This window comes from Pinus tabuliformis, chromosome 4_1 (assembly GCF_031772625.1).
Source record: "Pinus tabuliformis cultivar Carrire ecotype Pingquan chromosome 4_1, CPIR1, whole genome shotgun sequence".
NCBI classification, from domain to species: Eukaryota; Viridiplantae; Streptophyta; class Pinopsida; order Pinales; family Pinaceae; genus Pinus; species Pinus tabuliformis.
This window is the reverse complement of record NC_142303.1, coordinates 630,472,088-630,544,176: the sequence shown is the minus strand read 5'-3', so window position 1 is coordinate 630,544,176 and position 72,089 is coordinate 630,472,088. Positions and strand designations below refer to the sequence as shown.

The window sequence follows — 72,089 nt, the reverse complement described above, 5'->3', positions numbered from 1 at the left end:
TTGTATCATCCAAGAATTTTTCGTTTGTGTAATGTAAAGGAGGTTTCCACCTCGAAGAGGTTGATTTATATGGTGTTGATCTTTCTTTTCTATCTTTTTGTGAGTTGTTTTCATAACATTTGGTATCAGAGCTTTGGATTCTAGGGTTTCACTACTCCAAACAAGTCATCATGGATTTTTCAATAACGTTTTCTCTATGAAGTTTCAAAAGCTAAAAAAAATCCATTTGAGCTAAAACCGGTCTGAACCTCGGGTCCAAATTTCAGATATTGTAGCGCTATATGTGTGGATATATGATCTTAGGAACTTACGGTTTTTGTAGACTGCCAAATTGCATTCCAAACATGTGACCTTGGGGAAATCGTCATAACCTTCTCTATGAGTATTAGATTGAAATTTCGTAAGCATCTACAGAAATAGGATGACCTTTAGTTTTTTGTATATCAATTTCAGGTCCGAAGATCAAAACAGTGACACATGGAACTTTGTACAAGTTCACTCTACTCAAAACATATATAATCAGGTCATCTTGGGAGATTGGGCATAACCCTTTCTTGGAGAATCCAATTTTGATTAGACTGGAGACATTAGACACAGGACACAGACGGCTACCACACGTCATAATTTCATACCTTGGAAATTCTAAATTTCATAGATACCACAGATTCAGGATCGGGCTACTAAAATCAAGAAAAAGCGATATGAGGAAGTTTGATGGCAAGGATCCAGTAAATTAGATACAACAGATGGAGAAATATTTTGATGTACATGATGTACAACTGTTACAAAAGGTACATATTGCATCTTTATATTTAGAACCAAATCAATTTATATGGTATAGAGGGCTTTGTTCTCATAAACCACTTGTCACTTGGTAAATTTTCACGGAGGAAATGATAGTACATTATGAGCATACAAAGAGCAACACCTTCTTTAGCCAATTGATAAATCTCAAACAAAACAATTCAATGGAATAGCACATTGAGGACTTCAAAAAATTGAATATAAGGGTAAATGATATTCCAAAGAAGCAAAGGATTGATGTATTCATAGGGAATTTAAAGGATAACATTCAACATGAGGTTCATCTTTGGGAACCTGATTCACTAGAGAAGGCATTCAATTTAGCAAGAAAAATTGAAAGTGGAATTATGGAAACAAGGAATCCTACCACTATCAACTATAAATATGGAAGTATTTTTGCTCCTAGCCTTCCACAACCTACAAGTTTTACACCACAACAATTGGAAGAAAAAAGACAAAAAGGGCTTTGTTACAGTTGTGATAGCAAATACACTAAAGTTCATAAGTGTGCTAAGAAGAAATTATTTTACATAGATTGTGAAGAGGAGGAAGAAAAGGATCAAGAAACATCAAAAGAAGAGGATATACACCACGAATGAACCCTAGAGAAAGAAGAAATGAATCTGACGATACCTTGTAAATAATTGGCAAGAATTACCATTACTCAAACTCTCAAGATAGAAGGACATATCAAGAAGAAAAAGGTTCAAGAAGTGAAAGGTCACATAGAGCATCAAGAAATGAATCTGACCATATCTTGTAATGCATTCACAAGAATTACCACTCCTCAAACTCTCAAGATAGAAGGACATATCAAGAAGAAAAAGGTTCAAGCAGTGAAAGATCACATTGAGCATCAACAACTAGTTCTCCAACTTTTAAAGGATAACCCCACTTTGGTGTAGAATCAAATGAAACAACAAGAAGATCAACGTCACAGTGAAAGAATTTTTGATGTAGGCGATTGGGTATTTTTACGAATACAACCATACAAAAACATGTCCCTCTAGAAAGCTAACAAGGATAATAAATTACCACCAAAGTATTATGGTCCTTACAAGGTGTTGCAAAAGATTGGTACTATGGCATACAAATTGGAGCTTCCTACATCTTCCCGAGTGCCCCCAGTTTTCCATGTTTCATTCTTAAAGAAGGTTATAGGTGACAAGCTCCCAATTCAAACAATATTTTCAGAAATTGACGAGGAAGGAAAAATCACATTGGAACCTAAAGCAATCATGGAAACAAGAACCTGACAGCTACGAAATCAATCAATTTCAAAGCATATCATCAAGTGGGAGAACTTACCCATTGAAGATTCCACATGGGAGGACGAGAATTTTATACATAAGCATCGAGAACTACTCAAGAGTTGAGGACAACACTTTTTGAAGGAGAGGTGCATGTTAGGTCCTTGTACTATTAGTGTAACCCCTTATTATTATTAGTGAAACCCCCTTATTATATTTTTGTTCCCATGCAGTCCCCATATTGTTATTATTGTGCCCGATAGAAGCCCACTATTGTTATTTTTGTGCCCTTACATTATTATTGTTATGTCAGCTTTGATTATATTATGACCCCTTAGACTCCTATATATAGAAATGAGGTCTTGTCATTTGTATCATCCAAGAATTGTTCATTTGTGTAATGTAAAGGAGGTTGCCCCCTCGAAGAGGCTGATTTCTAAGGTGTTGATCTTTCTTTTCTATCTTTTTTTGAGCTGTTTTCATAACATTACTTCTTCAACTTCATCGATGCATAGGTTATTAATCATTGTTCTTGCATTAACAATTCTCCTAATCCTTACTGTAAATCATTTATGGAAATAGTGAATTCCTTCTCTATGTTTGTCACTTGAAGGATAATAACATTGGTTATTAATATATTTAGTTCAACAAATTAAATTTTGTAATTATACATCCATTCATACCTAACTCCCTTGCACTGTAACATGGTGATCGGTTTTGTTATCTTTGAAAACCATTCCAAAAATATATTATAATAACCTACTAATTGCATGAAGCTACACATCTCATAAGAATTTTTCAACACTGTCCAATCCATTATGGCCTTCACCTTTTTTAGGTCTTTTGAAATATCTTCTTCGAAAATGATGTGGCCAAGATAATGGATCTCCTTTTGAAAGAAAAAGAATTTCAACAATTTTCTATATAACTTATTTTCCCATAGACAGGTCAACATAATCCTTAAGTTTTCTTTATATTCCTTTTTGTTCCTAGAATAAACGAGAATATTCTACAAAAATACTTGCATGAAGTGGTCCACAGACTTTTGGAACATGCCATTCATGAGGCTGATGAATATTATAGGTGAATTTGTCAAGCCAAATGAAACTGTTATGAAGTCACAGTGCCCTAGATGAGTCTAAATGTTTGTTTTTGGGATGTCACATTCCTTAATCATTAACTGGTGATATCCAAATCATAGATTGATGTTTAAGAAAATATCTCATCATTTCATTTAATCAAAGAGATAATTTATTCTAGGTATGGGATAAATATTCTTTAATTCATGTCCTTGTAATCTATGCATATTCTTAAGGAACTATATCTCTTCTTAACACAAATTATTGCTGCACTCCAAGGTGAAATTCTAGGTCTAAAAGGTCCCAAATACAACAACTTGTTTAACTGCATTTCCATCTCACACAGTTTTAGAGCTATCGTCTTTGAGGGTTTTTTGGGATAATAGCTCAACACCATGTGTTAATTTGATTGTGAGCTCAATATCCCTCTCAGGGGGTAACCTTGGCATCACTTTAGGGAAAAGATCCCTGAATTCTAACAAAACTAGGTGTTGATTTAGGGAGCTTCCCTTCTTATCATTTACAATCTTGCAGGCACACAATTTGTAGCCCTTCCAGAGGAAATGTTTTTCCTTCATCATTGAGATGAATCATAGGGATGCTTCTTTTTTGATATGATAAATATCAATTGATATACCTTCATAATCTAAACAAATCTATCTGTTTGAAAAAGTCCATGAAAGCTTGATGAACCTCTAGCAAATCCATTCTAATGATTTCATTGTATGTTCCAAAGATTGTGCCCTATTCCTTCAACTTAGTTATACACACCTTGAGGTTCATGAAACACTAGAAAACACTCAATTCTTCCACCGATTATAGCCCATAAGACATATTCAAGTGTTTAAATTCATTGTGTTGATAGGCTTCTAACTTACATTTTTCTAATGTAATGGAGAAATGAAATTACTAAAATCAAACAAAAATTTATGTTAGACATGATTTATCATATCTAGGGTTCCACTATAGTGGATTGCTTTTTAGTTTGGTGGTTATAAACTATTGCATAAGAAGAAATAAATAAAACAAAGGTCCACAAGGAAGCCAATAAAGGTGGTTGGAGCCTCATTCAGGTTAGAGCCTAGAGCAAGTTGGAACCTACTAATTGCATAAGTTGGAGACTACTCATACTTGAGGTTGGGTCATCAATAAAGTTGTAGTTTACGATGAGTAATTTCTTGCTTCTTTAAGGTTGGAGCCTCGATCAAGTTCTATCCTACCACAAGTGGCAGCTTGCATATTTTTGGGGTGATTGCCTCCCATGGGTTGGGGCCTACAAATTGATGTAAAGGATTTGAAGACTTAGCAGAAAGAGAGTTGGTGCTTTTCTCCCATTTAGATTTCCACCTAAAAATGTATGTATCCTTTGGATATGATGCTTTCTTGTGTTATGCAATTTATGTGATTGTGCATTTTAATAACTTATGAGAAAAATCTTATGGTCAGTATTGAATGAATGAATGATTAATTAATATTATGAAATTGTAAAATTGTCTTCACACTTATTCAAACCCTCCCGAGTGTGACACTTGGGCCATCACATAGATGATGGAGAATCTAGGATTGAAAAAGATAACACATCCTACTCCATACTAAGTCTCTTGGTTGCAGAAAGGACATCCTATTTTAGTGAGTGATCAAAGTAAAGTAGAATTATAGATTGGTAGTTATAAAGATGAAGTGTTATTTGAAATTATGCCTATGAATGTATGTCATACCTTGATAGGGACATTGTGGCAATATTGTAAGAGAGTTATTCATGATGGATGAAGAAACACTTACACCCTTGAAAAGGACAATTACAGTCATATGTTTCTACCCCTAGAAGAGAAGGGAGTCAAAGAAGAAGTAGGCCTAAGCGTGTTGATGATGAGTTGGAAAGAACTGAAGTGAAAGAATTTAAGAAGAAAAAAGAGGTACAATTTTCTTTGATTGGTAAGCATATAGTTGTACTTAACAATAAAAATTTGAGTGAATTTCTTGTTGTAATCAAGGTGCTACTAGATAAGATTGATGGCATCATTTTTGATGAATTGTTAGACACCTTAGCAATTGTAAGGAGCACCAATCATCACATATATCTGATTCTAGGTGAAAGTTTACCGAATAAAGAAGCTTACAAGATGTCCCGCAAGGAGAATGAAGAAATCATAAAAACATTCCAATAGTTGTTGGACAGTGTGTTAATTCAACAAATCTTATAGTACACTATAGTAATAGTATTAAGTCCAAAGAAGGATGTAGGTTAGGGAATGTGTATTGACTCTAAAGAAATTAATAAGATAACAATAAGGTAGATATTTTGTTTTCCCTGTATGGATGATATAATGGATTGTTTGAGTGGTCCAAAATATTTTTCAAAGTTAGATTTGTAAAGTGTATATCACCAAATTAGGATGAGAGAGGGAGATTAATGGTAAATTTACTTTAAATCCAATTATGGTTTGTAAGAGTTGTTGGTTGTGCCTTTTGGATTCACGAATGCACTCAGTATGATCATGAAACTTGTGAATGAAGTCCTTATGGATTTTATTGGAAAATTTGTAATTGTATATTTGGATTTTATTATTGTGTTGAGTAAAACTAGGAAAGAGCATTTGAGGTTACTAAAGTTGGTGCTAAAGAGGTTGCAACAAGAGAAATTCTTGATATCCTTGAAAAAATGTTCCTTCATGAAAGTAGAGTTAACCTATTTGAGTTATATAATATCTCCAAAAGGAGTAAATATGGACTTAGAAAAGGTTAGGGTTATCAAGAAATGGCCTACGCAAATGAATATTCATGAGATAAACAATTTAATGGGTTATCTATTTTGTATATAAATTTTATTAGAAAATTTATCCAAATATGTGCACCTATTGTTGAGACCATTAAAAATGAACAAAAGCTATTTGAATCGAATGTTGTATTTGATAAACAATTTGAACTGTTGAAAGAGAAGATTAAAGAGCAATCAATTCTAGCTTTCTCTGATTTTTAAAAACCTTTCCAAGTCAAGTGGGATGTGAGTGGAATAGCCTCTGCTTTGCCTCTCCCAAATCTCTCTCTGCCTCCTCTGCTAAGTATTCCTAGATTAGGAAAAATATCCAATTGGAACTATCCCTGGCCCTCACTGCAAGAAATCACTTCAAACTTCTCTCCAACAACTGCTGCACTGCTCCCTTCAAAAATTCGATCTCTGATCTCCCACTCAATGTGATTTCCAAATGCCCTTCAAACCTATTATTATAATCCTCTAGTTGAGAATCAACGACCCATATTCGATTCTAATCAATGGATCAGATCATTTTGGCTTGATCCTCGTCTTCTTATAGAAGTTTCACCCATAGTTTTATTAATACCCTTTAATTTTTTTAATTTCCTAAGTTTAGACTTAGGAATCTATTAAAAATAATTAATTATTTTAATAAAACTGTCTTGGAGTGGAATTTCCAAAAACAATTTGTGGGTATATTGGAATACATGTGTCCAAGCCTCCCTGGAAATTTTGAGGCTTAGAGCACATCCGATGCTACCAAAAATAAACAACAAATACATGTAATTAAAACAAAATAGTATTGTATACTAGTTTTAATTTAATTTTTCTTGGCATAAAGAAAAATATTAAAATAGATACGTCTTTCATTCTTTCTATAACCTTTTTCTTTGCGTAACCATTTCTAAATTAAATTATATACTACACTAGTATAGATCAATAACTACATAAAAATGAAGAAGACCAAATGTTTGATAATTTTAAGACACGTTACCTTGCAGTAATGGAAGGCCTTGTAATATCAAGGATATAATGAATTTTATAATTCTAAAACAAATATGAAATTAACATTAAAGTTTGAAAAAAATCTATTTACAAGAACAACATGTTTTTCTAAAATTTTACACATATTTAATGGAAGTTTCATCATTCAGGTGCTCAACACATGGATTAAAAGAAACATATTCATTATAATTTTCATGAAAAATAACATTCCACTATTAGAAAAACTTAATTTTCATTTTCGTGTGCAAATTCTATAAATAAAAATTACATATTTGGAAAGCTAATACAACTTCCTACATTTTACTCTTTTACACCATATTCAAAATTCATTGTGAAAATATCTTGAGTAATCCCTCCATGTTAAAATTATTTTTCCATATTTGTATTTCCAAGAACGTGTCATGAGAGACCATAACTAGCTTGCACCCATATTAAAAAGTAATCTTTAGTCTACTTGGTAAGGTATGCTACAATTGGAAGGGAAATTTTATTTTGTTGTATTCTTCCTCTAAATTTTCCTCCATGCAAAACTATTTAATGAACGTTGCTCCATAAATTCTCATATTTTCTAGCCCATAAAGTGTAGGATTCATTTGGACCCATCCTATATCTAGACCATGTTCCTAGACATCTAGCGAGTAACATGGTTTGTTACCTAGGTGTCTTAGTAGATAGATTAAAGTCCATAGGATTGCCACTTTCTTACTCTTTTTAGTCAATTTTACATTAGGCCCTAGAGTATAATAGGTTCTAATTAATCTTATGTTTTACCAATTCTATATACAAGAATATGGTTGGTTCCCAGCTAGTATTTTGTTTGAGATAGTAGTTCTACAAGTGAATGGAGGAATATAGACACTATGGTCTAGAGATGGAAATGAGTTGCTTGAGTGTATGACCATTGAATGATTATCATGGAAGTTAAACATACAATTAAGTTACATTGTGCTTAATAGATAGTCCAAGAGATGATGTAGACTTAATTTATAGTTGGAATGATAAAATTGCAATAGAAAGGACAAATATGTTGTTCTATATTCACTAGAGATATTTTGAAGTTTAGATCAAAGGAGGATGGTGAAATTTATTGCAGTCACATGGACAAGGTAAAGTTTGCATGTTGTGATCAAAAAAAGCAATGAACATATGGAAATGTGAATCAAAACTTGTATTTGCATCAATTCTATGATAATATGTATAAATTCTATGTATTGGTCCTTGAAAAATTTGACCTTGTATCTTCACTATAGCTGACTCTTAGGAGAACTATTATAGTGGTACCTGAGCATTAATTTTGCAAAGCTTGTGCTTGTTGTCTCCATGAGATGGGTTATGATATTTGTATGTACATATATCTATGTATCTAATATGTAAAAGGCATATAGTTGCAAGACTTGGATGGAAACGCATATCCCTTTTCCACGTGTTTATGATGATTTGGATAAATAATTCAATATCATGTAGAAACATTTTTGGTGGTGCTATTATACACAAAGAGTATGCCATGTGTTGACTAAATGCTCTATGAGTGGATCATGTTGGTTGTAGACTCTAGGAGGTTTCTTGGGCCTACACACTTGATGTTTTATGTACATTCAAGGAGAGTCCATCAAGAAGTCAAATTAATCATGAACCCGAAGGAAATCCCATTATAATGGTAGGTACATTGGTTATCTACTCACATATTCTAGTGGATGGTTGTTCTTTTACATGGAATTTAACAATTTGGTGTTGTTTGAATGATTGAGTTGTGATATGAATTTTATAGATTGGATCAAACATAGATTTAGTTTATTGAGGGGTTCTTTGGTTCATGGTGGAATATATGTAGTGCCAAATAAGAATTTGTTGATCAAGGTTATTTGAGTTATGGTGGAATATTTGTTGTATAAGACTTGGTACTGATGGAAGACTCGACCTAACATAGATTGAGACAAATACTTGTTTGGGGGGTGGGGGTGTTGGAATGAGAAAATCATACATTATGTATGATTAATGAGAAGTTTGTGATAGTTATAATTTTTAAATCTAGTTAATACATATGCTCTCCAAATTTTTAAATCCTATTCTAATGTGAAATTAAGATATTCTATCAATAAGTAGTTAGTGTATTTAAATAATGTATCTTAAATTAATTTTTAATATATTTTAATATAATGTTATATAATTGGGTTTAAATATCATCATAATTTTGACACGTGAAAACCATATATATTCATTAATTTCTCTACACTCCATTTTATTACTAATTATTAGTGTAATATCACACATATTTATGTACTCCATTCATTTGAATATGCATAACTATTCCCCACATGAATTAAAGTTAAAAATGAGATACGTAACTCTAAGCCTTCAAAGAAAAGTGCCATTCACTTAGGCGCACGCAATAGCAAAAGATGTGTTATGCATGCAATCAGTTAACACCAGTATAGATCCATTTTAACCATGGATGACTCTCTCTCTCTCTCTCTCTCTCTCTCTCTCTCTCTCTCTCTCTCTCGCGTGCTATGTATATATCTATATATATATATATATATATATATATATATATATATATATATATATATTCATTCATTCTTTTAAATTTCATTTTTGAATGCATAAATGGATTTAACCCCTTGAAACTTGCTTGAATACATGGAATAAAATAGCTTATACATGTGATTCCATCAAATATTTTCTCTATTTAAAATTAACCCTAAATAAAAGGGTCAAAACATAAAATATACTACTTGAAATGCTATAATATTAAAAAAAAATTACTTATCTATATATATATATATATATATATATATATATATATATATATATATATATATATATATATATATATATATATATTATTATTATTAGTATTATTATTTTTTAAACCTAAAATGAGTCATTTTTATTATAAAATCTGCACCCGATCGCAACCAACCACCTAGGGGATATAACTTCTATTTCTAATGCGTTGAGCTCAAAGACCAGAGCTGAGACTAATAGTGAAAGAACCTCATATTCAGACTCTAAGGGACTATGCCACCACAAAATGATGACTATAGAAAACTTAACATAACCAAGGCATACAGAACAAGCCATGCCTAACCAGAGTCTGTGGAAGCACTGACAAGCCATATAGAATGATAGTTAAAACCATAATAATGGACACATAGACACACAAAATCATCTCATGCCACTGCCATAACTTAACAACACCAAGTGACAATACTATAATTTACATAAGAAAATTAGGCCTTTATCCATCCAAACGCATAGACCAAAAACATGTTAGAGCCAAAACGGATAAAGCCAAAGAAATATGAATACACGAAGCCATGAAAAACTGAAAAGGGCACTAATCATCAACAGGGGAAGGAAGGTTAAGGTCAAATTCCATGTGGCCCGACCCTGACACCTGAGCTTTTGATGTTGGAGAGTCTTCCACTTGGAACTTCAATTCCATAATCAAGCTACAAAGGACAAATGTTTCATCCAATGCCCGATAGATTTCGCTCTCAAGAGACATGACTTTATCCAAAAGCACACTTTGAGAACTAGAAATTTCATGCACTTGAACCTAAATATGAAAGGCAAATTATTTGAAGTCATTATGAGAGGCATAAGAGTGAGAGAAAATACCTCCTGAGGAAGAGGATTGTGAGGGTGAGTCCAACTCCATTGAAACTGAGTGACCTCCCTCCTGCACCATATGAACACCTCTACAGAACTAAGGATATCAAGGCACTGATAGGGGATTTGGGTCACCCAACCAAACAACAATTAACCTAGGAAGTAATAATTCAGAGTCATCTGATTGTTGTTGCTTCAACCAACTGATCTGAACTAGAGGGATAAATTTACAAGTGACCTCCTTCCCTTTTGCATACCAAATCGAACCTCTAAAATTCTTACTTCCCAGACTAATTCAACCAAAAAAGCCACATGTGGCCCAAGAAGAGATGGATTTTTGCATAGGTGCTCAAAGAGAATGGATCATATGGGTAAAATCCATAAGGAGACCATATTAAAACCAATTTGTGCTTACAAATTCATCATAACCCTTCCAAGTTTGCAAAAATTCATTAATTTTATGAGAGTTCAGGCCAAGGTACTCCATCGTTAAATGAGGAGAAGTGTGTATCTGCATTAGTCATTTAACGTTGGGGGCATGTAAATTCACGGTCTGTGGACCTGCATGATGATGGAGCTTATACATTGCCATGTTATCCATGAAGAGCATGCTCTCAAATTCCAACTTGTTGTTCACATACAAACCATAGAAATCCTTAATACACTAGTGAACTCCATGGGGCCCTCCTTTTTTCTTAAATTTATAATGCCCGCCATGCTTGAGATGCATATAGACTATAGTCCATTAAATCCTTAACATATATAATTTCTTTAGGGGATGGAACATTGACCCTTATGTTCATCAACCACTAGTTGTGCTTGCCCTAAGGTGGAAGTGTAACATCCCCAGGTAACCTCGCATGAAAATGCACAAAGTTATAACATTCTTACACAATTTATATGTGGGTAAATATCAAAATTACAATTCCAGATTACTCATTAAGCATGAGATATATTCTTCATCATTACATAGAGTAACGTTAATATATAAATAATAAGTTACATAACCATTAGCAACAATTGTTGTAACATACTTTCTGATGAAAAGTTGCATCATTTTCATGATTCCTTTAACTAGATTAGTTACTCACATACTTGATATTATAAACATTATCTCATGTAAGGAACCCACATAAAAAGTAGCACAACATACAACCACATCATTATACACTGATATACCCTAGAAACCCTGTAGGGTGAAAAATAGAAAATGTTTAAATTATTATTAAACGTTCATGAGGGTGTTCACCCCTCACTCAATGGCTTATAAGGGATTCCATCCCTTAACCATTATAATAAAATATTACAAGGAAATGTCATTTAAATACAAAATATCTAGCTAAAAGCTATTACAATCATCCTAATATCATTTACCTAGAAATATTCAATCTTTAAATCTGTGTGGCCTCGTTGTTCCTTTAGTGGACCATCTTGCAACTCAAACCCATCTGTATGGACCATTAATTCCTTACTTGCCACCATGTTAAACATAATTTATTCTTTGCACAAATCACCATCCTTTCCTGCCATTGATGTTGTTGTCATCATACATTGATATCATGTTTACATAAAGTATTAATCAACCAATTCATAGATCTATACTAGTGATGCTTCACCATCTATTCATGTACATTCATGAAATTCAAGAAAAATATCATGAAATGCTTCCTTTAACAACACTGCATATGCACTAGTTTTAACCATGTAACCATAAAGACATGTATATAAAATAAATACCATATTAAGTAATATTTCATTTACACAAGCACACATTATTTTCTAAGGATAGCCACTATAACCATCCATTTTCATTTAAAGGACACTATCATCTTATATTTTATTCTCGTGCATGTAATTAGCTAAAAATTATCTAAAGAAAGTTAACCCCTCAACTTTTCTTTGTGCATGTAACTAAGTATTTTTTTTCGAATATAACAGATATTATTATTATGGATAAAAATGCATGTCCCTTCTAAGGGAAAGCTAACATGGTAGATTCTATTCTTGTGCATGAAATTTTCATGCTCATTCCGTCAACATTTAACAATTTCCTTTCAAAGGAGAACTATTTATAATAACTATAGTACATGAAAATACATACCCTACCAAGTTAGAGTTTTTTTCCAAGGAAAAAAATCGAACTTTTTTATAAGGAATAAAAAAGTTACAAGAATATGAGTGAACATTCTGCAAAATCTGCATGAGAAGGAGCGTAAAACTCCTCCTACCAAGTTAGAGTTAACACAATAGTAATTATCTCTTGCATGCAACCACTTGTTCATTAATATATATCATATATTCTTCTTTAATAAACACACATCTCCCTTTCCCACAAGAAGCTTACTGGATCTTGCATGCTAATGCATACTCTTTTGCACAAAAGAATTAACACATGCTTTCATGCAATATAAATTTTCCTAAATCATATTAACATAATAACCCATATTCCCTTCATGAAAACCAATATCATGGCTATATTTTATGCACCTCAACATATTTCCTCCTAAATGAAATGGTTACTACTCTGGTACACATATGCATATTTTTATTCTCCCCAAGAAATCAAAAGCATAGTAGCTATATTTTTTTTAATCAAAATAACTAGTTTCTTTATATTTTCTCAAGCAAATCTCACACGAATTCTTTATGAGAAATTACATGACTTCTTAAATATTTTTATGTATGCAACATGTGCTATTTTAACACAATCTCCATTCCTTCTATGCATACAAACAAACAAACTTTCCGGAAAACCAACATGGGTTCTTTTCTATATGCACATAATTCATAACCACGTTTCCAATAAAATAACTTTGGTTCTCATTGTTTAATAAAAAATAATTCATATGTTTTTGTTTCCAAAGAATCAGCACAACTAGTTTATCTTTTACCATGCATTGTTTCTAAAATAACAAGGCTAATCTTTTATGCAAATGATAATTATGTGCATTATTTTACTAAAGAATAGTATAATCAGTCTTAGTTTTACCATGCTTTTATGCAAGAATATCCTCCACTTTAACATAATTGGAACACGCAAACACATGTTTTTTTTCGAAGAAATCCAATGCATAGTATATAGTTTTCATGCATGCGAACTTGTATTTTTTCTTTCAAGGAATTTCACACAATATTAATCTTTTTCTCTTACGCATACAAATATCATATTTATTTTCAAGAAATAAATAGAATAATAGTTCTATATTTGTGTATGAAAATAACTTGCTTATTTTCAAGATATATCGAATATAATAGTTCTATTTTTCGGACATGCAAATAAAATTTTTCTTTTCCAAAATATCAAGTATACTATCTATATTTTGTGCATGCAAATCTATCACAATTACCTACTATTTGTGCATGCAAATCTATCACAATTACCTACTATTTGTCCATGCATATGCATATAGTTATATTTTAAGACGATAAAACTCAATAGCTATTTCTTTTCATAAATGTAAAAATGTTCTCTCTTCCAACAACTAGTGCAACACCTATTGTTACTATGCATATGAGTACGTGTTCCCAGAAATGGATATCATCCTCGATGTTCATCATTATTTTTTTTACTCATGACATTCATGTCGAAACAATGAAAAAGGGACTCCTTCCCTTCAAAATGAGGAATTATATTTCTAGGGAAATACTCATTAGCAAAAAAAAATGTTTTATTGATAGGCATACACATTTACAACTACAAAATATGAAAATTATAGTTTCCTTTACTTAGCCATTATTCAAATTTATAAAAGCAAAACAAAATCTCTATATCAAGTTACCATTGCTTACCAATTATTCTGGGAAGTCAAGGTCACTTTTATGCAAACACTTTAAGAATGGTTCGACAATCTATCAACAATATGTGGAAAGCACCCTGCAATGTATGACTAACAAATCCTACATAATAATATTAGTCACAATATTTTGAATCAAATGAAATACTTTTAACTATCAATCATTCATGCAATGTCAATTAATATTTAATCCATAGTACTTCCACAAGTACTAAGAGAGAAAAAACCCTCTAGTCATCAAAATGATAAATCACTACACTAAATGCATAGTGTGAGTACTTCTAAAAGTACTCAAACAGAACCTAGCTCTCTAATCATCAAAACAATCGATAACTCCACCACGTGCATATAGTCTTAGCCCCTACTAACACATTCACAAGATTGGTAATACAATAAAATAACTACACTTCCAACCATTCTTTACACAATTATATAGAAAATTCATTTTTAACACAACACTTATCTTATTGCTTAACTTGTTCCACTATGAGAACCATAGTGGCAAAGGAATACCCCTCCCAACCAATGGAAACTAGTTTCTACAACTAGATTAAGTTATTTTCACATCTAGATAGTTATTTGACACAAACCATACCAGGTTTAGTTTGGAATTCCACTGGCTAACCAGCTCAAGAATTCCAATGACCACAAAGGGCCCAATACATGATTCCTCTTGGAAGCGTCCTACATATTCCTCTGACAACGTCCCATCTATAAGAAATTTTGGGCCTCTTCCAATAGGCTCCAATTGGTCAGGCTTTTTCCCTTCTCACCATCTTAGCCAACTCTTTTCCCTTACTGAGATCATCTATCTCTAGGGATAGGAAATATGGGCATGCAACTGGAATTAAACCAAGGCCTCCTGGCCTTTCATAATTGTCTGACATGTGTAATTCTCTTTAACAACGACTTTAGTTTCATGCATAAAATATTGTAATACATAAAAGTATATACAAATATTCAATAATATGTAATTGTTAATAACAGTTAGGGTAGCAATCCGAGCATTTCCAATTCCCACAATGTATTGCCACCAACAGATCAGTGCATGAAGTAACTACCATAATCACTTGTTTACAAATTTCACTAAGTTTAAATCACATCAAATTCATGCATATAAGTTTTAATAGGTATTCGTGCAATACTAACTAATCAATGCTACCATCCATCTTAATGCAACCATGACAAGACTTAATCAGTAACTAGCTATGACAATTGACTTATTATTCATTTTTAACATCTAAAGGGGTTCTTCGAATGTTATATTAAACACTCTATCATCCTCTATAAGGGGATTCCAAATATTTTACATTCATGCATTCACTCATTATAAGTAGTGGATTATAACTTTAGTCATGTTCAATAAATGTATTATTAATATTGTCAAATTTGCAAAAGTTGATTGTTGATTCTCACTTTCCTTAGTAAATTTTCAATATTGTTCATAGGTGTAACAAAGGTTTTATTAGTCTTTATCCTCATCCAGATTCAAATGTCATGAACACATGTTTGCAACATAATTTATTACTTACTACTCTTCAATGCGATTATAAACATGATCCATGCATCTCATGTCAAAAGTAATCTACTACATATATCAATATGTAGATTGTTAGACTCATACCTGAGTTGATGCTCGCTAGTATCATACCTTGATTTCTTTTCTTCTTAACAATTCCAAAAGGTTTCAGTGCTACAACTTTCAGTTCTTATACCACATGTAACATCCCCCAGTAACCTCGCATGAAAATGCATGGAGTTAGAAAATTTTTACACAATTTTCTTGTGGATAACTACCCAAATTACTATTCGAGATTACTCATTAATAATTAAGTATAATCTTCATCATCACATAGAGTAAATTTAGTATATGAATAGTAAGTTACATGACCATTAACAACCACTATTGTAGCATATTAACATAAACTTTCCGAGGGAACCTTGCATCATTTTCATGATTCCTTTACCTATATTAATTAATCACATACTTGGTATTAATACATCAACTCATGTAAGGAATTCACATCATAAAATTAGCACAACATACAGCCACATCACTAGGCATTGATATGCCCTAGAAACCCCATAGGGTGAAAACCAACAAATGTTTAATTTTATTATTAAACTCTCGGGAGTGTGTTCACCCCTCACTCAATGGATTATAAGGGAGTCCATCCCTTAACCATTGCCATAAAATCTTACAAGGAAATTCCATTTAAATACAAAATATCTATCTAAAAGCTATTACAATCATCATGATATCATTTACCCACAAATATTCAATCTTTATATCTTTGTGGCCTGGTTATTTCTTCAGTGGATCATCCTATAGCTCGCACTCATCTGTATGGACCATTATTTATTTACCTACCACCATGTTAAACATAATTTATCCTTTGCACAAGTCACTATCATTTCCTACCATTGTTGTCGTCACCATACATTGACATCATGATTACATAAAGTATTCATCATCCAATTCATAAATCTATACTAGTGATGCTTCACCATCTACTCATATACATTCATGAAATGCGAGAAAAATATCGTGACAAGCTTCCTTTAATAACACTTGATATGCACTAGTTGTAAGCATTTAACCATCAAAGCATTTTTATAACATAAATGCCACATTAACTAATTTTTCCTTTACAGAAGCACACATTCTTTTCCAAGGATAGCCATTGTAACCATCCATTTTCATTTAAAGGGCACTAGCATCTTAGATTTTATTATCGTGCATGTAATTAGATAAAACTTATCCAAAGAAAGTTAACCGCTCAACTTTTCCTTGTGCATGTAACTAAGTAATTTTATTATGCATACAAATGCATGCCCCTTCTAAGGGAAAGCTAACATGATAGATTCTATTCTTGTGCATGCAATTTGCATGTTCATTCCAACAACATTTCAACAATTTTCTTTCAAAGGAGAATTATTTACGATGACTATTGTACATGAAATGACATGCCTTATTCCAAGATAGAGTTAACAAATTAGTAAATATCTATTGCATGACACCACTTGTTCATTAATATGATAGCTATTATTCTTGCATAAACACACATCCCCCTTTCCCACAAGAAACTAACTGCATCTTACATGCTAATATATAATATTTTCCACAAAAGAATTAACACATTCTTTCATGCAATATAATTTTTTTTAAATCATATTAACATAATAGCCCATATTCCCTTCACGAAAATTAATATCATGGCTATAGTTTTATGCACCTAAACATATTTCCTTTTAAACAAAATGGCTACTAATTTGGTTCATGCATATGCATATTTTTATTTTCGCGAAGAAGTCAAAAGCATAGTAGCTATATTTTTTTTTAATCAAAATAACTTAGTTTCTTTATCTTTTCTCGAGGAAATCTCACATGCATTATTTATGAAAAATAACATGACTTCTCAGATATTTTTTTTGCATGCAAGATGTGTTCTTTTAACTTAATCATCATTCCTTCTATGCATACAAGCACACAATCTTTTCTAAAAACTAACACGGGTTCTTTTCCATATGCAGATAATTGATAACCGAGTTTCCAAGAAAGTAATCCTAGTTCTCGTTGTTTAATGCACAAGACTTCATATGTTTTTCTTTCCAAGTAAGTAGCACAGCTAATTTATCTTTTACCATGCAGTGTTTCTAAAATAACATGGCTAGTATTTTATGCAATTGATAATTATATGCATTCATGGCTAATATTTTATGCAACTAATAATTATATGCATTCTTTTACTGAAGCGCAGTATAATGAGTCTTACTCTTACCATGCTTCTATGCAATAATATCCTCCACTATAACACAATTAGAACATGCAAACACATGCTTTGTTTCCAAGCAATTCAATACATAGTATCTATGCATTCTTTTACTGAAGGGCAGTATAATCAGTCTTACTCTTACCATGCTTCTATGCAATATTATCCTCCACTATAACACAATTAGAACATGCAAACACATGTTTTGTTTCCAAGCAATCCAATACATAGTATCTAGTTTTATTGCATGGGAACTTATATTTTCTCTTTCAAGAAATTTCACACAATACTATTATTTTTCTCTTATGCATGCAAATATCATATTTCTTTTCCAGAAATAACAAGCATAATAGTTCTATATTTGTGTATGCACTTGCTTATTTTCAAGAAATATCAAACATAATAGTCACAATTTTTTATGCATGCAAATAACATTTTTCTTTTCAAAAATATCAAATATAATATTTCTATTTTGTGCATGCAAATCTATCACAATTAACTACTCTTCTGCATTCATATGCATATAGTTGTTTTTTAAGAAGCTCAAACTCAATAGCTCTTTCTTTTCATAAATGTAAAAATGTTCTCTTTTCAAAGAATTAGTGCAATAACTATTGTTAATCTTCATATGAATATGTGTTCTTTTCAAATAAAATAACTACTTCCTCGGTGCCAAAAACAACACACATCCATTTCAAAAACTAGCAAATAAACACACATCCATTTTAAAAACTAGCAAATAAACACACATCCTTTCCGGAAATGGACATAGTTACTTATCTTTTCAAATGGCTGATTTCTTTCTTCCCTATACCTTCTTCATATCAAATGAAACTTCTTTTCCTCAAAATGTACCTTGCAACTTGTAAACAGGTTTGAAAATGTATCTAATAATATCGAGCTATAACTAAATACATCATTGTTCTTTCTCCTCAATTACATTATAGTCCCGCAAATCGATGGTCACTTTCAAATAGCCACAGCCGCCATGACTAGCATTGTTTAACTATTTGTATATCCCGATGAACACCACATGCGTATGCAGATGAAAGGTTCTATTAAACATAACCACAAATTCCATACTATGTTTTCTCAGAATTCTTAGCGTATTCTTTTTCTTTCTAACCCTGGTTCCTTCAAGATTTCTCCCTTTCACTCTAACAGCAGGGAATCCACCATATTAAAAATAATTTTTAAAAAAGAACAAACATCGTTCCTCTTGTGGATTTCTCCTTCTTAAAAAAGAAATCATTCCTGAAACCCTTCCGAGCCATATCCTATCTACATCACCGGTGAATTCTGCCTTTTTTCCTTCTGTTTTCCCCTGGAGCAAGATAGTTTCAATAGATAGTTACAAATGAACTCCCAACAGTTCATGATTAGAATTGTTTGTTTAAATATTAAACATGGTAATTAAATAAGAATATTTCCAGTAAAAATTATAAATGTGTTTACGCGGATATTACAAGAAGCCACATTGGCCATATGGTCAGCCTTCTGGTCATGACCCCGCAGTATATAAAAAATTTCACAGAGATGAAATTGTTCAATAGTGCATGGATTCTTGAGCCAAACGTAAATCCTTAGGACTAGATATTTTGATGAGAGATTGAATTGTAATTATAGCGTCTCCCAGAATGGCTAAATTTTCCACATACTTCTTTTTGGCAATGAGCAATCCATATATTTCATTTTGGTTATTTGATCGAATTCCTTGCCCCAGGCATACCTAGTGTCGGTTGTTCCGTCAGGATTAATAAGGATCCCTCTTTCTCATATCGCACTTTATTATTAGCATTACTTTAAAACTTATATAATATATAAGTTGTTATATTGAAATAATTAAATTAATATTTTTATTGAGTGTTTTTTTTATGGATTGCATGTTCTATATTACATTTTTTTTTTTTTCTAATAATATATTTTTAAATGAATTTCAATATATGTTTATGTTTTTTCTAATTTTGATATTAAAATAAGTTAGTTAACATGAATATTAACATGGTTTATTTACCTATCCAATTAAAATAAAAAAAATACAAATAATGTCAATTTTATTTGTTTATTGTTTTGAGTACTTTAAAAGAATTTTAAAAGTTAAACTTATTTCATATGGAGATCAAAATATTTTATTCTTAACTACACATCACCCCCATACTAAGTTGTAGAATGAGTCTCTTGGCTCAATTAGTATAGATCATTCTTAACCACCAAGAGGGATCAAATCTCTTGGGGCGAAAACTCTTTTTATAGTGAAAAACTTAAAAAAAAAAAAACTACTAGATAGATGATGGTCTCTCTCTATATATATATCATGAATGGATTCTATATATATATATATATATATATATATATATATATATGAATTCAACCCCTTCAAAATAGCTTCAGTACATGGAATAAAATAACTTAAAAATCCGATTACAATAAATAATTGTTCCTTTCAAAATTAACTTTTTGACAAAATGTAAAATAATCATAATTGAAATGCTATAACAATAAGAATTTAATTTTTCAATTAATTTATATAGTATATAAACTTTATTATTATTATTAATCTTATTTTAAACCATATATATGACATGAAATAATTTAGTCAAGAGTAACATTGAGGTATTATAATTGTGTATTACATTGTCCATATTAAAGTTTTCTTTTAATTAATATATTTTTAAATAAATTTCAATATATTTTTATGTTTTTTCTAAAGGTGATATTAAAATAAATTACTTAATATAGATATTAAAATGATTTATTTACGTATCTAATTCAAATATGAAAATATTTGATTTTTGTTTTGATTATTTAAAAAAAAAAATTAAAAGTTTATATATATATATATATGGAGATCTAAATATTTTATTTATAAAATATTTTTTCCATATCTTCTTTGTAATATAAACAATCAATAATGAGACTTTCTTTTATAATATTTTTAAGTAAAACTAATCCATATATATATATATATATATATATATATATATATATATATATATATTCTCACGTAGTTGGGCTTAATGATTTGCTTGACAAACCCCTACCCAGGGGCATCCTTAATACGAATGAATTTTTTATTACAAAGTTGTAAAGATGTGACCTTCACATCACATAGTCACTTGACAGTACACCCATCACCATGTATTCTATCTCCACTTGACAGTACACCCATCACCATGTATTCTATCTCCAATGGGCTTATTTATTTTTTATATTGATTATCGCTGACATTATTTTTTAATTCAAAGAATATTTTGTTTTTGTTTTTATTTTAAAAATGATAGTCCATTTTGAGCACGGACATGTTAACTAGGAATCTAGCGAGAGCCTAGAGCAATCATATCAAACCTTTTGAGGTGAAAACCCTTTTTTGTAATGCAAAACTTTAAGAAATTGCACCTCTATGGACTTGATAGATGGTTAAAATGAATCTCTCTCTCTATATATCTATATTATATATATTCATTTTTTAAATTGCATTTTTAAATTCATAAATGGATTCAACCCCTTGAAAACGAGTTGAATACATAGAATAAAATAACTCAAATATGAAACTCCAACAAATATTCCCACCATTCAAAATTAACCCTTAATAAAAAGGTCAAAACCTAAAATAATGATAATTCAAATACTATAACAATAACAATTAAATTTTTCAATTACTTTATATAATATATAGACATTATTATTATTATTATTATAATAAACCATATATAAGTTGTTGACATTAAAATAATTTAGTTAACATAACCATTGAAATATTTTATTTATGGATTATATTATTCACACTATACTTTTTTTAATAATATATTTTTAAAAACATTTCAATATATATTTATGTTTTTTCAAATATTAAATCTAAAATTGTCTTATATCACGAAAATTTAAATATTTTATTTATAACTGAAAATAAAAATTAAATATTTGTGCCATATAAATAAGCAGTTTCCCATGAATAAGTAGTTGCCCATGAAAGAAGCGGCAATATTATGACACTAGAGAAGTGCTTTAAAAAAAAAAAAAAAAGGGTGAAAGAAAAATATCTAAGATATCTAGAGAAGTGCATGGTAATAAAATATCTAATAACATGAGATGAGACCAAAAATTGGCATTGGAAGTTCCCAATCATATCAAGATGCCTGGAATGTGCAAACACGCCCTTCCTTGAAGATTCTGCCCGGTTTGCAGAAGTAGCCTTTCGTAGGAGCACAGTGCACATCTTCTGAGCACACGCAGAGTCCTTCGAGAGCACATCCATCCTTCCATATGATCACTCCCGAATTCCCTATTCCCAGAACATCGTCGGTCCATTCATTGGACAAAAGTCCGTTAGGGTCGTACTTGTTCTTCACTGATAAAAAGACATCATATTTGTTATATTTTTTGATGACCCCATCAAAGGCAATGTTTCGGTTCTTTCCCCAGTGAGGCAGAGCTCCATATTTCATGAGCGCCATTTGCTCAATTTCCTCGAACACATCTTCATGCAGTCTGGGACTGTTGGGATCCTTCGCCCGAGGGTACGTCATTTCGATGTCTACTGAATCCTCTTCTTTTCCCAAGTAAGCACTCGAAGCTTTTACATAACGCATAAGAAAACCAGAGTACAGGTCAATCCCGCACAGGCCGCTCGGAATGGTTTCCCGGAGCTTCTTTACATCGGAAATAAATTCTCCGATCTCGGACATGCTGATACTGAGTCCGCTCTGAAAGGAAGAGAATCCGTTGATCCGAGGATCCCATGGGCACGCTGTCAGAAGTTCGTCCTCTGGGCTGCTGAGACACGATCCAGCGGCTTGCATGTTATTTTGATATCCAATTACTGGATATCCTGAAAAGAGAACATCGTTGTTCTTGAGTCCTGTACCAGCTCCCAGAATTGCAGATACCTGAGTGACTGCCCTAACGCACCTGCTGTCAGCATCCTTCTTAGCTTCTTCAACTAGTTCTGTAAAACCATAGTTCAAATAATTAGAAGTGCATCTTTTCACCAAGTTAATCGAATTTCTATGCTTATCCACATGGTAACGGCTCTATTCCGGCTCGTATTTATTATAAACTTTGACATGCTTATATATATATATATATATATTTTATTGGTTAAATAGATTTTATTAGTTAAGTTAAACCATCAAGCTGGGTGGGTTTATATTTTAATCAGGTTAAACATATCAGGTAGATCAGGGTGGAGAGTTGAACTAATAATTTTATCACAAAAAATATCTTTGTAAAACCCCAGATTACTATCTATCTAAAAAAAACCAGATTACTATCTATTTAAAACCCAATAGACATAACATAATTAAATTACTACTTTAATAAATAATAAATTAACAATTAATTTAGAACTTATTATTATTAGATTTACTACAACCTAGTATGACTTTGATGTGTAACTAATAAATTTATCACAAAAAATGTTTTTGTAAAACCCAGATTACTATCTATCTAAAAAAACCCCAGATTACTATCTGTCACGCCCCTACACCTGCGGTGATCTTCCAACCGCTTGTAGCGAGGTGCGGCACCACCGAATGTTTTCTTTTTAACAATACTAGCACCCGTGGACTACGCCTACTTCAACATGAACATACTTAGTTTATGTTTTTACAACCGAATAAAGCCTTATCCCTTATACTTTAGTGAAGACCATTCTCAATTATTAACCATGTACAATAAACCGAGAACATTAACAATAAGCAAGTACAAAGGGAGGGGCAACTCCCAGAAAAGTCTGCCCAACAATATATTATAACAGCTTCTTCAATATTACAGTACAAGTATGCTTGACAATCTTCAAGCCAATACTTAGAATAATTTTACAACAAGGCATAGAACAACCCTCTACAATCATGTGCACCTTTGCACAAAGTGGAACGCTCACTCGAGCCTCTATTTCACCCTGTCAAATCCTGCACATAATCATCTGCACATAACTCCCACCTCGGCACGCTTGCCTCACTCAAACCACACTTAAAGTCCAAAAACTACACCTTGAAAGACCTACGCATGAGCTATGCGTAGTCTTCTTTACCTTTGCGCTGTTTTTTACCCCTTGTGCGTATTTGCTGTGCGAAGATATGTTGTTCAAATGGAGTGCAGTCCCCTCTTATTTATACGCATGTCACCTAAGCGTATCATTTTGAGCCGACCTTCTAAATCCATTCATGAACGCCCCCAAGTCTTTGCTTATCATGTCAGCTTGGTTATATTTTATTGTCCATTGTTCCACGCATATAAACCTTTATATGTTCACATAACATGTGCGTTCAAGTATGAAACGACACTTAGTCATTTTTCCACACGCTCCATAACGTCGCATAGTTTCGTCGCATTGTGTCGCACATCCACCGCCGCTCGTTGCAAACCCGTCGCACAATCGGTTGTCGCGCGCCCATCGTGCGCCCGTCGTGCGCCCGTGCCCGGTGCCCGTCGCACAATCACCCGGAGGCCTAACACTATCTATTTAAAACCCAATAGACGTAACATAATTAACTTACTACTTTAATAAATAATAAATTAACAATTAATTTAGAAATTATTATTAGATTAACTACAACCTAGTATGACCTTGATGTGTAACTAATAACTTTATCACAAAAAATGTCTTTGTAAAACCCCCGATTGCTATCTATCTAAAAGAACCCATATTACTATCTATTTAAAACCTAATAGACATAACATAATTAAATTACTACTTTAATAAATAATAAATTAACAATTAATATAGAACTTATTATTATTAGATTTATTACAACCTAGTATGACCTTGATGTATAAGTATGTCAAGTCCTCAAAAAATAATACAAATAATTGTAGCTAATGTATAAATCTTATTAATGCAGTAAGATTAATTATTAAAATAAAACTACGTATTATTATATAGAATTTGAAAAATTATCTTGTGTTTTAATAGTTATTTTATCATATACATGAATTTGAATGGATCATAAATTTATCTTTAATAAAAAAAAATTACCACATTAAAATATTTACACATTTTGAAATTTGATCCTTCTTGGCCCATCCAGTATTAGATGGATCTAAACTGGTTATAATAAATTAACCAATAATTTAAAATTTATTCAATTTTAATTAAGAAGTATTTTAACTAAACTATAAAACATTAATTTATCTAAACTATAAAATTTTAGATGGATAGTGAAAAATTATATTATTAAAAAAATTCATTAATTTAAATTTCTTATGAATTAATAAACCATTTGAGAAATAACTATATATAATATATACAGATTATTTAGTTTAAAATATACAATAAAGTTATAAAAACTAATAAATATAAATTATAAAGAAATATAATACAAGATATAAATTATTTCATTTGATTATTACAAATTTTACCCCTAAAACATAAAAATGTTAAATACTAGAATATGTCAAATGCTGTGAAATTTTTTTTTCGCAGCAATTGACCTAAGTCCAGCTATTATTAAGTTACATCATCTCTGGAAAGCGCTTCTCATGCAAATTTGATTCATTTACAAAATCTCTGGAAAGCGCTTGTCGATGCAAATTGGATTCATTTACAAAATCTCTGGAAAGTGCTTGTCGATGCAAATTGGATTCATTTTCTTGTTAAACCCATGTTTATATGTAATTCGACCTTTTTGTGCGGTAGTTCGACCACTATTTTTTAATATTAATGAAACTATCAATATTAGATTGTGTGATCCAGTGACAGTGAAAGTAATAATATGTTAATGAATATGCACCAAATTTGATTCATGTGCATGTGAAACAGATTTTCTTGAAGTGTAGTTTTAATATAATTTGATTCATATGTATGTATGTGAAACGAATTTTCCCCCGTGTTTTCAATATTGATCATACCATAGAAATTACATAATCCAATAAGGTTTAAGTGGTTTCAATATTGATCATGCCATAGAAATTGCATGATCTAATAAGGTTTAAATATGCTAATGAATATGCATTAAGTGAAACTAATTTTTATAGTGTTTTTAAATTATTAGAAGAAAGAAAGAAATTATTTTAATGTCCATGAGGCTAAAAATAGCTGATGGGACAAATTGCTTCTTCATTTTCTTGATGTATTTTGCCATTTTTATGTGAAGCTTCAAAATAAATGCTCCCAGCTTCTAGACAAACCCCTCGCTAAATAGATTATCCCAAGAGCTAGTTGTGAGTTATCTTTGAAGGCCTCACATTCTAAAATGAAATTTTTTCTATTTCCACTTTTTCGGAAGAACAAAAAATGCATCCTCTTTCCTCCCACACTTCTTTTGGCCTTTTCCAACGTCATGTTTCACAACGGAGTTGAAGAGAATTAGTCCTGTTAGCCCTGAGGTGCAGTGCTGCTATTTTGAAGACTAAAGGAGGGAAATGGTCTATTCTGTTGTCGCAGAGAGGTTCCCATACGGCCCATCACCTCACTTTTCTCACTCATCTACTCCCATCCACGTTCACTCATGTCCTAACCCAACCCTCACAACATAACAAAGCTCACTTTTGCCTTGGCCCTACATGAAATAATCCATTTTTGCCCCCGAAACGTTACCTTTCCGTCCATATGTGCCCCTTTGCACATTTCTCGAGGTCATCCCATACCTTCGTGTCCCCTGCCATCGATCTTCCCACTGATCTGACGGTACGCACTTCACCCGACCGACATTACATGCTCGATCAATCATCATCGTTAGATCATTTTTTCCAGATCTAACGGTTATCGCGCATATGGCTCGAGTAACAAACGAGAGGGATACCCACCCGATAAAAGCATTTTCCTCTCTCTCCTCCGTTGCTACATGGTGCGCAATAAATGGAATCGGGCGAGCTCCGACCTTTACCACATACCACCCGATGAGCACCCAATAGAAACCATTTCCGCTTGAATAAAACCACTCCCGGGCATTATCCTTCGAGCGCCTCCTCCGCCCAATAGCCGTTTGATCTACCCATCTAAGATTTGATGGCTTAGACTTATTCCGCTCCCGCCACGACTTCAAGCCTCCGGCGATTGCTCTCCTTCGTCCATTCCTCTCGATCCAACGACCCTCATTCATGAGCCTCACAGTTCATCTGTCGTCGCCCGACCAACATCCCGACCATCGATCCACGCCATCCAACGGCACATGTTCCCCGTACCTCACTTCCCATCAGTCACCCGGGCAGGAAATTTGTTGGCTCTGTCAGTGTTTTTGATAGTCGGAGATTTGAACTGAAATAACGGAATGCATGGCCAAAAGGGGAAAAAACAATAGCATGATGCAGCCGAACCAACAGAAATGATCACGAAACATTGCTAGCACAAGCGAACCACCTGAAAGCATGGCGAAATTACCATAATTTGATTACCGTGTTCGTTAGAAACAGAGCCCTCTGAGCTCATGTTTGTCTAGTTATGGTCTCAAGTAGTTAGAAGACAGAGGGGATATATTAAGAAATCTCGAGCCTCAGAGAGTTTGAGAGCATTGTAAAAAGCCTATAAATGGCTGAAAGTTCGAAAAAACAAGGGTTCAACTTTTGGAGACTATGGATACTCTACTCCTACCATCGTCTCATCTTCATTCAAGTAATACAAGCTTCTTTTGCTGTTACATGTTCAATTGCCATCTTCTCCTCTGTTCTAAGCTTGCTCTTGAATAGGTTATTCATGTTTTCTTATGTGTCTAATGCTAGATAACTGTCATCTTATCTCTGCGTTGATAAAATAGAATTGCAAGCTTCATTTACTTTTTGTAGCTAGGCATCCATATGTGTTTATATGTGTATCTGCTGGTACAGTCAGGATTCTCCATCTATCCATTGAATCTATAAACTATTGAGCATTAGTGGTTAAAAGCCTTGTCAAGCTGAGGGTGTTCATGCATGTCTTGAGTGAAAACAGAGTTGAAACAGTCATCTGACTTGATCCAAACCTGAATCCATTCCAATAGTTCATAGAACGATATTGAAGATTTATATGTTACTAGGCATCTCCAAGCTACAACCTAGGAGAGTTTCCTAGAGTGATAACATAATTGGTGTCATTTCCAGGCAGAGGAGACTGAAGCTCAGCTTACCTAGGGGACGACACAGATCCAGCTTTAATGATAAACAAAGTCTGGACACTATTTGGGTTGTAATCATCTATCTGGCGACTCTACTGGAGGACAAACCTCTCGGTGACTTCACTCTATCGTTTTGGCTCAGTTTGTGAGGCATACTCAGAGAAATCCTCAGAAGCCACGAGTTGACCTAGTGCTTGACCCTAAAAAAATCATCAAAGAAAGAAAGGCGTTGCAGAAAGGAGCATCAGGTTCAGGTAGCTCTAAACAATATTCTATATCTCTTCAAGAAAATCCTGTAGTAGAACAAATACATGTTGAGAGTATAGCATCTAATACTAGCAGTGAAGAAAAAATCTAAGAGATTCACAGAGCTCCTTATTATCTAGGTTCATCTTTCATTGTAATACCAAAGGAAACCTCTCCTCCTGTCCATCATACTCCTTTAGTCCTATCAGTCACTCCTCAACCCTCTGTCATTTAGACTTCCAGTACCCTTATAGCCACCATAGTTATGGCAACACCTACCAAAATGGAAAGAATCATAGCTGCTAGGTATGGACCTCTAGTACTGCCCACTCCTTTGAATTCCATGTCTACTGGAGAATATCAGAATTATATGCCTAAGTTCACTGCGACTAAAGGTGTTACAGCTGAGGAACACCTTGAATCATTCTATAGCTATGCTAATAACCTAGACATTAGTGAAGTTGATGTATGGATGAGAGTCTTTGTCCAAAGTCTAGATGGAGAGGCTAGAAAATGGTTTAGAGAACTAACCCAAGGTCTATAGCAGATATTGAATCTTTAGATGATGTATTCCTAAAGAATTGGGGGGATAAGAAGGATCTACTCTACTACCACACTGACTTTGGGAGCTTAAAGAGGGAAAACACTGAGTTGTTGTCCGATTTTAATAAGAGGTTTAACTGCATGTACAGTAAGATACCAGCTGAAGTAAAACCCACCACTACCTCTGCTAAACTCACATATGCTAGTTCCTTTGATTCTGACTTATGTCTACTGTTGAGGGAGAGACGATGTGCTAACTTGGCTGTTATGCAGGATGTAGCCTTGGAAGTAGAATCAAACATCATGGCTGCAGAGAAGCTCAAGAGGAATGTTGATAGACGGAGACAGAGGGGTGAACTTTCATCATCTTTAGATCCCAAGATAGATAAAATGACCAAGATGATAGAGTCATTAACCTCTGAAATCTCCAAATTAAAGGTTGAGCAGCACCCTAGGAAAGGAAGAGTTCCTAATACCTTTGCTCCTAGAAATACAAATCCATATAGAAGAGCTAATGAGCAGTTGCAGATTTTGCAAAGAAGCAAAGATGCCAATGAAGACCAAAGGGTGAAGACCCCTTTCCAAGAATGTAGTCATGGAAGAAGAATAGTTTGAAGAAGATGATGAGATCCATTGTTTGGAAGACAAAGGCAGTGCCTCCTTTTTTACCTTAGCTGCCTATGAAAAGTCATTATTTAATGACCAGATCAGCCAAGAGTGGGATGGTGGAGCCGTTCTGCAAACTAATGATCAACACAGATATGATCTAAGGTTGAAGATGAATAATGCCAAGGAGACTCTTATTCAGAGAGCTATTGTCCCTGCAATATAGAAAGCCAATAAGTAGAAACGACCAGCAGTTGATCCGATCATCCTCAAAGCTCCAGCTCATGAGGTAAGAAGCCTTGACAAGTCTCCTTCTCCTTTCAGTTTTGAATCAGAAATTTAGAAGCTAAGAATACCTATACCTCTTATTAAACAAGTGAAGAATGAGTCCTTCAAGAGATCTATCCTCGAGGCCCTTGAGCCTAAAGCCATCCAAGCCTCCACTAACTATGCAAATCTGCAAGACGACAAACCAACTGTTGTTCTCAGCCTAATGATTGAAAATATGATGACATCTCCCCATCATTCTATGTCTCTTTGACTATTCATGACAAAATCCTCCACAACTTCCTTCTGGACACAGGAGCCAACCATACTTTAATGCCAAACGCTGTCATGGATGAATTGGGTCCTGACATTACCAAGCCTTATCATGACCTATTTTCTTTTGACTCTAGAAAAGTGAAATGTTTGGGATTAATCAAAGAACTAGTCATCACCTTGTCTGAGCTACCCATGAAGAGCACGATGATGGATATTGTGATAGCAGATGTACCCCCCAAGTTTGACATGTTGCTTTCCAGAGGTTGGATAAAGAGATTAGGTGGAACATTGCAAAATGATTTGTCCTATGCTACTGTCCAAGCTTTTGGAGGTGAGAGTAGGAGATTATACAGCGAAGCTCAATTGGCTTATATCACCAGTGATGAAAGGAATCCCACTAATCATCCCATCTATGCTGTCGACACTAATTTTGGAGCCTGTATTCTTCAGATTGAAGAATCCTAGTTGGCCTCCATGCAGCTTAGGAAACTGGTTTGCCAGATCACAAAGGAGGAAGGCACACAAATTTGGGACATGTTCTTTGATGGAGCTTGCTCTAAGGAAGTTGCAGGGGTAGGCGTAGTCCTTGTGTCCCCCAGACAAGAATGCATTCATTTATCTTTCAAGTTAACTTTTCAGGTCACAAATAACATAGTAGAGTATGAAGCCTTGATATTGGGCTTAAACGTTGCTAAAGAAATGGGCATCAAAGGTCTGAAGGTGTTTGGAGATGCAGAACTTATCATTCAGCAGGTGAACAAAACTTTCCAAGCAAATAATCCAAGGCAGAAAGCATACAGAGATGAGGTATGGAAGCTCAAGTGTTCTTTTAATAGTTTCAGCATTTCTTACATCCCTAGAATGAAGAACCAACTCGTCGATTCCTTTGTTGTGTCTGCTAGCACGTTTATTCCTCATTTGCCTCCAAAATTAACTTATGAAGTTCAAGTGAAATATAGACCATCTTTGCCTGACAATGTCAAATGCTGGAAATTTTTTGAAGATGATGATGAAATTAATAGGTTTTTACAAGTCATTGATGAATTTTCCGAAATGCACATTGACCAAGAAACGAAACCATTGAAGAATGCAACCACTCCAAGCTAAAGGACGAGATTGGTCAGGATATCATTGTTCAGCTGCCTAGTAACCATATACCCAAAGGATTGGTGCCCCTAGAGAAGCTGTTTGATCGACGTACCTTATAGGCCTGCCAAAAAAGAAAATGAGTCTGCAATTCATAGACATAATGAAGGGAGACCAGCCCATCCAAAGTACATAAATCTATCCACTCACTTGTCTTTTGCCCAATGTTCCAAATATTGCACCCTCATGAAACAATTTGTTGATATTTTTTCTTGGGAGTACAATGATCTTAAGACCTATGACACAAACATCATTTAGCATAAGATTCCATTGGAGAAGAACACCATCCCTTTTAAGCAGAAATTAAAACCTATCAACCCTCTCTTATTGCCTTTGATTGAAAAGAAAATCAAGAAGTTGTTGGATGCCAAGATCATAGTTCCCCTAAGGTATTCAAAGTGGATAGCTAACCTTGTGGTAGTGAGAAAGAAGAATGGAGAAATCAGTCTTTGTGTTGACTTCAGGAATCTGAACAAATGCTCTAAAAAAGACAACTACCCCCTACCTAAGATGGAACACTTCTGCAAAAAGTTTCAGGGGCTAGAGTCATGTCTTTCTTAGATGGATTTTCAGGTTACAATCAGATTGTTGTACACCCAAAAGATCAGGAAAATACCACCTTCACTACTCCTTGGGGCACTTTCATGTACTCCAAGATGACTTTTGGACTGATGAATGCTGGGGATACTTTTTATAGGGCCATGGACATAGCCCTTGTGGGAGAGAAGGACAAGTTTGTCCTTATTTACCTTAATGACATAACAGTCTTTTCCAACAGTCACAAGGACCATTTGCAGCATTTGAAGAAGGTATTCTAAAGTGCAGATGGTTCGGAATTTCTGTTAACCCAAAGAAGTCTCATTTTTCTCTAGAAAAAGGCAAACTTCTGGGACATATTGTTTCTATTGAAGGTGTGAAGATCGATACAGCAAGAGTTCAAGCAATTCAGACTTTGTCCATCCCAAGGTCAAAAAGGGACATTCAATCTTTCCTAGGTAAGATTAACTTTGTCAGGAGGTTCATTCCAAACTTTGTAGAGCTAGTGAAGCACATCACTTCCATGTTGAAGAAAGGAACAGAAATAAAATGGACAGAGGATGCAAGAAGCTCTTTTGAAGCCATGATGGGAGCTCCCACTCTAATCAGCCTAGATTAGACCAGGGAGTTTTATATCTTCTCTTTTGCCTCTTATGATACGCTTGCAGCAGTTCTATTGTAGAAAAATGATGAAGGTGTAGAGCACCCTGTGCCCTTTTTCAGCAAAACTCTGAGGGATGCTAAACTAAGGTATGACCTTATTGAAAAACAAGCTTATGCTCTCATAAAATATTTAAAGGCATTCATAATTTATATTCTGCATTCTAAAGTGGTTACGTATGTACCTTCAGCCTCAGTAAAAGAAGTCCTAACTCAGCCAGATATTGATGGAAAGAGAGCTAAATGAATTGCAAAATTCATAGAGTTCAACATAGAGGTGAAGCCCACCAATCTTGTCAAAGGCAAGGGCTTGGCTAAGCTTATGGCTGAGGAAATTTGCAGTTTGTTAGACATAAATTGTATGGGTTCAAATTTAGGTGGTAAGCAGACAAAGGAAGCAGCAGAAGAGCAAAAGAAGAATCAATATTTAGCTAAAAATCAAGCCACCTGTGAATGGTCTTCCATTATAGTTCATTTTTTGCAAAAGCGAGAAGTCCGTCCAGGGCATAGCTCGAGTCAAGCCCGGGACATTAAGCTCAGATCAGCGAAATTCTACATTAATAAAAACTTGCTTTATTGGAGAGACCCATCAGGGATCCTCTTGAGATGTTTAGACAAAGGACAATATGTGGAAGTCATGCACCAGTTCCATTCTAGCATCTGTTGAGGGCATCATTATTGGAAAACCACAGCCCACAATATCCTGAGAGCTGGGTATTATTGGCCTACTCTGTTCTCTGATGTGTTTTCTTTTGTGAGGTCTTGTGACAAATGTCAGAGGTTTGCAGAAAGACAACAACTAAAATCTCTACCCTTGAAGCGAGTACACACCAATGGTCCCTTCCAGCAGTGGGGCTTGGACTTTATAGGTGAGATCAATCCACATTCCAGTGGCCAGCACAAATGGATCTTGGTAGCCACTGATTATTTTACCAAATGGATTGAAGCTATACCCACTAAAAATGCTAATCATCATATTATCATAAAGTTCTTGGATGAGAATATTTTCACTAGATTTGGTTGCCCAACCAAACTAGTCATTGATAATGCAACAGCTTTCAGGGCAAAAGAATTGGTGGACATGTGTGAATCCATGGGCATTCAATTGGTGCATTCTACCTCATATTATCTTCAAGGTAATGGCCTGGCAGAATCATCTAACAAGATTCTTATAAGTATAATCAAAAAACTGTTGGAGGACAACAAAAAGAGCTGGGATTCCAAGTTGAAGTTTGCATTGTGGGCTGACAGAGTTACCAACAAGAAGTCCATAGGAAATTCTCCATTTAAGCTGGTTTAAAGCGCTGATGTTGTTTTTCCTATCCAGCTGATTCTCCCTATGGCCAAATTCTTGCAAGAAGAACAGGATGAAGAGAATGACACGACGAGGAGAATGAGTAACTTGGTTGAATTACAGTAGATCAGAGAACAACTGGTTGAGAAGCCAAGAAATCATGAGAAGAAGATCAAAGAAACCTCTGATAGAAAGGCAAAAATGGACAGTTTTTAGTTTGGTGACTGGGTTTTCAAATGGGATGCATTGAAGGAAAAGAAGGGCAACCATGGTAAATTTGATGCCTTATGGACAGGACTGTTTGTCATTGCTCAAGTTCAGATGAACAATACTTTCATTCTACACAATTTGGAGGGGGAAGGTGTTTTTGATGGCCCAGTCAATGGGCAGTTTCTGAAACTTTACTTCAAATGAGGCTTTAAGGACTTAATATTGTAATAGGTTTTTCAGTTTTTTTTTTTTATGCAAATAAACTCCATGCCCAATGGAGCACTAGGAGATAAGTTTGTTTTGGTTGTTATTGCAAAGGCAGTAGTCTGTAGTTCTTCAAACCTCACAGGGAGGCTTTCATCCCTAGAAGGCGCCGATTTTAGCGCTTAGGTGTAGTGCTACTATTTTGAAGACTAAAAGAGGGAAATGGTCTATTCTATTGTCGCAAAGAGGTTCCCATAAGGTCCATCACCTCACTTTTCTCACTCATCTACTCCCATCCACATTCACTCATGTCCTAACCCAACCCTCACATCATAACAAATCTCACTTTCGCCTTGGCCCTACGTGAATTAATCCATTTTTGCCCTCATGCACTAATGCGCAAAAGCCCCAAAAACCTTACCTTTCCATCCATATGAGCCCCTTTGCATATTTCTCGAGGTCATCCCATACCTTTGTGTCCCCCGCCGTCGATCTTCCCACTGATCTGACCATTTGCACTTCACCCGACCGATGTTATATGCTCGATCAATCATCACCGTTAGATCATTTCTGTCAGGTCTAACGGCTATCGTGAATATCGCTCGGGTAACAAGTGAGAGGGATACCCACCTCATAAAAGCAGTTTCCTCTCTCTCCTCCGCTACTACATGGTGCGCAATGAATGGAATCGGGTGGGCCCCGACCTTTACCGCTTACCGCCCGATGACAGCCCAATAGAAACCATTTTCGCTTGAATAAAATCACTCCTGGGCGTTATCCTTCCAGCACCTCCTCCACCTGATAGCCATTCGATCTACCCATATAAGATCTGACGGCTCGGACTTATTCCACTCCTGCCATGACTTCAAGCCTCCGGCGATTAATCTCCTCTGTCCATTCCTCCCGATCCAATGGCTCTCATTCACGATCACCACAATTCATCTGCCGCGACCCAACCAACATCCCGACTGTCAATCCATGCCATCCAACAGCTCAAGTGCCCCATACCCCACTTCCCATCAGTCACCTGGGGAGGAAATTTGTTGGCCCTGTCAGTGTTTTTGATAGTCAGACAGTTGAACTGAAATAACAGAATGCATGGCTGAAAGGGGAAAAACAACAGCACGATGCAACTGAACCAACAAAATGATCATGGAACATCGTTGGCATGAGAAAACCACCTGATAGCATAGGGAGATTACAAGAATTTGATTACCGTGTTTGTTAGAAACAGAGCCCTCTGAGCTCATGTTTGTCTAGTTATGGTATCAAGTAGTTAGAAGACAGAGGGGATATATTAAGAAATCTCTAGCCTCAGAGAGTTCGAGAGCATTGTAAAAAGCCTATAAATGGTTGAAAGTTCGAAGAAATAGGGGTTCAACTTTTGGAGACTTTGGATACTCTGTTCCTCCCAGCGTCTCATCTTCATTCCAGTAATACAAGCTTCTTTTGTTGTTACATGTTCAATTGCCATCTTCTCCTCTATTCTAAGCTTGCTCTTGAATAGGTTATTCATGTTTTCTTATGTGTCTAATGCCAGATAACTGTCATCTTATCTCTGCATTGATAAACTAGAATTGCAAGCTTCATTTACTTTTTGTAGCTAGCCATCCATATGTGTTTATGTATGTATCTGCTGGTACAGTCAGGATTCTCCATCTATCCATTGAATCTATAAACTATAGAGCATTAGTGGTTAAAAGCCTTGTCAAGCTAAGGGTGTTCATGCATGTCCTGAGTGGAAACAGAGTTGAAACAATCATCTGACTTGATCCAAACCCCAATCCATTCCAATAGTTCAGAGAACTACACTGAAGATTTATATGTTACCGGGCATCTCTGAGCTACAACCTAGGAGAGCTTCCTGGAGTGATAACAAGTCCTTAACTGAGCAATAAGAATTTTGGCTCTCTAAGAGATATTGGCCTCTATGTATGGTTTTGGTTGATGACTATGAATGGAATTAAACACTTCAATATAGTACTTTTTCTTTCTTCCTAGCTCCTAATCCCAAGTACGCTTCTGGAACTTTCCCATAACAAAAGCTTTTATCTCTTTATTGTTTATGGGACACGCGTTCAAGAAAATACCCCATTTACTAAACCATTTTTTATTTTGCTGCATCCAAGTATTTTTTTCTCTTGCACAATCTGTCATTTAAGACAACCTTAGGCCATCTACCCTCTTCCATTTGCTCATTTTTTTAAATACCTTATGACTCGCACCATAGCAATTGCTTTAATAGAACCATTCCCTGTTTCACTTAACAATATAGCATAAGGAACTGCACTTTTAATCTTGAATTTGTTTGTAATCAAACGCTTCTGAATTTTCTCAATTTTTCTCCACTGCATGTCAGATGTACTGCTGGCTCATAATTCACAACCATAGAGAATCACCAGAATCACTAGAAGCCAAAAAGGAGTTTCAGTGGTTTTCTAGTCCCATAACTCTGCCTCTCTACACTTATTTTGAAAAGCATAGAATGCTTTCCAACCCCCCAAAGTTCTTTCTTTCTACAACCATTCCAGTTAGATTTTTGTTGAAGTCAATTCTGAGATATTTGTAATCTGTAACTTCTTCCAGAATGTTTCCTTCAAAGTAGAACTTATGTTGGTTATGTTTTCTTTTCCTAGATAAAACCACTACTTTCGTTTTGCTGATATTGACTTGCATTCCCACACTTCCACAAAAATGCTCAAGGGATAGTAAGTGCTCTTGAAAACCAAGAACCGATTTAGCAAGCAAAATAAGGTCATGTGCATAAAAAAGAATCCTTATAACAAACTTTCCCAAATAGATACCATCACCCACTTGTGAATTTAACCACTTCTCAAGCTTGTCAATATATAAACCAAAAAGGGTAGGATACAGTGGACAACTTGGCTTGACCCTGATATCGCTTCTGAAACTTTCAAAAATGTTTTCTGAAGTTCTAATTTTGACTTTCACCTCTTCATACAACCAATGCACAACTGCTCTCAAATGTTTAGGAACCCCAAGTCCCTCCATTCTGTGCCAAAGCTTATCCCTAGAAACCGAGTCAAATGCTTTTCTGAAATCAAAAAAGCAACAAAAGACTTCTTCCTTTTTCTCCCAAACTTTTTCAATGATGTACCTTAAAGTTATACAATGATCAACTGTGGAATGTTTAGGTATAAAACCTGCTTTCTCTTTAGCACGCATATCTTTTTCTTATGCCCACTTGCTAATTTTGTTTTCTAGCATGCTTCCAAATAGCTTTGCAAACAAAGGGTTTATCATGATGGTCCTATAATTGGAGGGATTATTGACATCACTGCTCTTAAAAAGAGGTATTGCCATACTAGTTGTCTAATCTGTGGGGAGCCCCTATTGTATGATGTTGTTGAAAATTGTTGTAATGTGAGGTGCAAGAATTTTTTAGCCCCACTTTAGATATTCTGCTTGGAGTTCAGCTAAGTGTTATTCTTTACCAACAACCAACTTCTTGATACCCATCTCTACCTCTTGCACCGTGAAGAGTTCAGTATTAGTGTTGACCAAGGGGGGAGGGTCACCCTTGGGATCTTGCTCATAGAGTTGTCTTGCATAGTCAAACCATTTAGAAATTGTAATACTATTTCCAATTTGTATCTTTTTCGGTTGGAGATCCTTCCAAAATAATTTGGGATTATTTTTCCCAAGGAAGATTAGTTCTTCCCTCCTTGAAACCATGAAATCGGTTTTTTTCTTTCTTAATAACTTCTTGTAAGCTTTGAGCTTTATGTTATCCTTGTTTAACTCTTTCCACATTCTCCTTGCCTTTTTTCATTCCTCGTCAAACCAAGCATTAACCAAAAAACAATTTGTTTCATACTTCTTAATTTTTTCTCTTTTTCACCTTGCAAGTGCGCATTGAGTTAAATGTGTTAATTCATGACTATGAAGGTTGTGAATTGTGATTTTCTCCTTCTCGAAGAGTCTCTCTAGCATCATTTTGAAGGTATTACAATTTTCTGGGGTCAAAATAATTCTGCCCCATGGGAGGTTTTGCTGGACATGCTGAATTTTTTACTCTAATTGTTTCTTTCCATTCCAAGAGAAACATAAATAAAATGGCCTGTGATCTAGTTTTAAGTCCTACAGCTGATCTCCAATCAAGACTTCCTCCATTTTCTCACACAAACCATGCAAGAAAATTACATAATCTACTACACTTGCTCCATTGTAAGTATTGCAAGTGAAATTACTGGACTTTGCCCATCTAGTCAAGCCATTACAAAAGACTAAATCAAATGTCCCATGTAGAGTAAGCAATTGTTCACCAAAGAGATAGCAGCCCTTGTCCTCTAAAATTCTTTCCCACTGATGATTTCTCTCTTTTGTAAGCCAAATAGGGTCACAATCATCTTTACAGTAAAGAATACTAGCTTGCTCACTTGCAGTCCTAGCATTGAATTCACCCACTATAAGGACTTCACCTAGCTGTGAATAAGTTGCAATATCTACTTTTAAGGATGCAAATGGATCTTTGCGATGAAGCCCTCTACCTTTGTAGATTTTCGAACCTTGCGGCACAAAATAGCATGCTACAATTCTGATGTGGTTTCCATTTTCTGATATTTTAAACCAAATGAATTGCTTATTTGAGTCTTCTTTCTCTAACTAAATGAGAGGACCTTGTTTCTCCCTTACTAAAACCATGATACCCCCGTGCCCTTTTCCATTCCCCACTGCCTTGTTCCACACTGCCATCTTCCAGTATCCTTCAAATAGAGGTGTCTTGCACCCTTCATGCTCATGTGTTTGTATGAGGAAAATTATGTCTCTATCATCTGCAATATGTTAGGTAAACTTAACTCGGGATAGAGTCAAAGTTGACGAGGTTAAACAGTGATGGTTTTGGGGCACATGGTATTGTGCACCCATAGTATTCTGCCCGTGGTATTATATGTAATGGAGCTTATAAAAAGCTGGAAGGACTTCATTGTAATGCAAGACCTAGAGGTGAGCGGTGAAGGCTCACTTGGTCGGATTGGCTAGGGTTTTGGCCAATGCTAATAAGATCTTATTAGGTTGGGTTTTTCCCCGGATTTGGGGTTTTCCTGGATAAACATTTGTGTTTATGTGTTTATGGTTGTTGCTGGTTATTTTCTTATATATATTCCTCTCAGTAATTATTTATGTTATGCAGTAAATTTTTTAACAACTGGTATCGGAGCAAGATATTGGCTTCAAAGGGATTCTTTGATGCCAGGGGTTTATAGTGCCTGATGAGATCAATGCAGCCTTTTTACAGATCTGGGTCTGGAAAATAATGGTGGAACAATCGTACACTGAAGAACCTCAAGGAAGAATGTGCGGAAGATAGTGTCGTAACTGCCAGGGATCGCAGTGCATTTGCGATATTTACCAGTTTGGAACATGCTGATGAATTGTTTGGGATTCATGTGGTTATTTAAAGAAGGTCAGCAGAAGAAAATTGTTCATGCGGCTTTTAAAATTGTTCGCTTTCTGCTACGTGAGGCCACCGGTGCTGGAATCTATGAGGTTCTCATTGGGCTTGCAATTGGAGCGGTTTGATAGAACTTTTTGAGAAAATCAAATTGAGAGAGGATGGGTCAGAATAGCAAAAAAAAAAAAAAATTAATGAAGTCAAAATTATTGCATGTAAATGGGCATACTATTGTAAGACCTGGTAAGGCATGTGTACTCGTGGATAATCACCGGTAAAGTCTAGTTAGACCTAGGTGATAGGGGGATGTTGGGTTAACAATAGCCCAGGTAAAAACTCTGAGTGGGGTAAGGGCTAGAGTGAGAGGGATTATCTCACTTAGTAGGTTTGGCTGGAGTTAGTCAAGGAACCCCAAGTCAAGTTTAAAGGGGGAATTGTTAGGTAAACTTGAATCAAGATAGAGTCAAAGTTGACGAGGTTAAACAGTGATGGTTTTGGGGCACATGGTATTGTGCACCCATAGTATTCTGCTTGTGGTATTATATGTAATGGAGCTTATAAAAGGCTGGAAGTACTTCATTGTAATGCAAGACCTGGAGGCGAGTGGTGAAGGCTCACTTGGTCAGATTGGCCAGGGTTTTGGCCAATGCTAATGAGATCTTATTAGGTTGGGTTTTTCCCCGGATTTGGTGTTTTCCCGGATAAACATTTGTGTTTATGTGTTTATGGTTTTTGCTGGTTATTTTCTTATATATATTCCTCTCAGTAATTATTTATGTTATGCAGTAAATTCTTAACACAATAGGCCCTAACCCAGGTCCTCGTCTCCATGGGTAACCTTTGTAGTTCCAACAAAATAATCTTAAGGAAACCTGGGTATGACTTGATTGCTATTTATTTTGACATGCAAGACTCACATTTGAGTCTTTGTCCCTGCTTTCCCATACTGACCTTGCTTCCCGATTCCCTGTTGAAGAGTTTGTTGCCTCTTCTTTATTACCATCTTGCTGCTCTGTTTTGGAAGGAGGTCCAAGTCACGCTATCATAGCTTTGCCTTTATAAATCCATGCTCTCTTGCCTTCATCTCTTGCTGCCCTAACCTTTAACATTTCCTCCCTTCTTTCCTCCTGTTGTTTTACAGTTAAATCTTCTTCTATGAAAAGACGTGAACCCCTCAAGATATGTTTCTTGCTTAGAATGATATATTTATCACACAAGCTAGGCATGATGACTTTTATGGGCCTCAATCTCTCCCCGTTAAACTTACCCACCCTCCATGCTTGGCATCTCTTTCCTTGCCATAGCAACTTGTCTTTTAAGAAGTCTCTTGCAAAGTCAAGAGTACATTCATTTTTCCCATAGCCTTTCACCCCTTTAATAATTATGTTTGCTGCCCTATTTCATCCTTCCTTGCCTTCTCTATCTTGCATGTTGTCAACTTGAATGTTTGTTTCTCCTTCCTTATTAGCAGAATTGCTAATAACTTGAGCCCAAGTTTTGGAAAATTGGGTGGAATCTCCTTTCCTTTCTTCTCTTGCTTTCCCTTTATGATTGTCTATTTGGGCAATCATTTTACCTTTATCCTGGGATGATTTTGCATTCACCACCTCTGTACCTTCCACTACATATTTCTTTATGTTTTTCACATCCATCTTCATGTGTTGCCATTATGTCTTCCTTATTAGGGGAGATTCCTGTAGCAATGCCACTTGTTCTTTTAAAACTTTATTGTTTTCTGCTAAAGCCTTGTTCTCAGCTATTATTATGTGAATTTTATGATCTCTTCCCTACTCTTTAACTTCTAAAACCTCCAACCTTTGTTTTTCATTTAACAATTCTTTCACATAAAGATCAGATGCCCAGGTGAGAGGTGTGGATGTGGGACTATATAAGGAAAAATCATCAATGACTTTTTCTTTGGACTTCTTGTTTCCACGTGCTTGTAGAGGGGACTTGTTTGAGTGCTTCTTGCGAAGGGCTAGAGTACTTTCCTTTTTATACCATTTTTTCCTTGTCTGCCCCCATTTTAGGTGGGCTAGTATTCGTTTTAAAATGCCCCGATATTGTTTGGCATTGACCCAAACCCACTTCCCATCTTTGGCGGATGGGGCTATTTTCACTTGTGCTAAATCATTTGTCTCCAAATGTTTTGAAATTTCTTGTCCCTTTGTCATGTTTGAATGCATTTGTCATCCAACTTGTTTCGAGAAATATGTGGGCCTATAAAATGCTAGGATTACTTCACACTGCTCCATGTTGTTCAGGTTATCGCTGCTCCTTGCTCGCTGCTCAATAGCTATGCCGCATAAAATCTCCCTGCTCTGACACTTCTCACAGTTTAATGCTTACTGCTCTCACTGTTGACCACACTGCTCACTGCTCTCACTGCTAACCACACTTCTCACACTGACCCACACACAAGAGTCCTCCTGATATTAATGGCTTCGTCCATGCGAGTTTGCGGCTTTTACCCAAAATAATGACCTTTGAGTCGAAATAATGACCTCTGAGTCATTGCTGCACAGCAACCCAGCGGTGGAATAAGATATTTCGCTCCACGGGCTCTGATAAATTAGGCCTTCATTCGATTATGGCTATGCATAAATTCCCGTCAGATGGGTGAGTATAGACCAGGGTAGAAAGGGTCTATTTGGATAAATCAGGCAGCCAGACTGGAAGATTATCTCTCGGATTTCTTCAATCTACAGACTTGGTCATATCACGCCGGTCCTTGGATTTTTATTTATCGGTGAAGATCTTTGTGCTACAACTCCAAATCGGACGAGCCTCGGCCGACTAATTGTGGAAGGAAGGCTTTCAGCCAGTAGAATCGCAAGCGCAGTTGGTCGAATATCTTCCATCTCTTCTTCGCTCTCAAAATATTTGGTAGTCCTAGCTGATTGGGAGATTTTAATTTGAATTTGGTGAATGGTCTTTTAGTTAAATTTTGATTTATGTCCTTTAACTTAGGTTTTTAACGGTATATATGAATTCAAAGCTTTACTAAATTTTGGGTAAACTAAACTAAGTAAAACCTTCCAAATATTTAACAGATAAATTACATTTTCTTCATTCTTTACCTAGGTCAAAAACATATAGATTACACTTTTTTGTACATAGGTGATACAACTATATATATATATATATATAGTCATCTCTAGCATTAAAAAAATTATAATGTGCAGAGGTATATAACTTAACAAGGTTTATTAACGCAAGGAGCCATTTGAGTGGCAGTCGAACATAACACTATATATGTAACCTGGCTATCAAATGGAATTAACATTTAATTTAATGTGATACACATAGGTGTACTTTGAGAGTGGTTAATGGCAATAGTTGGCTTCTCGACTTCTCTGCCTGACGTGCTCGACATTAACATTGAGTTACTTGGCCTAGCACACTTGGCTTTAGTGTGAGCGTCGATGATCCTCGACAGAGATTAGATGGTGCTCGTTCTGCAGAAGTGATGAAGGGTAACCGCTTGGTCGTTGGGCTCCCCACCTGCATTATCACTTTGCGGTCTCAATGTTATTGTTCTGCCATTAAAACCCAGGGAGATTAGGGTTTCAAAATTCACACTAACCTTGGCACTGAGGTACTGTATGCACCTTCGACTTTCGTTACTAATGGTTTCCACCCTAAATTCACAATGATTTTCTTTACGAATATTTACCGAGGATGGGGTTGACTCCTGTCTCAGGGCTCGTGCTACATAGAGGCAGTCTGCCAGAAGGTCCTTTGCTCCTGTATCTCAGCATCCAAGCTCCTACACATGTAATATTTTATTTTCCTTCTCCCACTGCTACCCAACCTTCCATGCTCTGGTTACTTTGTTAAAATTTTATTTGTTGCTCCCTGTTGCAGGATATTCGCTCAAAGTAGTTGATGCCTTTCACTTGAATATGTACCTCGCACAGCCAAATACTCTAGTTTTCTTTGCTTTTTCTACCCACTAACACTTTCTCTTATTTCCAAAAAAAATATGACTCACAGAACTGAATCCCTTACAGGTATGAGGATTTTTCGTTACTAACTTCCTACCGTCGCCTTAAGGAATGGTCCAAGCAGTCTGATACTCATATGTTTCTCCTTTTTGCTCTAGGTGCTTCTCCTATATCAATATTTACTCTTCTCATCATAGTTATGGTACTCGGGCTATGCAATTGCCAATGCCTATTATGGTTCATTAGTTTACCTAGGTTCAGTTAGGGTTAGTTCTACACTAAGCAATCTATTGTGCCCCTAATGGTTTTTAGAGTGTTCCTTTTATAAAAATAACCAATGATGGCATTAGATGTGTAGAGTTTGGAGAGTGAGTTCCATGTGACCTAACCCATAATACATGTATCCCATGATATGTCTGTCTTGTAGCGTTTTATCTCGGATATTGAATTTGAATTCTATAAAGGTATAGTATAATTATTTACTGCTCAGTTTATCACAACTATATTTATAAAATTTCTGCATAATATATTATATTTTTCAAGAATGTTATCATGGATTTGGCTGTTGTCTGAGTTTGTTCCTCTGCTCATACGCGCAAACTTTACTTTTGTTATTGAATTGTGACAGAGTTATGTTTTTGTTGCAATTATTATAACATGTGATTAATGGTACTAAATATGGTTAATTCTTTGTACTCATTATGTTTTGTCATTTTTTACTGAGTAATTAAGTTTTCATTTCTCTAGGACAACAGAACTCAACACAGCATGAGACCATTCCTAGAATGAGTCTCTGACTCCAGTATGGGATTATGGGATAAACTCGTGCTATGAGTTAGTTGTTACCCTCTCTTTTCTTATTTTGATGATCTAGGTGGATATTGGTGGCCACCTGCCTATTCCACCTAGACCTTCAGTCGATTTCATCAATTTCCATGTTTATAACAACATTTACTATTTTTAGTAGTTTTTTTGCTTTTGAACTTTCAGAGCAGTTTTAAACCCCTAAATGGCATTTTTTTGACGTCTGAAATAGGCCCGTAGCTATAGGAAAAGGCTTGAAAAAAATATTATACTACCTGGAGAGATATTTCCAAGGAGGTATCGTGTGCACAAAGCGGAGATAATATGACCAAGTCATGACTCCGCAAAGTTGGCTTCCCAACTAACTCCAAAGGGGACCAAAAAGTCTTAGCATTTCATCCCCTAGGGTTATAGTTTTTATTTTTTAGGCGTTTCCCTTGTTGTTCAATAATAAAAAGGCCCTTCAACATCATTGTAACACAGTTCAGAGGCATGTTGCAGCCACATCTGTTCTCAGAGATAAGCTACAATTGCTCGAGCTAGTTTATTTCCATTTATGTATGTAGGCATATTTAAGTTCTTTGATATTAATGAAATGAAGTTTTACTTTCACTGCATCTCTGTGTTTATGTGTATATCTATAGTTTGTTGCATTCCTGCGTAATTCTGAATCGGTGGTATCAGAGATGTCTGCTCTTTCTCTATTTTTCTTTACATATCCCCAACAAGGTTAGGGTATAAGGAGTTAGGGCTCGAATTGGTTGAACCTTTGCAAGACGATCCTCGAAAATCCTGATGACCTCGCATGGAAGAAGGAAAGAAACACGAGGGGTAGGAGATCCTTTCAAAATATTGCTCTCGAGTGATAAAGGAATTCAATGATGGATGAATTTTTCTAGATCCTTTGTCAACTACCCACAGATGACACATCTTCAGCCAACAACAACTTTGGAGGAGAAACTCCTTCTAAAGTACAAGTTAACTTTGGCATTCCCATATTTAAAGGCTATATAGATGTAGAAATCATAGATAGATGGTTAAATCTGTTGGAGGGATATTTTTCAGTTCATGATTTCTCCAATCGAGAAAAGATTACTTTTGCACTCCTCAAATTCATCCCACATGTCAAGGATTGGTGGGAAACCTACTGTAAACAAAATGACAAGAAGTAATCCTCACTGTTCTCTATTGCACCCGCTTGGAATTATTTCTGAGATGCCATCAAGGAACAATATTACCCTGTCGAGAGTTATGAAGATAAATACATAAAGTGGACCACGTTATGGAAGGGAAGGGACCAAGATGTGTTGAACTTCACAACTTTTTTCCATACCCTTCACATGAAGTTGGGTATCAAGGATTTTGAACGACATTTCAAACTCAACCACCATGACTGTCTACACAAGTACATCCAGGATGTAATGGAGTACGTAGAAATCTCCTTTCTCAATGCCGCCTATCGATACATTGTCAAGATTAAGAAGAAATTTAAACATAAGAAGTGATACTTTAGATCTATGAATCCAAAGCAAGGGAAAGGCATCCCAAAACTGCAAAAAAAGGATAAAGTCAAGGCAGGGTGACTCAGGACAACCCACCGAAGCTGTAAGAAAATAACAACACCACGAAGACAAAGAAGGACATATGGAAATGGTGTGAGTTCTATAAAAGCCCCACTCATAACACAAGTGAGTGCCAAGCCAACTAGTCATTGGTTTCCAAGCTCAAGGATTCTGAATCAGGTGCATGTTCCGACTCTGATTCAGAGAATAACAAGGGGAATTCCAAAGGAAAGCAGATTATAAATAAAGAGCCTAATGCCACCATTGCAACCACTAAAATCTAGAAGGATGAGCTTGAATATCCAAAGAAGGGGGAGCGAATCCTCCACTCACAGATGTGGGTGAAGGGTTCTCCACTGCAGTTTATTGTTAACAGCGGGAGCCAAGAGAACCTCTTTTCAGTAGAGGTCATGAAGCAGTTGGGCCTATGTACCACACCACACCGACTCATGTACACCATCATCTGGCTTCACCAAGGGCGAGATATTTGCATCAACCAATAGTGTCACCTTCCCTATAGCATCAAGACCTTCATAGATGAGGTACTGTGTGATGTTTCTCCTCTTGAATTTTCTGATGAATTATTAGGCCAACCATACTTGTGGAAGCAACAGGTTGTATATGAGTCTAGGCCTCACACTGTTATTATTACTTTGGGTAATAAGTTGTAAAGGATATCGGAGGTACACCACATACGACCATTTCTTTGATCACTATGAAGCAATGCAATAAGCTCATTTCCTAAACTGGGAAATTTGTTTTTCTTATGATTCTCCCTCAAGGCAGGAAGAAGATTGTGGCCATGGCCTCTAGACAGGGCTCTTCTGCACGAAAGAAACATATCGACAAGGTTGTAAAGGGGTAGAGGGACATGTTCACCCCACCCACATGGGTACCTCGACACTGTTAGGTCAAGCATTCCATCGATATGACCCTGGGTGCGCCACTACACAATGGACCGATATATGAATGCTTTGTTCTGGAAAAATATGAAATCAAGAGGTAGATTCAGGGGTTGTTATAGAAAGGACACATCAGGGCAAGTTCATCACCCTATGGGATCCTGATCGTGTTGGTACAAAAGAAGGATGGGACCTAGAGTCTCTGTATTGACTATCGAGTGTTGAACAAGACCACTCTCTGGAATAGGTATCCAATCCCACAGATTGACAACCTTTTGGACCAGCTCAATGGGGCCAAATATTTCAACAATATTGACTTGAATTCTGATTATCACCAGGTACTAATCGAACCCTCTAATGTGTGGAATAGTGCTTCCAAATCCAAGGAGAACATTTTCGAATGGTTGGTCATGCCTTTTAGGTTGACGAATGCCCCAACAACCTTCATGAGGTTGATGGATGAAATCTTGTGACCCTTCACCAGCTCATACATGGTGTTGTGTTTTGATGACATTCCAATCTTCAGCCAGAGTTTGGAAGAGCATCTCTGCCATATTTGACACACCCTCCAAACCATACGATAACACAAGTTGTGTGCCAATTTGGAGATTGCACTTTTGGGATGACCGAGGTTCAATATATGGGGTACATCATTGATGATAAGGGTGTGCATGTGGACCCGATCAAGATACAAGTCATTCAGGATTGGAAAGCCCCAACCACCCTAATAGAGCTCCGCAACTTTATGGGTCCGACGAACTTCTACCACAGGTTCGTGTTGGGGTTCTCTCATATCACTTGGCCTTTGAGTCAAGTCACCAAGGGAGGAGCAAGAGAAAAGTTATTTTGGTACAAATCTCAACACAAGGCATTTGCCAAGTTGAAGCATCCCCTTTGCTCTACACCAATTCTCACACTACCATACCTACAACAACCACTTGATATCGAGACAAATGCCTCCCACTATGTTATTGGTGCAGTTCTTACTCAGCAGGGGCATCCAATGGCATATCAAAGTGAGACACTTTCAAACAAAGTTTGAAAGTATCCCACCTATGACAAATAGATGTATTCCATTATGTAGGCCTGATGACAATGGAAGCATTACATTTTGGGGAAGGAAAAGGTCATCTAGACAGACCACTGACCCTGCAATTCATACACAGACAAGGGAAGTTGGAGAACGATCTCCATCAGAAATGGTCCACATACCTACAATAGTTCCATTTGAACATTAAGTACAAGAAGCGAAGCACCAACAATATTGCAGACTGCCTTAGCCGACTGTCGGTCATAGTGCTGACCACTGTGCTCAACTCTTGTGGGCACAAGACTATGGGGTGGCCACATCTTTACAAGAGTGATTCAGAATTTGACAACACATACCAGACTCTCCTGCAAGGCAAACAAGTTTCAAATTTTCACCTCGAGGATGCATTGTTATGCTACTTGGGACACCTATGTGTTCCTTCAAGTGAGTGTGCCAAGATGATTTGGGAGGCACACTACAGTCGGGTCACTCGACATTTTAGGGTAGAGAAAATAGTGGCAGTGCTGCAAAAGTATTTCTATTGGTTGAACCTTCGATAGGATGTTGGAAAGTACATCAGATCCTGCACTCCCTACGCCATTGACAAATTGATCATCAAGAAGCAAGACTTATATACTCCTCTGCTTACTCCTAGTCAACCTTGGGAATCCATCTTCACATATTACATGTCGGTCCTTCCTTATACTAAGCATGGAAATGACTATGTTTTCGTGGTCGTCAACAAATTCTCTAAGATAGTCATTCTGGTGGCCCGAAAGAAGAGTATCACAGCAGAAGCCACAATTAATATTTTCTTTGAATGATTTTGGGTACACTTTGGGATCCCACAATCCATTATCTCAAATTAGGACAATATGTCCCTAATCACATTTTGGTCAAGTCTCTGGTCAATGTTGGATGCCAAGCTCACTAAGTCCACGACTTTCCACCCCAAAACTAATGGCCAAACTGAGGTCGTCGTACACATTCTACAGATGTACAACTCGAAGCATCCACGCACATGGGATGAAAGCCTCCCCTCTATCCAGCACAATGACAACAAAGGTCTCCATATCTCAATTTGCCGCAATCCCTTTCAAGTGCGATTGGGATTCCAACCACTACATCCCATTGGTGTGCCTTATCATTTATAGCTACTCAAGAAGATTCGACTCATGTCCAGTTTGAAGCTAACAAGGATAACATCTTCATTGAGTGTGTTCAACAAATCCTTGAGTAGGTCCATGACATATTGGACAGGGCCAATGCTAAGTACAAGCAGCGACATGATCAACATCGAGTTCCACATAAGTTTCAGGTGGGAGAAAACATTTGACTACATCTACAGAAGGAATGCCTTGCTCAGCCCCACTCCAAGATTCACCCGCTCTGATATGGGACATAAACCATCACCAAGGCTGTAGGGGAAAATTCCTTCAAGCTCAACATTCCACGCTTCCTAGGGATGCACCTATTATCCAATGTGAACCGCATTCATCTGTACTTTTCACCATTGTTGGACACATCCCAAATGACATAACAACTCACAACAACAGAGTTAAACCCATACTACATGGAATAGGCCACAACTGATTGGATCATGGATACTCAAATCAATAACGCTTTCCAATATAGGATCCAACTATGTCAAGTTGTCAAAGAGGGCCAACTCCTTCAGCACAACAATTGGTTGAATAGGGACCAGGTTCAACAGAAATTCCATCACTTCATTGAGGCTCTGCACATGATGAGAACCATCGCTTTTTAAGGAGGGAGGAATGATTTAGATGGATATTGGCGGCTGCAAAGCTATTCCACCTAGACCTCTAGTTGATTCCATTAGTTTCCTTGTTTATAGCTGCATTTACTATTTTTAGAATTTTTTTAAGTCTTGAACTTTTGGAGCAATTTCGCCCCCTAAACGAAGTTTTTTTGAGGTCTGTAGTAGGCCCATAGCCACAACCAAGACCCTATGAGAAATCATGTAGTACTCAGAGAGATGTTTCCAACGAGATATTGTACGCACAAAACAGAGATAATATGACCAAGTTACGACCTCGGGAAGTTAGTTGCCCAACTAACCCTAATGGCATCCACAAACCGTTGCATTCTATCTCTTTGGGTTACATTTTTGGTTGTTTAGTATTTTACCTTGTTGTTCAATAATAAAAAGGCCCTTGAGCCTCATTATAACATAGTTCAGAGGAATGTAGCCGCCACATCTCTTCTCAGAGATAAGCAACCATCATTTGCGATATTTTATTTTCATTTATGTATGTAAGCATATTTCATTTCTTTGATATTATTCAAATGAAGTTTTATTTCTATTGCATGTTTGTGTTTATGTGTATATTTGTATTTTGTTGCATTCCTACATAAGTTTGGATCATTTGACATACTACCAATTAACAAGAACCTCCCAATAATGAATTAGGAAATCGTTAACTACCAATTTTCTAGTATGTATCATTTCACTATTACATTCAGGAAAGGTTTCTCTTCTAACTAACCCCGGCCTAGACAGTCAGTTTATTTCATTGGAAATTGTATAATTGGGAACCTACAAGGTTCTTACCCTTGTGTACTGGTCCCAAGTTAATATTATTACTGAGAATACTAATAAGCACAACAAAATATATGCTTTCACTTTCTTTAAGAATTCCTTTAATAGAGAGTTGGGACTTCTCCTTGTCTGATTACTTATTATTTTGTTTACACAAAAGTGAAATTAGAGCTTTGGAACATTGAACCAAAAAAATATACCAAACATTATCAAGTGTTAGCGGTCGCACATTTCATTGACTCAACAATTATAAAATGTTATTATTTCAACCTTTCGATTCAAAACATAAACAACCATTTTGAAGAAAAAAAGACATACAGTGTAAAGCTTAAGATACTTATCTGTATACTCAATTAAGAGGAAATTATGTGGAACTAAAGACTTCTCCACCTCAAGACCCTTGGTCCAGTAAACTTTTATTTGCAGGTTTTCCACTAGTTATTAGCCAGCATAAGAACACCCTTGCATCACCCTAGTGGCATATTGCTTAAGCTTCCTCTTTCCTCTTCTCCTGGTCCCTCCCTCAATTTTTTTCTCAAACTGAAATATTTTCATTTCTATTGGAAGAGGATATAATTTTCTCAAACTGAAATATTTTCATTTCTATGAGAAGATGATATAATTCTCCCAACTAACTTCGAAAAAGTAAATTTTCTTCTTGTTTTGTTGTCCTCCCCGTAATTCCATAATTGCCATAATTAAATATATCATTAAGTATATAATGCAGTAAGATCAATTACTAAAATAAAACTACCTATTATTATATAGAATTTGAAAAATTATCTCATGTGTTTTAATAGTTATTTTATCATATACATCAATTTGAATGGATCATAAATTTATCTTTAACAAAAAAAATTACCACATTAAAATGTTTGCACATTTTAAAATTTGATCCCCTTAACGCATCTGGTGCTAGATAAATCTAAGTCGGTTATAATAAATTAACTAATAATTTAAAATTTATTTAATTTTAATTAAAACTTATTTTAACTAAACTATAATTATAATAAATTAACTAATACTTTAAAACTTATTCAATTTTAATTAAGAAGTATTTTAACTAAACTATAAAATTTTAAGTTTAGTGAAAAATTATATTATTAGAAAAAACCATTAATTTAAATTTCTTATGAATTAATAAACAATTTGAGAAATAACTCTATATAATATATAAAGATTATTTAGTTAAAAATATACAATAAAATTATAAAAACTACTAAAACTATAAAGAAATATAATACCATATATAAATTATTTCATTTGAGTATTACAAATTTTACCCCTAAAACATAATAATGTTAAATACTAGAATATGTCAAATTTAGAGTTTTTAATTTTCCAGCAATTGACCTAAGTCCAATTATTATTAAGTTACATCATCTCTGGAAAGCGCTTCTCGATGCAAATTTGATTCATTTTCTTGTTAAACCCATGTTTATATGTAATTCGACCTTTAAACTATCGATATTAGATTGTGTGATCCAATCACACTTAAAGTAATAATATGTTAATGAATATGCACCAAATTTGATTCATGTGCATGTGAAACCGATTTTCTTGAAGTGATTTTTAATATAATTTGATTCATATGTATGTATGTGAAACTAAGTTTTCCCGAGTGTTTTCAATATTGATCATACCATAGAAATTACATGCTCCAATAAGGTTTAAATATCCTAATGAATATGCATCAACTGAAACCAATTTTCATAGTGTTTTTAAATTATTAGATGTTTGGGAGATTTTAATTTGCATTTGGTGAATGGTTTTTTAGTTAAATTTTGATTTATGTCCTTTAACTTAGGTTTCTAACGGTATATATGAATTCAAAGCTTTACTAAATTTTGGGTAAACTAAACTAAATAAAACCTTCAAAATATCTAATAGATAAATTACATTTTCATCATTCTTTACCGGGCCTGACAAAAACATATAGATATAGAGTCATCTCTAATCTCTAGCATTAAAAAAATTATAATGTGCCAAACTATATAACTTAACCAGGTTTATTAACGCAAGGTGCCATTTGAGTGGCTGTCGAACATAACACTATATATGTAACCTCGCTATCAAATGGAATTAACATTTAATTTAATGTCATACACATAGGTGTACTTCGAGAGTGGTTAATGGCAACAGTTGGCTTCTCGACTTCTGTGCCCGACGTGCTCGACATTAACGTTGAGTTACTCGGCCTAGCACACTTGGCTTCAGTGTGAGCGTCGATGATCCTCAGCAGAGATCAGACGGTGCTCTTTCTGCAGAAGTGATTAAGGGTAACCGCCTGGTCGTCAGGCACCGCACCTGCATGATCACTGTGCGGTCTCGATGTTGTTGCTCTGCCATTGACCCCCAGAGAGATTAGGGTTTCAAAATCCGCACTGACCTTGGCACTGAAGTACTCTATGCACCTTCGGCTTTCGTTACGAATGGTTTCCACCTTAAATTCACAACCATTTTCTTTACGAAGATTTACCGAAGATGGGGTTGACTCCTGTCTCAGGGCTCGTGCTGCATAGAGGCAGTCTGCCAGAAGGTCCTTTGTTCATGTATCTCAGCGTCCAAGCTCCTGCACATGTAATATTTTATTTTCCTTCTCCCACTGCTACCCAACCTTCCATGCTCTGGTTACTTTGTTAAAAATTTATTTGTTGCTCAAAATCGTTGATGCTTTTCACCTGAATAGGTATTCTCACAGCCAAATACTCTGGTTGTTGATACTTTTGCTACCCACTAGCTCTAGTTGTCTTATTTCCAAAACTGAATGTCTTGCAGGTATGAGGATTTTTTGTTACTAACTTCCTACCGTCGCCTTGAGGAATGGTCCAAGCAATCTGATACTCATATGTTTCTCCTGTTTACTCCAGGTGCTTCTCCTATATCAACCCTTACTCTTGTCATCATAATTATGGTACTCGGGATATGCAATTGCCAATGCCTGTTATGGTTGATTAGTTTACCTAGGTTCAGTTAGGGTTAGTTCTGCACTAAGGAATCTATTGTGCCCCTAAGGATTTTTACTGTGTTCTTTTTATAAAAATAACCAATGATGGCATTAGATGTGTAGGATTTGGTGAGTGAGTTTCATGTGACCCAACCCATAATACATGTATCCCATGATATGTGTGTCTTGTAGGGTTTTATCTCGGATACTGAATTTGACTTCTATGAAGGCATAATATAATTATTTACTACTCAGTTTACCACGACTATATTTATAAAATTTCTGCAGAATATATTAGATTTTTCAAGAATACTATCATGGATTTGGTTGTTGTCCGAGTTTGTTCCTCTGCTCATACGTGCAGAAATTACTTTTATATCGAATAGTGACATAGATATGTTTTTGTTGCAATTATTATAGCATGCAATGAATAGTATAAAATATTGTTAATTCTTTCTACTTGTTATGTTTTTGTTTTGTCATCTTTTTACTGAGTAATTAGGTTTGCAGTACTCTAGGACAACATAACTCAACAAAGCATGAGACCATTCCCAGAATGAGCTTCTGACTCTAGTATGGGATAAATTCACTGTTGGTTAGTTGTTGCCCTCTCTTTTTTTATTTTGATGATCCAGGTGGATATTGGTGGCCACCTGCCTATTCCACCTAGACCTTTAGTCGATTTCATCAATTTCCATGTTTATAGAAACATTTACTATTTTTAGCAGTTTTTTGGCTCTTGAACTTTCAGAGCAGTTTTGACCCCCTAAATGGCATTTTTTTAAGTTTGCAACAGGCTCGTAGCTGTAGGAAAAGACTTACAAAAAATATTGTAGTACTTGGAGAGATATTTCCAAGGAGGTATCGTAGGCCCAAAGGGGAGATAATATGACCAAGTTACGACTCCGAGAAGTTGGCTTCCCAACTAACCCCAACAAGGGCCACAAACTCTTGGCATTTCGTCCCCTAGGGTTAGAGTTTTCATTTTCTAGGGTTTCCCTTGTTGTTCAATAATAAAAAGACCCTTCACCCTTATTGTAACATAGTTCAGAGGCATGTTGCAGCCACATCTCTTCTAAGAGATAAGCTACAATCGCTTGAGCTAGTTTATTTCCATTTCTGTATGTAGGCATATTTAAGTTCTTTGATATTAATGAAATGAAGTTTTATTTCCGTTGCATCTCTGTGCTTATGTATATATCTATAGTTTGTTGCATTCCTACGTAATTCTAAATCAGTGGTATCAGAGAAGTTTTCCTTTTCTCTATTTTTCTTTGCATGTCCCCAACGAAGTCAGAGTATAAGGAGTTAGGGCTCGAATTGGTTGAACCTTTGCAAGACGGTCCTCGCAAACCTCAACGACCTCGCATGGAAGAAGGAAAGAAACACGAGGGGTAGGAGATCCTTTCAAAATATTGCTCGAGGAAGCCCTCGAGTGACAAAAGAACACAATGATGGATGAATTTTCTTAGATCCTTTGTCGACTACCCACAGATGACGTATCTTCATCCAACAACCAGTCTGGAGGCAAAACTCCTTTTAAGGTACAAGTTAACTTTGGCATTCCCATATTTAAAGGCCAGATAGATGCAAACATCATAGATAGATGGTTAAATATGTTGGAAGGATATTTTTGAGTTCATGATTTTTCCAATCAAGAAAAGATTAATTTTTCACTCCTCAAATTCACCCCACATGTCAAGGATTGGTGGGAAACCTACTCTAAACAAAAGCACACGAAGTAATCCTCACTGTTTTTAGTTGCATTGACGTAGAATTCTTTCTAAGATGCCATCAAGGAACAATATTACGCTGTCGAGAGCTATGAAGATAAATACATAAAATGGACCACGTTGTGGGAGAGAAGGGACCAAGATGTGTCGGAGTTCACAACTTTTTTCCATACCCTTCACATGAAGATGGGTATCAAGGATTTTGAACAACATTTGGAACTCAAGCACCATGATTGTCTACACAAGTACATATAGGATGCAATGAAGTTCCTAGAAATATCCTCGCTTCGTATCGCCTATCGATACACTGTCATGATTAAGAAAATATTTAAGCATAAGAAGCGATACTTTGGATCTGTGAATCCGAAGCAGGGGAAAGGCATCCCCAAACCATAAAAAAAAAGGATAAAGTCAAGGCGCGGTGACTCAGGAAAACCCACTGAAGCCGTAAGCAAAGAAAAACACCACAAAGACAAAGAAGGACATCAGTAAATAGTGTGAGTTCCATAAAAGCCCCACTCACAACACAAGTGAGTGCCAAGCCAAGCAGTCATTAATGGTCGAGCTCAAGGCTTCCGAATCAGATGCATGTTTTGACTCTAATTCAAAAAATAAGAAGGGGAATGACAAAGGGAAGTAGATTATCAATGAAGAGCCTAATCCCACCATTACCACCACCAAGATCTAGAAGTATGAGCCCGAATATCCAAAGGAGGGGGAGTGACTCTTCCACTCACAAATGTGGGTGAGAGGTTCTCCGCTACAGTTTATTGTCGACAGCGGGAGCCAAAAGAACCTCTTTTCAGTAGAGGTCATGAAGTAGTTGGGCCTATCGACCACACAACACCCAAAACCGTACACCATCAAGTTGCTTCATCAAGGGCAAGATATTTGCGTCAACCAACAACGTCGTCTTCCCTTCAGCATCAAGCCCTTCATAGATGAGGTATTGTGTGATTTTTCTCCTCTTGAATTTTGTGATGAATTATTAGGCCAACCATACTTGTGGAAGCAACATGTTGTGTATGAGCCTAGGCCTCACACTATTATTATTACTTTGGGCAATAAGTTGTAAAGGATAATAGAGGTACACCACAAACCACCATTTCTTTTATAACTATAAAGCAATGCAGTAAGCTCATTTCCTAGACTGAGAAATTTGTTGTTCTTATGATTCTCCCTCAAGGCAAGAAGAAGATTGTGGCCATGGCCTCCATACAGGGCTCTTCTACATGAAAGCAACATATCGACAAGGTTGTGGAGGAGTAGAGGGACATGTTCACCCCCACCCACATGGGTACCTCGACACTGTCAGGTTAGGCACTCCATAGATTTTGACTACGGGTGCGCCACTACCCAATCAACCGATATATCAATGCTTTTTTCTGGAAAATGATGAAGTCAAGAGGAAAATTCAATGTTTGTTATAGAAGGGACACATCAGGGCAAGTTCATCACCCTGTGGGAGCCTGATCGTGTTGGTACAAAAGAAGGATGGGACCTGGAGACTCTGTATTGACTATCAAGCATTGGAAAAAATCACTCTCTGGAATAGGTACCAATCCCACTGATTGACGACCTTTTGGACCAACTCAAGGGGACCAAATATTTCAGCAAGATTGACTTGAAGTTTGATTATCACCAGGTACCAATCAAACCCTCTAATGTGTGGAATAGTACTTTCAAATCCAAGGAGAGTCTTTTCAAATGGCTGGTCATGCCTTTCAGGTTGACGAATGCCCCCACAACCTTCATTAGGCTGATGGATGACATCTTATGACCCTTCACCAACTCATACGTGGTGTTGTATTTGGATGACATTCTGATCTTCAGCCAGAGTTGGGAAGAGCATCTCCACCATATTTGACACACCCTCCAAACCCTACAGTAACACAAGTTGTGTGCCAATTTGGAGAAATTCACTTTTGGGATGACTTATGTTCAATATCTAGGGTATATCATTGATGAGAAGGGTGTGCATGTGGACCCAACCAAGATACAAGTCATTCAGGATTGGAAAGCCCCAACCAACCTAGCAGAGTGTTGAAAATGGCAACAAAAAATGCTAAAATAGAAATGTTATAAATAACATCTTAGGTACGAGTGTTGGATATAGGAACAAAGAATGAAAAAATGGAAATGCTAAAAATAGAATTGCCATAAATAGTATTTCGGGATAGATTCCAATTTTCGTTCATGGTTAGTTAATCCATGAACTAAAATTGAGAAGTAAAATTCGAATTTGATCTTAGAAGTTGTTTGTAAAATAATTAATTAATTCATCTTGAGTTAATTAGTTGTAGGAAATCAAACATGAAGTCTATGTGAAGACATGCAATAGTTTCTCCATTGATTGAGGAATTTATCCCTTGATTAAAAGAGATCAGGATGAGTTGTACTTTGAGTTGTAATTAGTTAGCTCAGTTAACTGAGTTAAGTCTAGTTAGATTAGTTCAAATAGTTTGTTGAACTAATTATGAGTTCAGTTAGTTAATGCATGCATGCATGTAACTGCTGCACTTCAGAGAACTAAATATTCTCTCATAAATAACTCATGCATGTCAGTTCAGTCAAAGACCTAGTTGAGATCAAAGGAAGGGACAATGTACTATCAGTTGGAGGATTTTTCCTATATAGGAAACTCATCCATGCAGAAGGAATTATCTCCTTCAGGATTGCGCAGTTATTTCTGAGTTTGGTGATTTGTGTGAGAGGTGAATTCATACAGGTGGTAGCCAGAGGACCTAGGAGAAATGCGCAAGGAAATAGGAGGCTTGGAGGACTGAAGGAAGGCACAAGTGTTGTCTATTCTGTCTATGAGCAGTAGCGAGGGATTGTACTTAGATCTGGATAACTTGTGAACTAATGCTTTGTGTAATCTGGACATATTTCCAGTTATATGATAATATAGAGATCGGGTTTTTTAGCTGAGGCTTTCCCAAGAGTATTCTTCTGTGTTCATGTGTGTTTGATTTCTCATTCTCAGTTATATGTGTTATATTTTATCTTTCTCATATTCGATTAAGCTTCTGCAAGTTTTTTGTAGAAGTAGATCTTGTATTTTTCTTTAGTTTATTGCATTATTAGGTGATCTACAGTGGGAATTTCTACATGGTATCAAAGCAAAGGTGATCAAAGCGAAGAACAGTATACAAGAAGGGAGAAGTTCGAAGTTTGAGGTTCCTGAATATAGAAATCAAGTTCTTATCACATATTAATTTCACCAATAGCAGTCAACAGTTTAAGACTCGAGTATGCCCTTGATGGTAGCTCGAATTATATAGCCTGGAAGGATCGCATGGAAGCAGTATTGGAGGACAACGTTCTAAAGGACTTCATTGACCAAGAAGTCCCCAAGTAGGTAGCAACTAATGCTACAGAATTGGCAGAATGGAAGAAATGTCTAGCTAGAGCAAGGAGAATCCTCCTGGAGGGAGTTCGAGACCACATTGTCTCGAGCCTCCATGGGAAGGAGACACCATTTTCAATGTGGAAAACATTGAAAGATCTATATCAGAATAGCAACAATCAGAGGAAGCTGGCGCTGAAAGACAAGCTTTGGAAAATCAAGTGTGAAAAGGGCGACACGATCTCTACATATCTGAACAAGCTCACCACCTGCAGGGATGAGCTTGGAAGTGTAGGGATCACAACAGTTGATGATGACATGGTGATTCTTACTCTCCTTGGTCTTCCAAAGAGCTGGCATAGATACCAAGACTTGGTGAGTGAAAGAGAGAAACTACCAGATTGGGAAGGACTTTGGTGAGATCTGATGTCGGGGGAGATAAGAAGAAGCACTAGAGATGGTTCTTCATCCAAGGAGGATGAAGAAAATTGTGACTTAGCGAGTAAGGCAAAGAAAGGGAAGGAGAAGGATTCTCATCCCAAATCGAGTTTTTCTTATGGTGGGAAGAAGATTGACAAATCAAAAGTGCGATGCTTTCATTGTCATGAGGTGGGCCATTTTGCCACAAATTGTCCACTGAAGAAATCCAAGAAGGGATCCAAGGAAGGATCAGAAGGTGAGGCAATGGCCTCACAGTTTGAGTTGGATTTCACCCTCTTCGCATGCATGGTTTCATCCATGGTGGGATGTGGTTGGTTTCTTGATAGTGGAGCTTCATTCCACATGACTGGCAATAAGAGTTTGTTTAGTACCTTGGAGGAGAAAGATCTCCAGATACTCATAGTGATGGGTAATGATGAAAAGTATAGTGTCTCAAGAGTAGGCACAGATGTTTTTCAAAGGGAGTATGGAGCTTGCACTACCTTGACAGATGTGAAGTATGTGCTAGGACTAAGGAAAAACTTGGTATCAATCACAATGTTGGAAGACAAAGGCTATGATGTAGTCTTCAGTAAGGGAAAGGTTTTCCTTAGACACGTCAACTTGAGATAGGTGAAGTAGATTGGTTAACGAGTCAAGAACTTGTATGCATACAAAGCCTTCAGGAGCAAGGGAACTATTGGAGACTTGGTGGTTGAGAGGGAGAGTACATCACCTCTCAACATGCAGTGCTAGAAGAAGTCTCAGACAATTGTGGAGGAGCCACAACTGGTGAAGTAGCTTCAGGAGGTTGTGGAGTAGCCACAACTGGAGAAGCTGAGAGGAGACCAAGTGGAAGCATTCACTCATGTAGAGACCTCTAGTAGGGGCAATTTCAAGCCAAGTGGGTAGAGGGATCACATGCATCCAGACCTCTAGGTAGGAGGTGGGGTGATGTGAAGTGATTGTACCAAGAAGGCTGAAATAGGGGCAGGATTGTTGAGGTACCCAACCTCTTGGATTAGACCTTGCTAAGAGAGCCCCGAAAAGGAGTAGCAGGACTGGCTGAGTGGGTAGAGGTAGATGCGGATGGAGCGGCAGAGAGAGCTACAGTGTAGGAATCCCAAGACAATGCAGAGCTAGGAGGCTGCAACAATGTGAGAGGCACAGGAGTGTTGCACCAGTGCAGGATGGCACAGAGAGGTGTGCAATGATGCGAGATGCATGGAGTGTTGCAGCAACTCATAGGTCACAGAGGGAGCACATGTCAGCAGCAGAGGAAGCTTCAACATCAAAGGATGTTTCTAGCTCAACAGGGAGGTCATTTGGGAGATTTTTTGTTTCTAGAGTTGTTGGAGCAGCAACACTTGGGGGAAGTGTTGCATGCAAAATATTCCACAGGTTCAGGATCGGGTTCGAGTTGAATGCCTTTCTTGTTGAGAGGGAGTGTTGAAAATGGCAACAATAAATGTTAAAAATAGAAATTTATAAATAGCATCTCAAGTACTAGTGTTGGATATAGCAACAAGGAATGAAAAATGGAAATGCTATAGATTCCAATTTTAGTTAGTCCTTGAACTAAAATTGAGAAGTAAAATTTGAATTTGATCTTAGCAGTTGTTTGTAAAATAATTAATTAATTCATCTTGAGTTAATTAGTTGTAATAAATCAAACATGAAGTCTATGTGAAGACATGCAACAGTTTCTCCATTGATTGAGGAAGTTATCCCTTGATTAAAGGAGATCAAGATGAGTTGTACTTTGAGTTGTAATTAGTTAGCTCAGTTAATCGAGTTAAGTCTAGTTAGATTAGTTCAAATAGTTTGTTGAACTAATTGTGAGTTCAATTAGTTAATGCATGCATGCATGTAATTGCTGCACTTCAGATAACTAAATATTCTCTCATAAATAACTCATGCATGTCAGTTTAGTCAAAGACCCAGTTGAGATCAGAGGAAGGGACAATGTACTATCAATTGGAGGATTTTTCCTATATAGGAAACTCATCCACGCAGAAGGAATTATCTGCTTCACGATTGCACAGTTATTTATGAGTTTGGTGAGTTGTGTGAGAGGTGAATTCACACAGATGGCAGCCAGAGGGCCTAGGAGAAATTGCGCAAGGAAATGGGAGGCTTGGAGGACTGAAGGAAGGCACAAGTGTTGTCTATTCTATCTATGAGAAGTGGTGAGGGATTGTACTTAGAGCTGGATAGCTTATGAGCTAATGCTTTATGTAATCTGGACATATTTCCACTTGTATGATAGTACAAAGATCGAGGTTTTTAGCTGAGGCTTTCCCCAGAGTATTCTTTTGTGTTCATGTGTGATTGATTTCTCATTCTCAGTTACATGTGTTCTATTTGATCTTGCTCATATTTGATTAAGCTTCCGCAAGTTTGTTGTAGAAGTAGATCTTGTATTTTGCTTTAGTATATTGCATAATTTGTTGATCTGCAGTGGGAATTTCTACATAGAGCTCCGCATCTTTATGGGTCTTATGAACTTCTACCACAGGTTCGTGTTGGGGTTCTCACAAATCACTTGGCCTTTGAGTCAATTCACTAAGGGAGGAGCAAGAGAAAAGTTCTTTTGGTACAAATCTCAACACAAGGCATTTTCCGAGTTGAAGCATCCCCTCTACTCTACACAAATGTTCACACTACCATACTTACAACAACCATTTGAGATCAAGACAGATGCCTCCCACTATGTTATTGGTGCAGTTCTTACTGAGCAGGGGCATCCAATGGCATATCACAGTGAGACACTTTCAAACACAGTTTGAAAGTATCCCACCTATGACAGAGAGATGTATTCCATTATGCAGTCCTGCCGACAATGGAAGCATTACATTTTGGGGAAGGAAAAGGTCATCTAGACATACCACTAACCCTGCAGTTCATACACACACAAGGAATGTCAAAGAACAATCTCCATCAGAAATGGTCCACATACCTGCAACAGTTCCATTTCAACATTAAATACAAGAAGCGAAGAACCAACAATGTTGTAGATTGCCTCAACCAACCATCAGTCATGGTGTTGACCACTGCGTTTGACTCTTGTGGGCACAAGACTACGGGGTGGCCGCATCATTACAAGAGCGATTCAAAATTCCACAACACATACCAGACTCTCCTGGAAGGAAAAAAAGTTCCAAATTTTCATCTCCAGGATGCACTTTTATGCCACCTAGGACACCTCTATGTTCCTTCAAGCAAGTGTGCCAAGATGATTTGGGAGGCACACTACAGTCGGGTCACTAGACATTTAAGGGTAGAGAAAATAGTGGCAGTGCTGCAAAAGTATTTCTATTGGCCGAACCTTCGATAGGATGTTGGGAAGTACATCAGATACTGCACTCCCTATGCCATTCAAAAAATGATCATCAAGAAGCAAGACCTATATACTTGACTGCCTACTTCTAGTTGACCTTGGGAATCCATCTTCACAGATTACATGTCGAGCATTCCTTCTACTAAGCATGGAAATGACTGTGTTTTCGTGGTTGTCGATAGATTCTCTAAGATAGCCATTCTGGGGGCCTGAAAGAAGAGTATCACAGCATAAGCCACAACTAAGCTTTTCTTTGAATGAGTGTGGGTACACTTTGGGATCTCATAGTCAATTATCTCAAATCGGGACAATAGGTTCGTAAGTACAATTTGGTCAAGTCTCTGGTTGATGTTGGATGCCAAACTCACTAAGTCCACGACTTTCCACCCCCAAACTAATGGCCAAAATGAGGTCGTTGTACACATTCTGCACATGTACAACTCGAAGCATCCACACACATGGGATGAAAGCCTCCCCTCTGTCCAGCACAATGACAAAAAAGGTCTCCATAGCTCAATTAGCTGCAACCCCTTTCAGGTGGGATTGGGATTCCAACCACTACGTCCCATTGATGTGGCCTTATCATTTGAAGCTGCCCAGGAAGATTCAACTCATGTCCAGTCTGAAGCTAACAAGGAGAACATATTCATTGACTGCATTCAAGAAATACTCTATTAGGTCCATGACATATTGGACAGAGCCAATGCTAAGTACAAGAAGCGACATGATCAACATCAGGTGCACCATAAGTTTCAGGTGGGAGAAAACATTTGGCTACATCTACAGAAGGAATGCCTCGCTCAGCCCCACTCCAATCTTCACCCACTTCGATATGGGACATAAACCATCACCAAGGCTGTAGGGGAAAATCCCTTCGAGCTCAACATTCCACCCTTCCTATGTATGCACCCAATATTCAATCTGGACCACCTTTGGCCATACTTTTCACCATTGTTGGACACATCCCACATGGCATAACAACTCACACCAACGGAGTTAAACCCATATTGCATGGAATAGGCCATAACTGATAAGATCATGGACACTCAAATCGATAACACTTTCGAACAGAGGATCCAGCTATATCGAGTTGTCAAAGAGGGCCAACTCCTTCACCAGGGAAATTGGTTCACCAAGGACGAGGTTCAACATAAATTTCACCACCTCATTAAGGCTCTGCACACGCTGGGAACCATCGCTTCTTAAGGAGGGAGGATTGATCTAGTTGGATGTTGGTGGCCACAAACCTGTTCCACCTAGAACTCCAGTTGGTTTCATTAGTTTCCTTGTTTATAGCCACATTTACTATTTTTAGCATTTTTTCGGGCCCTAAACTTCTGGAGTAGTTTTGACACCCTAAATGGAGTTTTTGTGAGGTTTGTAGCAGGCCCATAGGCACATCCAAGGGCCTATGAGAAATCTTGTAGTACTCGAAGAGATGTTTCCAACGAGATATCATACACACAAAACAAAGATAATATAACCAAGTTACGACCTGAGGAAGTTGGTTACCCAACTAACCCTAATGGGGCCCAACAACTCTTGGCATTCTATCTCTTGGGGATAGATTTTTGGTTGTTTAGTATTTTACCTTGTTGTTCAATAATAAAAAGGCCCTTAAGCCTCATTATAACACAATTCAGAGGCATGTAGCCGCCACATCTCTTCTCATAGATAAACAACCATCATTTGAGCTAGTTTATTTTCATTTATGTATGTCAGCATATTTCAGTTCTTTGATATTAATGAAATGAAATTTTATTTCTGTTGCATGTTTGTGTTTATGTGTATATTTGTATTTTGTTGCATTCCTACATAAGTTTGGATCATTTGACATACTACCAATTAACAAGAACCTCCCAATAATGAATTAGGAAACTGTTAGCTACCAATTTTCCAATACGTATCATTTCACTATTACATTCAGGAAGGGTTTCTCTTCTCACTAACCCTGACCTAGACAATCAGTTAATTTCATTGGAAATTGTATAATTGGGAATCTACAGGGTTATTACCCTTGCATACTGGTCCCAAGTTAATATTATTACTGAGAATACTAATAAGCGCAACAAAATATATGTTTTCCCTTTCTTTAAAAATTCCTTTAATAGAGATTTGGGACCGCTCCTCGTCCAATTACTTATTTTTTGTTTACACAAAAGAGAAATTAGAGCTTCGGAACATTGAACCAAAAAAATATACGAAACATAATCAAGTGTTATCCTTAACACATTTCATTGACTCAACAATTATAAAATGTTATTATTTAACGTAAACAACCATTTTGATGAAAAGAGGACATACAGTGTAAAACTTAAGATACTTATCTATATACTCAATTAAGAGGAAATTATGTCGAACTAAAGACCTCTCCACCTGAAGACCCTTGATCTAGATTATGTGGAACTAAAGACCTCTCCACCTCAAGGCCCTTGGTTAGTAAACTTTTATTTGCAGGTTTTCCACTGGCCACGGATCTAGATTATGTGGAACTAAAGACCTCTCCACCTCAAGACCCTTGGTTAGTAAACTTTTATTTGCAGGTTTTCCACTGACTCGAACACCCTTGCATCACCCTAGTGGCATATTGCTTAAGCTTCCTCTTTCCTCTTCCCCTGTTCCCTCCCTCAATTTTTCTCTCAAACTGAAATATTTTCATTTCTATGGAAGAACTAAAAATTTTCTGCTTGTTTTGTTCCTCCCCGAAATTCCATAATTGCCATAATTAAGTATATCATTTCTTTTCCAAAGAAATAAATAAAAAGAAATAAAACAGATTTTCACTCCCTGAATTCCTTCCATTTCCATCCACTAGAACTTTAACAATTTACCAGGTTTGCAAAGAAAAGTAAATGACCATATTTACATAATCATGGAGGATGCTACAATAGACTAAACTCAAAAAACCTCCAAAATATCTAATAGATAAACTGCAACTTTATCACCACATTCTAGTAAGCTAATAAAATATGAAATTTGATTAACAAAAATGAAATTGACTCAATTAGATTTCATTCTTATCACTGAAATTTCAAAAATATTCTACATCCTGCAACCAAACTAGGTTAAATATAACAAAAATAGATGTATGATTAAGCTATTATCGATCTCGATTTAGACTGGCATTTTCTCTTACCTGCTTCCCTGATGTGCTCTAAAAGAGCCGTTGAAGTGGATCGAAATCCGATGTAATCATTTTCTCCATACCCATCAGAATCAATAGGCATTCGATCGTCGACTTTGTAGACTACCTTTCCCTGAGCTGGGTACCATGTAACATCTCCGAATTCGTACTCGAGGCTAAACTGCACAATCATGCTTTCGAGATCCGAATCATCCTTCACAACGTTTGTGATGGAACGTTTAAACAAAGGTTCTAGTTGCAGGGTTACCTGCATCATACAACATAGTATACAAAAAAAGTAAATGAGATTAATAACGATCCCAAACTCCCAATGAGGTTTTGCTGCGCCATTATTACCTGGGAAATGACGCCAATGACTCCCAACGAAACTTTGGCTGCATTGAGATCCTCGTCTGCCTCAGTAAGACTAACAACTTTCGCATATCCCTCAGCAGGGGAAGCTGGTACTACTAATCTCATCCCCACAACATATTCGTGAACAGCACTTCCGTTGCCAAACAGGGAACTACCATGAGCACCGGTGCCTAGTATTCCCCCAAGAGTTACGCCCCACCAGTAAGGCGAATGAGGCAAAGCAAGACCTTCTGTGGCGGCAGCATCAATGAGATTCTTTAGTGTTATACCGCTCTGGAACGTCATCCTCATGCTGGGCTTATCAACAGATACAACGTGATCTAGATCGCGAGTGCTGATAATGAGACCAGAATCTCCACCGGGACATACCAGCTTGGTAAGACTGTGAGCGTAGCGCGACACGACTCTCATCTTCTGGTTCTTCTGAACGGCCTCGGCAACGGAGGCCAGAAGCTCATCTTCGGTGGAAGGATACACGACTTGGGCAGCCCTGCAAGTACTTCTATCAGGAAACACACCATAAGCATTTGAAACTGTGCAGTTGCTAAATCCATTAGCACATTCAACCACGGGACCGGGAGGGCTACAATTCGTGATCCGGGCCAACAGAAACAAAGCAAAAAAGCTCAGAATAGCAGTGTGAAACTCCATTGGACAACGTAACCAAACAGACCATCGTGGAATGGGCAAAGCAATCCGCATATATATTGTTGGAAATCACATTTCATAGATTCGTAATTTTGTCTTTATACTCGTATTTATTTTCTAATATAGACTTGACCTCGATTATTTCAAATATAAATAACAAAAATGATAGAGGGTAGATATGTAATATTTTAAAAATAGTTATAACAAAATTAATTTTATATAAATTGATTCTTTCTTCTTTGTTTTTGTTTTATTTCTCGATTATTTCAAATATAAATAACAAAAATGATAGAGGGTAGATATGTAATATTTTAAAAATAGTTATAACAAAATTAATTTTATATAAATTGATTCTTTCTTCTTTGTTTTTGTTTTATTTCTTAATATAGATTCGATATGAATTATCTTCAATATTAATAACAAAAATTATATTAATAACAAAAATTATAGTTATAAGTAGATAGGTAATATTTTAAAAATTAATTATAACAAAATTAATTTTATATAAAGATTCTTATAGATATATGTTTTCTAGTTTTGATTAGGACATATATTAGCATTTTAATATGTAGAATGTACTTAATGACAAATTACATATTTCAATATTAGTAGACCTATATTATTTTAAAAAATATTTATAACAAAACTAATTTTATATGAAGAGTGTTTTATCATATACTTCTTCTAATTCTAATTAGAATATGTATTAACATTTCAATATGTGGAATGTGAATCACAAATAAAATATTTCAATGTCAACTTTATAGGTAGATATGTAACATTTAAAAAAATATTTATAACAAAACTAATTTTATGTGAATAGAGTCCTATAGATATATGTTTTCTAGTTTTGATTAGGACATGTATTAACATTTCAACATGTTGAATGTAAATCATAAATAGCATATCTCAATGTCAACTATATTGGTAGAGATGTAACATTTTAAAAAATATTTATAATAAAGCTAATTTTATAAGAAGAGAGTCATATAGGTATATGTTTTCTAGTTCATATGTATTAACATTTCATTTGTAGAATGTGAATCATAAATAACATATTTCAATGTCACCTATATATAATTTGATGCAGATGCATAGATGGGGTACAATGTTTAATGAAGACTGGATTGAAGCTTTCCAATGTGATGGGATGGTCACATGATGATGTTGGAAGAGATTTTAAATGTTTTATAGGAAATTATAGATATTTACATTAGGAGGTGAGTTAGTTTTTAGAATAAGTTGAAAGAAATATTTCCTAATGTAAATGTAGTTTTAGTTTCCCTTATTTTGTGAGAAGGGGAAACAAATCATCTCTTGTGACTCTTGGTTGTCCCATGTTATCTTCCTTTTCAAAGAGAAAGAGTGTTTGAAAAGAGAGTGTGCAAAAATAGTGGAGAGGAGGAGAGGAGGAGTTCGAGAACAAGGATAAGAGATAGAGGTCAAAAGAGGCCTAGGCTGCATTGTATATCTGGCCAATTTAATGTATGTCTAAATTTGATTAATGAACAATTTGTTTATATGCCTCTATGCTTGTTTGTTTATATGCCCTTTTGCTTGTTTGTGTCTCTGTCTGTATATGATTAATGAAGTACTGGTCTTTGGGGCAAATCGATTTTTATGTGTAAATTGTCATAATCGCCTTTAATTCTTGTGCATTGTTGTCTTTAGATGTCTACACTTGTAAAGTCAATTTGTGTTGAATAATATGAAGATTGGAATCATAGATCGTTCGGGTTCATTCATACATTTTGTGTCCTTGTTGAAATGGTTTCAATGCCCCGTGATCGATTTGTTGTGTTATGGTAGGTGACTGTGTGAGTCAAATGTTGCTAGAATAAAACTAATCACCATTGTTCGGATGCAATCACACTATTTTGACTAGAATGTGATATGCTTTGTTTGGTTCCCATGAGGTTAGAAATAGTGTGCTCAAGAGTTGAGAAAACATGCTTGTAGCTTATAGTTGTGCTAGACATGTTTGAGTCACTATGGTTGTAGAGTGTCTATGTATGGAGAAAACAAAGCACCCTGTTTTGTTGAAGGATGTCCAAACCATTCACATTTGTTCCTACTTGGTAAGTTCAAGTTATAGTTGTAAATCCCCATGAAGGAGGGTGTATGAAATCATGTTGAATGTTTAGAAGCAAGTCTAGGACATGTGGAGTCGATTAGTAGCAAGGTAAAGTCGTTTCACCTTCAAGGAATTCAAAAAGACAGTTTCTAGAAGTGTTACAAAATCCGCTTGTAGAGCTTATAGGGTTTTATAATAGCGCTATGAAATCAGCTCGTAGTGCCTACAACCAATAGTTTTAAGGGTTGTGTGTTAGATTTTGAATGGCCTTTTTGGCCCGCCTATCTCATCAATTAATAAGTTGAAGCCAATGGAGTGCAACGAGGTTTGAATAAGGATTGAAAGGTGGGAGAAATCCCTCTCATATAATTTGAAAAACAAATCCATGTTCTGTTTTAACTGTGTATGTGAAATGTTTCCTAAGTTATTATTTAAAGGGAACTGGGGTTAAAGACAAAGTTATATGTTTAAGTGTATTTGCAGCTAGGGTAATGCATCCCGGTCTGTCATCAAGTGGTATTAGAGCTGGAAAATCTCTTTTGTTGAAATCTCCTGGTGGAGGATACAAGACGCTTTGGAAGAAAAGAACAAAGAACAAAAGATGATTGAAGACTAAAGATACAACAAAGAGAGACTCACATAGAGTCTTAAAAAAGGTAGAAATTAATATGTTTTGGAATTTTGAAGATTGTTGATCACGGGAAAAGAATTGAAGATTGTGAGTGCAAAATTTTGTAAACTCGACTTGTAGGAGAAAAAAAGAATTAGGAAGTGATGGATGCAAGGATAGGAAAATTCATAATTCTATCATGAAAGAGACAACATTTGAAGAGTGTGCAGGCTATCAAGAAGTTAAGGATGTGCAAGGAGCAATAAGCTCTCTTGAAGAGGCTTCAGTGGAAGAAGCATAAGGGACCTTGGAAGAAGTAATGCAGAATTATAGGATAGAAATGACTGAATTTACAGCATGAGACAATTGGGGTAAAACCCTAGAGGAAATTTTGTATAAGGGTTTGAATTGTTGAAGATATAAATATTTGAATTTACAGCTTAAGGAATTTCACTGTTGGATGAGAATTTTCAAGGAAGATGAACAAAGGTATAAAGGACAAGAGAAGGAAGAAACCAAGGAGAGAACTTGGTATTGAGGAAAGTAGTAGATTTGTCATAAAGAGTTAGAGAAGAAGAACCTCGCCGCGGGAAGGGGACCAATTCAATCCTTAAGAAAATTGTGTTTGCGGGACTATATTAGTAACAATTGTCATAACAAGTAAGCTATGTTAGAGAAGGAGCAGGAAAATCTCTTCGATTAAGAAATGTTGATAGAACCCAACAACAAAACTAAGAAGGGTGAGTAAATAAATATGCAGCAACCAACAAGTTTGAAAGCAGAGGAGCAAGAGTGCTCAAGAAGAGGTTCTACTGCAAATAACCTATAGAATAGAATATACCAAGAGGATGGAGTGGTATGGGTGAAAATTAGAAGACATTACATAGAAATGAAGGGATCATTATAGCTCACTAGTAGACAAGGATAGTTCAGCAGAGGAAGAGATGAATATGATTGTTATTATTCGTACCATGGGTTGAGAGGAAAGTCACAAGCAAAAGAAGAAAACTACCAAAAGAAGTTGGAATCAAAGGAATGAGTGATCAAGAATTTGAGAAGGAGATGGTTGAGGGCAGAACTCAATCATGTGGAATAGTTACTACAAGAAAGTCAAAATGACCAAATTTATGGTCGGATAATGAGAAGGAATAATGATGTTGATTTAAATAATAGGAAGGTCTGCAACAACAAAGGATAACAATAGTAAGAAGAATTCTGCAACAACAGTTGCGTGGAGATGGAACCAAGAGGTAATGGTCTTTTGTTTTTAGTTAATTGTGGATTAATTTCGTATTAAAAGTATCAATTATGAATGTTTACAGTTGAGGATGATGGCAAGGAACCTTGTAGCAGAAAGTGAGTAAGAACAACAAAGTTCTCAGAAGAAGAAGGTGAGTAAATTGCATGCAAAAGGCAAAAGAGTAGAGAATGCTTAGATGAAGATTCTAAAGGAAGGAGTCAGCAAAAATATCGAGAGAAGACTAGAAATGGGAATACTTAGTATGGTATTTACAAATAATTTGATGGAGTGAGCTTGTTGTAGTGGCTTGTGTGTGACTCACAATGAGTAGGGAGGAGCTCATAGATGAAGGAAATTTGTGACTATTGAGATTCATAGTAAAGGTTTAAAGAGAAGTAGCTGAAATCAAATTACAACTAGATATGATGCGAGCATTGCTACATAAAGATGAGAAAGACTAGGGTTACATATTGAGTCTCTGGAAGAAAGAAAAATGGAATTTGATGTAGGTGATGCTAAGATAGAGATCAAATACTCAGTTGGAGGAAAAGGTTAAAGGAGTTGAGTTGTTTGCATGGAAGGACAACCTAAGGGTGATGAAAACCTATCTGTGGATGTTAAGGAGGATGGTGTTATAGTGGATGAAGTAGTTGAAGATTATATGAGCAACCTAAAGATAGAAAATTTTAGCCAAGCACTGGATTAGAAGATGAAATTGACAGAAGGAAATATGGAAGGTATAGTTGGTTGCATGAAGAGACAACCTATGATGCCGAGGAATTTTTTTAGCAAAACATTGGCAATTTTGAATAGTTCGATAGTAAATAAAGGTCAGAGTTCGTAGCGGAAACAATAGAAGAAGGTACGACTCAAGTAAAGTTATTTTTACTTTTAAGTTTCACTGTAAAGATGAAAGTAGAGGAAGGTGACAATATTTGTAGTAGCCTAGAGTAAGGAGTGCTTGAAGGGTTTCAATGAAGAGAATCGAGAAGATAGGAAAATCCCAAACTTAGGAGAAATTTTGGTGAAGTATCGTGTAGCAAGGTGGAGACTTTTTACTACAAAGGCGCATTGCACCTCATGAGTTGAAGTTGTTACAAGACGACTAGATGCATATGACTAGGGAGTCATAAAATTTCGTACCTTGGGAATCTGATGCAGGTACATAGATGGGGCAGAAAGTTCATTGAATACTGGACCAAAACTTTCCAATGTCATTGTATGGTCACATGATGATGCTGGGAGATATTTTAAATGTTTTTTAGGAAATTGTATATATCTACATTAGGATGTGAGTTCGTTTTTAGAATAAATTGGAGAAAATATTTCCTAATGTGAATCTAGTTTTAGTTTCCCTTTTTTGTGAGAAGTGGAAATGAATAATCTCTTGTGACTTTCTTTTTAAAGAGAAGGAGTGTTTGAGAAGAGAGTGTGCAACAACAGTGGAGCGGTGGAGAGGAAGAGAGGAGGAGCTCCAGAATGATGAGAAGAGATAGAGGTTGAAAGAGGCATGGGCTACATTGTATATCTAGTTAGTTTAATGTATGTTTGAATTTGATTAATGAGTAGTTTGTTTATATCTTCTATGCTTTTTTGTTTATCTGTATGTATATCATTAATGAAGTGTTGGTATTTGGAAACTATTACAATCACATTTTATTCTTGTGCATTGTTGTCTTTAAAAGTATGCACTTGTAAAGTTGATTTGTGTTAAAAAATTATGAATATTGGAACCATAGATCATTGGGGTTCATTTATACATTTTTTGTTCTTGTTTAAATGGTTTCAATGCCTTGTGATGGAGTTTCGATGTTCTCGTAGGTGACTGTGTGTGAGCTAGTTTTTGTTACAGTAAAACATAACACCGTTGCTTGGATGCAGTCACACCCTTTGACTAGAATGTGATATGCTTT

At 36.0% G+C, this 72,089-nt stretch overlaps 1 pseudogene; it reads right to left on the bottom strand.

Moving 5' to 3' along the window:
- Positions 1-52,561: 52,561 nt before the first annotated feature.
- On the bottom strand, positions 52,562-66,306 carry LOC149177622 (L-gulonolactone oxidase 2 pseudogene; annotated as a pseudogene).
- Between the last annotated feature and the right edge of the window lie 5,783 nt (positions 66,307-72,089).